The sequence below is a fragment of the Esox lucius genome, chromosome 3 (assembly GCF_011004845.1).
Source record: "Esox lucius isolate fEsoLuc1 chromosome 3, fEsoLuc1.pri, whole genome shotgun sequence".
Classification (NCBI taxonomy): Eukaryota; Metazoa; Chordata; class Actinopteri; order Esociformes; family Esocidae; genus Esox; species Esox lucius.
The window spans coordinates 35,037,584-35,099,129 of NC_047571.1; the positions used below are offsets into that span (position 1 = coordinate 35,037,584).

General features: G+C 41.5%; 1 protein-coding gene across 1 annotated transcript; it reads left to right on the forward strand.

Moving 5' to 3' along the window:
* The first annotated feature begins 23,883 nt into the window (after positions 1-23,883).
* LOC105007189 (kinesin-associated protein 3) lies at positions 23,884-58,376 on the forward strand. Its single transcript, XM_034291471.1, has 20 exons — positions 23,884-24,051; positions 24,495-24,626; positions 25,074-25,225; positions 26,232-26,290; positions 27,088-27,229; positions 27,367-27,466; positions 33,447-33,571; positions 35,198-35,296; positions 35,511-35,689; positions 39,085-39,247; positions 40,027-40,127; positions 40,896-41,004; positions 41,302-41,414; positions 41,904-42,069; positions 42,845-42,970; positions 47,320-47,418; positions 47,862-47,947; positions 50,988-51,150; positions 51,764-51,845; positions 56,667-58,376. Exons 1-20 carry the CDS (start codon positions 24,017-24,019, stop codon positions 56,776-56,778), a joined length of 2,343 nt encoding a protein of 780 aa, XP_034147362.1. The 5' UTR covers positions 23,884-24,016; the 3' UTR covers positions 56,779-58,376.
* The last annotated feature ends 3,170 nt before the right edge of the window (positions 58,377-61,546 follow it).

Sequence of the window (61,546 nt, forward strand, 5' to 3'; positions counted from 1 at the left end):
TCTAATGGTGATGATCTTTTCATCAAAGTGGTTCATGTATTCATTACAATGATAGTGAATACCCACTTCGCTTGATGAGCTTTGCTTTTTTGTTAACTTTGCAACTGTATCAAAGAGAAATTTTTGATTGGTTTTGTTCACCTCAATCAGGTTGGAGAAATAAGCTGATCGAGCAGACGTGAGTGATTTTCGGTATTGTATTGTACTGTCTATCCAGGCTAGTCTAAATACTTCCAACTTGGTGTGGCGCCACTTTCGCTCCAATTTTCTGGAGGCTTGCTTAAGTGCTCTAGTATTGTCTGTGTACCAGGGAGCAAGTTTCTTGTTGCGTATGTCTTTTGTTTTTAGTGGCCCAACTGTGTCTAATGTATTTCGCAGTGTTGAGTTTAGATCCTCGATTTGATCGATTTCAGATTTATTTACTCTGTTGTTAATGAGCGAACTTGTAAGAATTTCAAGGAATTTATTTGTATTCCGAGAATTTATAGTACGGCTTTTGAAACTCATTGTTTGCGGAGCAAGTGGATTTCTTGTTTTAACGGTAAATGCAATAAGACAGTGATCCGATTATCCATGATTTTGGGGGGAAATTATTAGATCTACAATATCTATTTCTCGTGACAGGACTAAATCTAAGGTGTGATTGTGGCAATGTGTTGGACCTGAGACATGTTGGATAAAACCCATTGAGTCAATTATGGCTTCAAAGGCTTTTTGAGGAGGATCATTGGACTTTTCCATATGAATATTGAAATCCCCAAAAATTTGAATACTATCTGCCATGACTACAAGGTTAGACAAGAATTCTGGAAACTCATTAGTCACATTAGTTCCATTAGTCACATTAGTTCCATTAGTCACATTAGTTCCATTAGTCACATTAGTCATGTTTGTTCCATTGGCTCCATTAATAATAATAATACATTATATTTATATAGCGTTTTTCAGGGACCCAGAGACACTGTACAATAATGACATGGAGCAGAAAACAAACAGAAATGAAATAAATACTATGAGAAAACAATGAAGATTGAGAGTGTGGGATTTGGCATGGCATGGTAGGCGATTTTGAACAGATGAATCTTCATGCGTTGCTGGAAGATGGGGAGTCACGGATGGTTTTGGGGAGAGAGTTCCAGAGCCTAGGAGCAACCTTTGAGAATGTCCTGTCACCATAGCCTTTGAACTCGGACTTGGGGATTATGAGGTGGCCTGCAGTACTGGAACGGAGTGTGTTTAGCCCACATGCATTTATTAATTACTTCAATTGGACTCTTAATATCTCACCCGGCACAGCCAGAAGAGGACTGGTCACCCCTCTGAGCCTGGGTCCTCTCTAGGTTTCTGCCTAAAATTTGGCCTTCTTAGGGTGTTTTTCCTAGCCACTGAAATTCAACACCTCTGTTGTTTGCTCTTTGGGGTTTAAGGCTGAGTGTCTCTGTAAAGCACTTTGTGACAACTGCTGTTGTAAAAAGGGCTTAATAAATTAATTTTGATTGATTGATTGTGTGTTAGTAGATATGGAAGAAGAAGGTTGGAGTGGTAGGCAGGGGTTGTGTTGTTTAGGGCTGATGGTAACTGTTCTGGTGATTAGCTGGTAAAGGGTTAACTGATAACTATTCTGGTGATTAGCTGGTAAAGGACTGAAGGTAACTGTTCTGGTGATTAGCTGGTAAAGGACTGATTGTAACTGTTCTGGTGATTAGCTGGTAAAGGACTGATTGTAACTGTTCTGGTGATTAGCTGGTAAAGGACTGATTGTAACTGTTCTGGTGATTAGCTGGTAAAGGACTGATTGTAACTGTTGTGGTGATTAGCTGGTAAAGGACTGATTGTAACTGTTCTGGTGATTAGCTGGTAAAGGACTGATTGTAACTGTTCTGGTGATTAGCTGGTAAAGGACTGATTGTAACTGTTGTGGTGATTAGCCGGTAAAGGACTGATTGTAACTGTTGTGGTGATTGGCTTTATATGTCAATAGGAGGATCTTGTAGTCAATGCGTTGGGACATAGGAAGCCAGTGTAACTCACAGAGGATAGGGGTGATATGCTGCCAGGACTTGGTGTGAGTGAGTAGTCTGGCCGCAGAGTTTTGAACCATTTGGAGTTTATGGAGGAATGTAGATTTGATGCTGCTGAGTAGGGAGTTACAGTAGTCAAGATGGGAGGTAATGAATGCATGTATTAGAGTTTCAGCAGCAGGATGGGAGAGGGAAGGTCTGAGTTTGGTGATGTTGTGAAGATGGAAGAATTAAGATTTTACAGTCTGTTTGACGTGCTAATCAAAGGAGAGTGTAGAGTCCAGAATGACGCCATTAGTAACATTAGTGGTGTTAGTCACATTAGTTCCATTAGTAACATTAGTCATGTTAGTCACATTAGTTCCATTAGTAACATTAGTTGTGTTAGTCACATTAGTTCCATTAGTCACATTAGTCATGTTAGTCACATTAGTTCCATTAGTTACATTAGTCATGTTAGTCACATTAGTCATGTTAGTCACATTGGTTCCATTAGTAACATTTGTTCCGTCAGCCACATTAGTCACATTAGTCCCCTTAATTACATTTCTCTCATTTGTCACATTAGTCACATTTGTTCTATTAGTCGCACCATAAGACAAGCACACACACATACACACACACCAAGTACCAAAACACACGCATACCATGCACCACTACACATGTACACTTGCATAAATACACATCCAAGCACAAAGAGAGGACCTGATTCAAACCAGATGGGGTTCCAGAGTGATAGGGGGTGAGCCTTGATGGGTGGGTGAGGTAGGGTAGGGGCTGAGACAGGGTGGGGGAGAGGTAGGTTGGGGGGTGAGATGAGATGTGGTGAGGTATGGTGGGGGGTGAGACAGGGTGGGGGGTGAGTTAGGGTCAGGGGTGAGACAGAGTGTGGGTTAGGTAGGGTGTGGTGTGAGAAGGGGTGTGGTGAGGTAGGGTGGTGGGTGAGGTAGGGTGGGGTGTGTGATGGGGTAGGGGTGAGGTAGGGTGGGGGTGAGGTGGGATGGAGGTGAGGTAGGGTCGGGGGTGAGACGGGGTGGGGGTGAGACGGGGTGGGGGTGAGGTAGGGTCGGGGGTGAGACGGGGTGGGGGTGAGACAGGGTGGGGGTGAGGTGGGATGGAGGTAATGTAGGGTGGGGTGTTCTGCAGGGGTTGGGTTCTGATGGGGCGTAGGAGGGTTATATACGATAATTACTTTTTTTCCAAACTGAATACATTGTTGGCAGGTGGCTATACAACTTCAGTTCAATTAATTCAGGTCTTTTCAATGTGATTCAGCTGTAGATATTTGTGCAGTGATGAAGACTATGTAATGACTATGTTATTGAACTTTCTCTGTTTCTGCTAATCAGAGACTTCATTAATCAATACTGCGGTTGAAAGGGCTCAATATATCCATCTCTTCATGTCTTCAACATTATTCAGCTCAATGGTGATGGAGTTTTGATTGAATCTAATCAGAGAAAAGCCTTTGTTTTAACTCCAAGATACCGCATGTCTGTCCTCTAGACTCAGTCGTAGTCGGTTTATTTATGCAACTGACATTCGAGAACAAACCTCAAACACTTCAGTTCCAGTCATTCTAAACAACTGCCTCCCCTGGTGCTGTGGCGGCCCTACACATTCTGGGGCCCAAACTGAGACTGGATTTAGGAGCCCCCCAGCTCTTTGCTAAACAATGTAATTGCCTAGAGAAACTTTAAGAATTTTAACTTTGACTAATTGACTAGCTGTCTTGTTGACCGGCTGAGTAGCTTCCTGGCTGATTGGCTGAAAGGCGGCTACATGGTAACTTGTGTGTCAGAAATTATGTGATTTTTTGGCACCAAAGGGGAGGATTGCCATGGCACCTGAACTCATATACACACAGACACAGGCCTACAAACAATTATTTAAAATGTCCAGTTTTATCCTGTTTTTGTTGTAGCACACCCTAAATAGAATAATAGTTTCTAGTCAGGTTACATATCACATGTTGTCCCTGATAGTCAGCAGAGATTTTGCCAATATGGGAACAGCTGATATTTAAGAGCTGCGGGTGCAGAACTTGGCTAAACTGAAAGGAACTGAGAGAGCAACAGCTTCATTAGCTTTACATTGTATTAAAGGCCTGAAACCTGGATTTCCCTTCTTGGTTTTCTTGACTTGAATAATAATGTTACTTCCCTGTTGCGCAACAACATTCAGTGAAATTAGATATTCTTGTACTTTCCCTGAAACCACTGGTTAGTTCAGCTTTTTATTTGAAAAGGCCTGAAGAAATTAAATGCAATTCCAGTAGCTAAGCAGATTCTTATATCAGGTAACTAAACCTTTGATAGCCAGCGATGCATGTGACAACCAATATTGTATTTCAGTTGATCAGCCAATAGAAATGTTGTATGTATGTATTTAGAGTATTCCTCTGAAATCACTTATGGAGTGCCCCCCAATATCCTTGACCTCTTAACCCCATACCTGTATCCCATGTCAACGCTGTCCTTGACCTCTTAACCCCATACCTGTACCCCATGTCCACAATATCCTTGACCTCTTAACCCCACACCTGTACCCCATGTCCACAATATCCTTGACCTTTCTAAATCCAGAGTCTATTTGATTTTAGACTAGGTCAGAAGTATGCCCAGGTGGACAAGGACAGGGACAGCAACGGGCCCCCCAAACCAGGTAATCTGCAGGTGTGGACCAGGACCTCATCTCCTCCTAAAATTTAAAACTGGAGGAGACTGAGAAAAGTTAGTAGTGCATTCCTCATATCCCCCAGCACAATAATATAGCAGCTTAACACCTTGGAACTGAGACGGGGGGGTCCGGTGACACTGTGGCCCTACCCGGGTGAGGCCCGGGTAAGGATACAATATCCTTGAACTCTTAAAAACCCCATACCTGTACCCCATGTCCACACTGTCCTTGACCTCTTAACCCCACACCTGTACCCCATGTCCACACTGTCCTTGACCTCTTAACCCCACACCTGTACCCCATGTCCACACTGTCCTTGACCTCTTAACCCCACACCTGTACCCCATGTCCACACTATCCTTGACCTCTTAACCCCATTCTACCCCCCCCCCCTTTATACTTCTCACTCTCTCTTCCTCTACATCTAAACTGGTATCTATAAGTAAATCTTGTGAATTTGTTTCTTAATTTCCCTAACCCCTTGACTCCTGACATCTGCAGTCAATCTGGAATGCTGACCTCTCTGACCTCTGTCCCTGAATACACTCTGAGCTCCGTTCTTTACACACTTACATGCAAGCACATACACACACACACACACGTCTGGAATCTTTCACCACTGAATAGGCCAGAAGCCACGGGGGGGTTTCAGATAGAACCTCATGCCCCCCTAGTTTTGTTTCCTCATATACACAGCTGATGGTATATGAATAAGACCAGGTCTGGTTATCACAGTCACACATTACAATTGGCTTGTGTATCCTGTATATCCTTTCTTCTGTAACAAATCAATGATTGACATGATCAATGTTAAAATTGGAACCTATGTGACTGACAAGGCTAATGTTACTAATGGAACTAATGTGACTGACAAGGCTAATGTTACTAATGGAACTAATGTGACTGACAAGGCTAATGTTACTAATGGAACTAATGTGACTGACATGGCTAATGTTACTAATGGAACTAATGTGACTAACATGGCTAATGTTACTAATGGAACTAATGTGACTGACATGGCTAATGTTACTAATGGAACTAATGTGACTAACATGGCTAATGTTACTAATGGAACTAATGTGACTAACATGGCTAATGTTACTAATAGAACTATTGTGACTTACATGGCTAATGTTACTAATGGAACTAATGTGACTGACATGGCTAATGTTACTAATGGAACTAATGTGACTGACATGGCTAATGTTACTAATGGAACTAATGTGACTGACATGGCTAATGTTACTAATGGAACTAATGTGACTGACATGGCTAATGTTACTAATGGAACTAATGTGACTGACATGGCTAATGTTACTATTGGAACTAATGTGACTGACATGGCTAATGTTACTAATGGAACTAATGTGACTTACATGGCTAATGTTACTAATGGAACTAATGTGACTGACATGGCTAATGTTACTAATGGAACTAATGTGACTGACATGGCTAATGTTACTAATGGAACTAATGTGACTGACATGGCTAATGTTACTAATGGAACTAATGTGACTGACATGGCTAATGTTACTAATGGAACTAATGTGACTGACATGGCTAATGTTACTAATGGAACTAATGTGACTGACATGGCTAATGTTACTAATGGAACTAATGTGACTGACATGGCTAATGTTACTAATGGAACTAATGTGACTAACATGGCTTATGTTACTAATGGAACTAATGTGACTGACATGGCTAATGTGCTTTTGGATCAGGAGAAACGGTATTGCCCTGTAGTCCAGATACACAGACAGAGGATTGGGACACTGGAGGATTGGGCCTGATGGTTAGAGAGAGCCTCCGGTGCTTGTTGGCCCCTCTGGGCCACTGTCTGGGGGAAATCACCTCCCTGACCCAGGTTAGTTCCCCCCGTCCCCACGGTGCATCATGGTGCTGCAGACAAAGCTTTGTGTGTAGAGGGCATCCCAGCAGGCTAGTACAACATGGTTCTTCACGTGTGTTACAGGCATTTCTGGGGGCTCGCAGTAGCACCATCCCCATTTCTAACACCCACATAGCGAATTCAGGTGTTAGCCAACCAGAACAGTTACCAGCTAATCCATTACCAGCTAATCACCAGAAAAGTTACCATCAGTCCTTTACCAGCCAATCACCAAAACATTTACCACCAGTCCTTTACCAACTGATCACCAGAACAGTTACCATCAGTCCTTTACCAACTGATCACCAGAACAGTTACCATCAGTCCTTTACCAACTGATCACCAGAACAGTTACCATCAGTCCTTTACCAACTGATCACCAGAACAGTTACCATCAGTCCTTTACCAACTGATCACCAGAACAGTTACCATCAGTCCTTTTCAGAAATAAGGGAAATAAGGGAGAATAATTTTTTTAAAACAGCAGCCGTTCATCCCAGCCTCTTCCTGTGTGAAAAGGTCAGGGTGAAGAGGTCAGGAGGGGGTTCTGGTAGAACCCCTCACCCCCCCACTGTGTGGAACCCATTCAGTCCATCCCTCGAGCTGTAACACCCTCATCCCAGCATGGGTTCGTAACAACAGAACAAGAACACTCCACTGTGTGACGGATCTAGTTCCGATGTTTTCCTACAGGTGGACCAAATGGTTTTATTTAGGGCTCTCAGTGGGATAGGAGTTGGTTTCTCTCTCTACGGTATATCAGTTTTTGATTTGTCGTCGCCTGGCTGATTGAGGTCAGGGGTTACAGAATGGAGTGCGTGTGTTTGAGGTGAAGACAGGGATGAAGGAGGGATGGTGATGTTAGAGAAGAGGAGGAAACCAGGAAATGAAGTGGAGAGGAGTAGAGGAGAAGAGGTGATGGTAAGGGAGAGCGGAGGAGGTGAGGAATGGACAGAGTGGGGGAGTGTGAACTCATGGACAGATGGACAGAATGTGTCATTATTATGCTAACCTCTGAATGAAAATAATGGAGTTGTTCCATTTCTAATAATTTGATTCTTTTACAAATCCAGACCATCACACTGCTGCTTTTAACTGGTTCTGACAGGCCCCTTTATAGAGATTAACAGAGTAACACTATCTGGCTCTGACAGGCCTCTTTATAGAGATACGTAGAGTAATATTATCCGGCCCTGGGCGGCCTCTCCACAGAGATACATAGAGTAACTCTATCTGATTCTGACAGGCCTCTCCATAGAGATTCATAGAGTAATACAGTCTGGCTCTGACAGGCCTCTCCATAGAGATACATAGACTAACACTGTTGACAGAGGTGTTGAATATGCTTTGATCCTGAATTCTATTTGACATGTTCCTCATCAGCATTCTCCTCCCAGAACAAGGCTCGGCACATGCCAAGAAATTACATCAGATGCTGATTATATATTTTTTTGGCATCACACTCAATGAGGATTCTGACCTATGTTCATTACAGGTCCGGCTGTGGGGGGTCATCTATACCTAATAGTATCCTCTGAATGATATTTAATATTTTTCTTCATTGTGAATTAGGTGTCCGCCCCATTCTCATGACATGAATAGCTAATGTCAGCTTATCAGGGCCTGTCGTTCAGCACATAATTACTTCAGGGATTTCTAATATTGTTGTCCACATTTATTAGTGAGATTATTTTGAATTAACCACAAGTCTTCGGTGAAATGATTCTGATGTTTCTTATATTACAACTCTTTGGCCGTAGTGTAAAACTAGACATGTCACCTACATTATGAATAATATGACAATTTGTCAGTGTTGTCCAGCTTTTTATTGGATCTGAAAACTAAGGTCAAAGGGGATGCGGTAACTGTAACAGAATGTGATTTTGATTTTCAAAACGGCTTATCAAAGACTTGTGTGTGTCTGTGTGTGTGTGAGTGTTTCTGTGTGACATTGATTAATAATGCTGAACAAAAAGTATACACTAAATCACTCAATCACCCCGTGGCTCTCAGGAATGCCTCAGGAACACAGAGTTTGGCTCCTGGAGTTGAATCAGAGTAGCTACTCACGGTCCATTACACCAGATTCCTGAAGTCCGTAGATTCCTCCCGAGTAGCACCCTACTCCGTGCACTACTTTGTACCAGAGTCATATGAGCACCAGGGCACTAATGAGAACCATTTGGGACACAGATGTTTCTTCTTTTCTACAAAAGGAGAACCAGCTGTTCTTTATGGATATTATTTCTCTCCCCAGAGTGTCAGCGCTGATTAATGACTTTCATTATGTTTTTAAAGATAAAGACTTCCATTGAAATACATTATTACCACAGTATCTTCCCGTGTGCACAGACCTTGGTGCTTCCACTTAATTGTTAAATAATCCATTTGGGAAGGCACACACACACACACACACACACACACTGCATTGTCAAACACACACACAAACACACACACACTGCGTTGTCACACACACACACACACTGTGTTGTTACACACACACAAACACACACACATACACACACACACACTGCATTGTTACACAAACACACACACACACACACTGCGTTGTTACACACACACACACTGTGTTGTTACACACACACAAACACACACACATACACACACACACACACATTGTGTTGTTACACACACACAAACACACACACATACACACACACACACACTGCGTTGTTACACAAACACACACACACACACTGCGTTGTTACACACACACAAACACGCATACACATTGCGTTGTCACACACACATATGGACACATGGCGAGTGAAACATTTTCCTTTACCATCTCTCTCTCTTTCATTTCTTCTTCTGAGTTTGGCTCGGTCTTCTGTCCGCATTTGTCAGGGTCAAATCATTGTCATCGCCATGAGGCTTGGCAGTGTAACACGCCGTCGGCTCTGCTCTGTGCAGTATGGCCACGACCACACTTCCTGACGTTAGGGGTTGTCCGTGTAAACAGATTGGTTGCTAGGCAGCCTTGTTGCCAGATGATGTCTATTATTGGCCTGATGGTGGTGCTCTTGGTCCCGGGGGCCCAGTGTGATGCAAGCCAAGCCCAGGATCACAGCTCAATTCTGGGCAAACTCTCCACATTTCTCCCTTCTTCTCCACCTCCATCCCTTGATGGCTCCCCCCCAATCCCCCACCCCCACACCTTTCCGTTCTTCCCTCTCTGCCCTCCACCGCTCCCTGAGATCTCTTAAAAACCCATTAATGAACATCTGGACTACATTAGTTTAATATCCCCATCAACCAGGCAGTGTTGGCTAACAAACTGTCCAGCTACGAGTGGCTCGGAGTGGGATCGCTGTGCCTTACCCCTCCCCCTCCCCCTGGCCTGTAACAGCCTTCGTGAGATCTTATTAATCCTCCTCATGCAGTTTTTCTGTACAAGTGGCTTTCAAATATCAGTTCTGATATTTATACAATAGTGGAAGTGGATCAGGTCTCTTATCATTAGAGGATCCATTAAATCCGTACTCACTCAATGGGATGTAAACATCCCCAGAGAAAATGGTCATGTGCTTTGTCTTTAATAGCAGTACTTCATCTCTGATTATCTGACCCACTGGTTTGTGACTCATTGGTGCGCCAGTCCGTCCCGAGCTGTAAGCACTGTGGCTCTGGAAGGGTATTTCCAGTTGAGACGTCGTGTGCTCTGTTTACCGCTAATGAGGTCTCAGCGAACATCCCCGAACCTATAAAACAGGGGTCCCCAACTTTTTCTTTCAGTAGTGTAATGCTGTTGTGGTTGAAAGGCTGCTCTCCACCAAAAACCAACCAAACACAGACACAACCAGTGCCTCAGCATTAGTAGAGGCACATCTCAGATCTCTGGTCCAGTTAAATGTTTACGACTGCTTAAAAAAAGGTAGAGTGGACGATGAACAAATGCAGAGTTTTGTTTTGCCGTGTCCTTTAGAGGAGAGGTGGGTTGGGGTTACAGCTGAGGGATATTATGGTCTGTTTCCCACAACACATACTGTTGTTGACTCCATTCATGTTCTGAGGGCCTTATTGTTCTTATTATTGTTCCTATTTTAGAACATGGTCAAGTCATCAGGACACAGTGTGAGTCGTAAAGAGTTGAGTGGAAACAGACAGAATAGATGAATGCAGGAGTCAGAGTCAGATGAATGCAGGAGTCAGAGTCAGATGAATGCAGGAGTCAGAGTCAGATACAGATGAATGCAGGAGTCAGAGTCAGATACAGATGAATGCAGGAGTCAGAATCAGAGTCAGATGAATGCAGGAGTCAGAGTCAGAAGAATGCAGGAGTCAGAGTCAGATGAATGCAGCAGTCAGAGTCAGAGACAGATTAATGCAGGAGTCAGAGTCAGATACAGATGAATGCATGAGTCAGAGTCAGATGAATGCAGGAATCAGAGTCAGAGTCAGATGAATGGAGGAGTCAGAGTCAGATACAGATGAATGTATGAGTCAGATACAAATGAGCAGTTGTCACAAAGTGCTTTACAGAGACACCCTGCCTTAAACCCCAAGGAGCAAACAACAGTAGTGTTGAATTTCAAGAGTCAGAGTCAGATACAGAGTCAGATACAGATGAATGCAGGAGTCAGAGTCTGAGTCAAAGAGCAACCAACAACAGTGTTGATGCATAGTGGCCTAGTAGGATCCAAACTTAGGAAGAGAAACCGCAGAAGAGGACAACAACCAACTACAACCACCTTGAACCACCCTTCAGTTGACTGCTGGGGCAATAATCTTAGCTAGACACAGCTGACTGATGGGGCAATAATCTGAGTCAGATACATAGTGTTATACCTCCATAGTGTGTTATTACCCCATCTATATATTCACCACCCAAACCTCATTATCTTATATACTCATCACCCATCTATGAGTCCATATATATTATATATTCACCACCCATACCTCATTATCTTATATACTCATTACCCATCTATAAGTCCATATATACTATATATTCACCACCCATACCTCATTATCTTATATACTCATTACCCATATATAAGTCCATATATATTATATATTCATCACCCATACCTCATTATCTTATATACTCATCACACATCTATATGTGATAATGGTGACTGTATGTTGATGTAGTCCGTTCTGTCCTAATTGTATATTGTCAATTGCAGTACCATTAGACCAGGTGAAATTCTGCGTCCTCTAAAGTATAGGAAATCACACGTGTGTGTGCTTAGTGATTAGAGGGGGTTCTGATGCAGTAGCCACTATCCCTCCCCCCCAGGGGAACCACTCCACAGATCTGTACTGTGGGAGGTCCGTTTCCTCAATCAGCTGCCGACTGATACTGCAAGCCAACATTGTATAAAACATACAGCTGTGCCATTCACCCGCCAGCAGCTGGAGTGAGTCTTCTGTACATAAAGTATAATGTTGGCAACCTACATGGACTTTCATATTGAGGGAGGCTATTTTGGCAACCCACAGTTGCTTTCACATGGGAGGCCATTTTGAAGTTATAAATGAAACACTGGAATGTTTACAGAATATAACCCAAGAACTGAAACAGGACCTAGCCTCTGTAATGAACAAAACAAGCTCTTAAAAGGAACCTTGGAGGAACACCTTTGGACATATGCCCCTCCTCCGTCACTACTGGACCAATCATAACCCTTCCTCTTTCTCCCCTCCTCACTCACTACAGGACCAATCATAAACCTCCTCTGTCCCACCTCATCGCTGACTAATGGACCAATCAGAAACCTCCTCTGTCCCCCCTGATCACTGACTACTGGACCAATCAGAAACCTCCTCTGTCCCCCCTGGTCGCTGACTAATGGACCAATCATGACTAAATGAGACATGCAATGGCATGATACAGTATGTGAAGCAAACCACAGGCGTGTGTTTATGTGTGTGTGTGTTTGTGTGTGTGTGTGTTGCAGCGTAAAGCCCATTGCCATGTGTGGAAGTCAATCAATCAAATGTATTTATAAAGCACTTTTTACATCAGCAGTTGACACAAAGTGCTTTTACAGACACCCAGCCTGAAAGCCCAAAGAGCCAGCAACAGCAGTTCATGAACAGTGGCCAGGAAAAACTCCCTTCTAGAGTCCAAAAGTGTGTAATAAATGTGTAATAAGTGTGTAATAAACCAAACACCAGCTGAAGTAGTTGACTCAAATACTTTCCATATGAACCAGTTAACACAGTGAGCTGCACTTAAACAACCCTGGCGTGTGACCGTCATACCTCTAACACAAATGTATCAAGGTCAACAACCTTGTGTCTCATTTAGTTTGTGTTCTCTGAACGTCTGCATGCTTGTAGATGATTTAGGTAGTTAGAATTCTCTGGAATTCTGAGTTAAGGGCAAGCTGATAAACAGCCCTGGCATTTGTTTTCATTTTTACTCATTCTTTCAAAAGGGGTGAATAATTCTGGATGGCTCTGGCTAGACATTCAGAGTGACCAGAGTGATACCTCTGCCAGATAGCAGGTTACTCCTGGAGTAGCTGACGTTAAGTAGTGAGTTATGGTAGAAGGGGCATTTTCCTAACAGGGTTTGGAAAGCAATGAGTTAATGTAGCGAGGTCATCTACCTAACAGGGAGTTAAATAAGTGTGTGTGTGTGTGGGGGGTGGGGTGGGGGGGCAAGTGACTTAGGTGTTTAGAGTAGACAGAAAAGAGGGCCTAGATTTGAGCCTTGGGGGACACCATTACTAAGAGCCTGTGGAGCCGACACAGATCCTCTATCTGTCATCTGATGGCCTGCCAGGTAGGATGCAGTCCAAGAGTGTGCAAAGCCTAAGATACCAAGCCTGGAGTGGGAGGAGATGTGGTTCACATTGTAAGCATGAAGACTGACCACATTAGAAAGGCAGGCTTCCTTCAGACTGATGAGGAGGTACTGCAGTAAAGGGAAAACATCATGTAAATCATGAACATGTTTTAAACAGGACCGGCATTAACATAAAACTCTCCCTCTCTCTGTCTTTAAAGAATGGTGTTTCTTTTCTGCCCACTATCAACGTTAATCTGTTCACAATGTGTGCAAGTTTACATGAAGATGAATAGACTTAGCTTCATGTGAATGAGGTAGACAGCGCAGAGGGCTGTCAGCCATTACAACCTTTCATGGCCTGCTAGAAGCTTGGATAGACACACACACAGACACATTTGTCTTCCCCACCCCTGAAGTGATAAGGGAAGCTGATTCGGGTTAAAGTGTTGTGACAGACAGGTTAATGTGGGTTGATACCTGGTTGAAACAAATTGAAAATAACCCCTGATAGACAGACTTGCTCTTCTCCACATGGTTATGTACTACTGAAGCTCTGACTTATACAGAGAAGATAGAGAAGGGGGATGAAGGAGAAAGGTGTGAGAGAAGGCAGAGGTCTCAATTGCATACTTCTTGCAGCATTTATCCTGGTCTTTTTAAACCTTTTGGAGGATGAAGCCACCAATCCTGTCCCTTTAGCCTTCTCTTTTGGAGGAGAAAGCCACTGGTCCTGACCTTCTACCCTTCTCTATTGGAGGAGGAATTCACTGGTCCTGTCCCTCTAGCCTTCTCTATTGGAGGAGGATGTCACTGGTCCTGTCCCTCTAGCCTTCTCTATTGGAGGAAGAAGCCACCGGTCCGGTCCCTCTAGCCTTCTCTATTGGAAGTCACCGGCCCTGTCACTCTAGCCTTCTCTATTGCTGGAGGAAGTAACCGGTCCTGTCCCTTCAGCCTTCTCTATTGGAGGAGGAAGTAACTGGTCCTGTCCTTCTAGCCTTCTCTATTGGAAGCCACCGTTCCTGTCCTTCTAGCCTTCTCTATTGGAAGCCACCGGTCGTGTCCTTCTAGCCTTCTCTATTGGAAGTCACCGGTCCTGTCCCTCTAGCCTTCTCTATTGGACACAATGAGTACATAACGAGATCTTCCTTTTGACTCCCATAGAAAAGGAGAGGAAAAGAGTTGGTCACATCAATATTCAAACTGTTATCTGCCAGTTTTGTTAACAGCCCTTTAAAACAAATAAATAAGAAATGTATATTTAATTGTAAAAAGTGTGCTAGCGAGATTTTAATAATTATAATAATAAAAGAAAATTCTTAATAGGGATAAGAAAGGCTATTCCAGCTGCTGTTTACTCATCAGTTTGGTTTAATAATAGACACTACTTTTTTCTTAATTTATTGTTTACTTACCTGACAGCAAACAGACAAATAAAACCATACAGACGTTTTCCGACAACCTTAAAGGCCAATTTAACTCTTTTCAACTTGATGTTAGATGGTTGCTGAAAGTTGTACTGAACACTGGTGATGAGAAACCGAAATACATAGTTAGATTTTCTTAAATCCACATTTGAACAGTCATCTCAGCTGACATTTACCATGTCTAGATACAGTACAAATCAGTGGAAGTAATGTTTTGTATGTGAAGTGTTAAAGAATATATTTTCTAATCAACTGAAATCAATGTCATACTTGATTATATTTCACCTATTAAAGGAGATTTGCGACATGCACATGAAAAAACATTTGGCTGAATCATGACTTGGGAGTTTATTTTGGCTGATGAACTATTTTCAGGATATTTTAAAGGAAAAATAATAACTCCCCTTTAAAATATGTACCTGGATTTTGAGCTGGGCCTGACATGCAGACGTCCGAGGATGATATCTGAAGAGTAGAATGTCATCAACCATCATGTCGCATCATCCTCTGCTTCAGCTGTGAACTGGCATGTCTTTATTGTACACGAAATACAATGAAGGACTTATTTCTGTCTGGCAGGAGCATGTATGTTGTCCCTCATTCATTCCTTAGTATCAGGGTTGACAGCTGTCCCAACCTCCACTTCTCCCCTGCCACAAATGACCTCCAGCTGTCTGGACCACTGCTAGAGACTGACGTGTGATTTGGTAAAAACGGAGTTCCCCGTGTTGGTTTGTGGTGCAGCTTTCTCTCCCACTCTCTCTCTCTTTCCATCCCTCCCTCGTTCTCCCTTACTCCCTCCACTGCCTTCCTTGCTTTTCTTATTTTTTTTCTCTCTCTCTCTCTCCCTCTTACCCCCCCCCCCCCAATTATCTCACTCCTTCTCCACCTCCCTCTCTCTACCCCTTTTTCTCTCTCCCTCCTCCCTGATCAAGGTCAGATGTACCACAGAATGTCCGACTCAGGCATCAGAACCCCCGTAACATTCCAGAACTCAGTGACTCATGATTGGTCTTTGGGAGAGGAAGTTCCTCCTTCCTCAAGATTCTGGTAAAATTTGTATAAAATGTTGGACTGCCAGGGAACAGACAATTACTCAGCATCCATCTTGTGTTATCTTGACCTTTCCAGACACCAGCCAGGGCAGTCGTCAAGATCCTAAAGAAAATAGATGTGTATAAAGGTAGACCATGTCTGAGCAACTATGGGTTTGTGTGGATGCTGTGGTGGAAGTGAAATGGGTCTAATCCCCATCAAGTGCTGACGGATTCCAGATCTACGCCCTCGATATGTAAAAAACTAAATGGGATGCAATCTTTGCTTTAGCAGGACTGTTGCCTTGAGATGTCAATCACACTGTAATGCCGAAGTTAGCCCAGATTCACTCTTCTGCCAACAAATAATGATGCTGTTTACACAACTATCATCTGGTCTCCATAGCCTCCATCGCTTTGAGACTGTGAGATCGCTCAAATAGCTCTTTTGTTGCAATTTTCCCTAAATCATGTAGGATTTGCAATAAAGAGCTGCTCTGTTTTCTCTTTCTTCCTGGGGCTCAGGCAACGCTCAGCCTCAGTCAGCCTTACCAGCTTCATACTTTCCAGGGTGCGTAGAGTGGTGTGTGTGTGTGTGTGTACAGAGTGGTGTGTGTGTGTGCTTATGGGTGTGCGCATGTGTACAAAGTGGTGTGTGTGTGTGTGTGCGTGCGTAGTGTGTGCAGGAACTTTACAGTTGGCGTCAGGATGTGGGCGGGTCTGAGAGGAGCCACTTTGAAGTGTTTGTGGTAGCGTCACATCTGTGGACAAGATGTGGCTTGGGGGGTATGTGTTTATGTGTGTGTGTGTGTGTGTGTGTGTGTGTGTGTGTGTGTGTGTGTGTGGGCGTGTGTGTGCATATGTGTGTGTGGGAGTGTGTGAATGCGTGGAAAGAGTCAGGGGGTCGTTTTGTTCATGTCTTTCAACTCATCATGTGACAATGAACAACATCTCTTAACTCGTTCCTGGGCCAAGATAGATGACAACAAAGAACGTAGATTCACCCACCCAAGTCACATATCTGGTCTATCCCTTTGCCGGGTTGAAGAACATTAAACAGGATTGGTGCTCAATCAAATATTGGCACAATGGATTCAAACATCATGGCAGTTATTTGCCAATGTCAGTGGGGTCCAACAATGGAAAAACAGCCATTAACTCTGATGACTCAACAATGGATAAAACAGCTACAGACCCAGAAAATATTCGATATAAATATTCAATATAAAACTTTAAAGGAAACTTGCCACAGTTGATAAGATTTGTTCCTGTCTATGGAACAAAGTAACATCAAACCTCTCTGAAAAAACGTCTTGTTTGGCTGTCCCCAAATGTAGAATCTACTGTGGAAAGAGTTATGAACCAGAAAGGGTTCTAATTGGAACCAAAAAAGGTTATTCAAACACAGCTGAAGACATTTTTTGGGAAATCCACAAAGCAACACTAAGCACAGCTCTAAAATAAAATATTGTCAAAAGGATTAAACAACAACCAGAGCAAGTCCATAATATGGCAACTAGAAAAATTATGCTGAAAGAGCAATGCAGGAGGGTATCTCAAAGAGAGAACGAGCAATGCAGGAGGGTATCTCAAAGAGAGAACAAGTAATGCAGGAGGGTATATCAAAGAGAGAACGAGCAATGCTGGAGGGTATATCAAAGAGAGAACGTGCAATGCTGGAGGGTATATCAAAGAGAGAACGAGCAATGCTGGAGGGTAACTCAAAGAGAGAACGAGCAATGCTGGAGGGTAACTCAAAGAGAGAACGAGCAATGCTGGAGGGTATCTCAAAGAGAGAAAGGGGAATGAATGTACTCCAGGAAAATATCAACAGACATCTGATGACATAGGGAAAACTTGTAGGAAGACAGAATAAGCAATATTACATTTCAGTAAAGATCTCATCAAACCTGTCAAAGATATTTTTCCTGAGGAAAAAAGGCAAAGCATCTAAACAAACAACAGCTGGATGATCACTCTGAAGAACTCAGCATGAGCATACATTTATTCCATCAGATATTCAACTCCTTGATAAGCCAGAACACTAGATTGGTGTCGGTTCTCCAAAATGGAAAGAGGCTGCAACCGAGGCAAGTAGGAGCATCAATGGCCACAGGGTCTAATGTATTCCTGCTACACTGCTTGACCACACAGAGTTAGAGTCATTTCAAATTTGTTTGGCCTCGGCAGTTTCCAGACTCCATCACCAACCTTGTCAAGGCCTCCTTCCAAAACCAGCAACGGTCCTCCACAAAACCAGAGTGGAAATAGGCTTTAAGGCTTGTTTCCCCGTTTGCTATCACCATGCCGATAAGAATGATTATTACAGTGGGAAAGTGAGATATGGAGGTCCATTTTGACTCCCACCCATCAGGTCCTACAAGGACATCATGACAGCCATGTTCCCAACCGTGGCATCTACAAGACACCTGCTTGGAAACCTTCAAGATAACATTGAAACTATCATGCCAAGGGGCCAACTGTCTGACCAAAGCAGCAAAACAAAACTTTTGGGAGCTGGTATGATGCAAGAGTAAAGGAAGCCGAGCCTAGGTGCGGAGGTGATAGACCATGAGAGCATTGACAGGTCCATGCATCCCCCAAGTGGCAGTTTTGGCTGTTACCTTGCCTTGTGTCTGACGTCGTCCTTATGAAGGACAGCTCCCACCAGAGGAAATGCCTTGGATCACCATGATGCCTCATGATGTTCTTCTATCACCCGAAATCTCAACCAGTGAATTGGTCAGTACTTCACCTATTAAGATCTATGCCAATTTATAAAGGTAACGTAAGATGGTGCTGAATGGGGGGGCCAGAGGCTCTGGCTGGTTGAAACCAAACTGAACGAGGAGGAGACTGGGAGGTTGTTCTGGGACATTCACTGTTGAGCTTTCTGTAGAGGTTGTGGCCTCATCGATAAAATATTTAATTTTGAGAACTCCAAGTAAATACCAGCACGTTCTCACACCACTGAGTCCAATGGGATGTCTGTGTGCCAGAATTATGTCATTTCATTCTGTTACCCATAGTTCCTTGTGTGTTTGTGTTTTTTTACTGTGTGCAGCAGAATCTTGTGAAACAGCGTGTTTAGTCCATTAACCTATTTGCATTAACAGAATGTGGTCTTTTTGTCAAGTAAGGTGCTGGAAGAGAAAGAAGTCACAAATACATCTGTTAATATCTAAAGGTTTGTTCTACATACTTATGATACACATTGATTGAAAGAGAAGGGACAGGGAAACATGCGTGTGAGTGGCGGTTTTCTTGACACCTAAACAATCCTCATGACCAACCAGTTGGATCTATAAACTTCCAAATGAACCTATTTGAATCAGGAGAATCTCTGGAACACGTGAATGTGATTTTGCTGTAGGAGGCCCACAAGCCAGAAAACAGAGTAGCCTAAAGAGTAGCCTTGAAAAGGGAAAACCACCTTTATGTGATGCAAATAAATTCCTTGAACATTAACAGTTGGAGCAAATTATATAACTATGGTACCAGGAGCTGGTATTGGTTTTGCTCTAGAATGCCCACAAACTGATTTACAAAGGTTAAGGTAAGAACAGTATTTTTTCCTAAATTTCGGCCTTCTTAGGGAGTTTTTCCTAGCAACTGAAATTCAACACTACTGTTGTTTGCTCCTTGGGGTTTAAGGCTGGGTGTATATGTAAAATCGCTTTGTGACAACTGCTGTTGTAAAAGGGGCTTTATAAATACATTTGATTGATTGATTGATTGATTGAACAGTATGCTGTTCAATCAAACATTTTGGATATAAAGTAAGCAATTCATTAAATACTTAATATTTTTTACATGTAAAAAATCCCCTTTTAAAATCCCCTTTTATGAAAAATTTTACTAGCCACTTTCATAGTAATTTAGATAATTTTCTTGAAATAATTGTTTTGGGGGGAGAGGCTACATAGGTCCTACAACTCAAATTTCAGTGATCTATGAAGAATTCGTATTCGTAAACATTGCACTGAATGTAATATAAAACAAGGGGCTTGGAACACTAGGTGTTTTAACAAGGTTAGGGTTAGTGTTCGCCCAGTGAATTTCCATATTGTGTCTCCTGTATACAGAACAGTCATTAACTAGTATCAGCAACATTCAAATCTTCTCTGCCTTTTTCAGTGCTCACATGGAACGCTGTGAAGTTGAATATTACTACCAAACCACGGGACAGCCAGTTAATCAACCACACAGACTGTTGTGACCATAAATCCAGGTCATTTTCACATTCCTTAAAAACCCAACAGTCTCAGACAAGTTGTGTGTGTGTGTATCTGTATGTGTGTGTCTGTATGTGTATATATAAACAACGTACAAGCAGCAGATGTTGGGGCAGAAGAGCCATTGTTCAGTAACATTATTATCTTTTTCACAGCGGACTGCATTCATCTCAACAAATGTTTCATCAAATGTCTTTCCTACATCTCTTTATATCTCTCTATCTCTGTACATCTCTGTATCTACATTTCTTTCTACTTTCTCTCTCTACATGGAAGTGACATGGGGTATAGGGTTATTAGGGTTGTGTTAAGTTTACGGTTAAGTTATGTTATGTTAAGGTTAGGGTTATGCTACGGTTAGGTTTATGTTATGGTTAGGGTTGTGTTAAGGTTAGGGTTAAGTTATGTTAAGGTTAGGGTTATGTTAAAGTTAGGGTTATGTTATGTTAAGGTTAGGGTTATGCTACGGTTAGGTTTATGTTATGGTTAGGGTTAGGGTTGTGTTAAGGTTAGGGTTAAGTTACGTTAAGGTTAGGGTTATGTTAAAGTTAGGGTTAAGTTATGTTATGTTACGGTTAGGGATGGGTTAAAGTTATGTCATGATTAGGATTAGTACTAATACACATTTTAAATAGAGTATTATATTATAGAGGGGGAAATGGACTTGCCAGTTTTACTCCAAATGTAACTCTTTGGGGTAATTAACACTCACAGACAAAATAGAAAACATACATGTCCCATTTACATAAGTATTGAGAGCAATTGCCATGACATCAACTGTGACAGCTCAGAAACTAAGCCAATAAGTCCAAGGAACTCTAGTAAACCTGGACTGTGGCAAGATGAAGATCTTGAGAATGTTGCTAAATTGCTAAAAATTGCTAAAGCGCTGAAAGGTCCCAGGAGTAAAGTAGACTCCATCATTATGAAATGGAAGAAGTTTGGACCACCAAGACTCTTTTTAGAGCCGTCCAGCCAAAGTAGCCGGACAAGAAGGGCTTTAATCAGGGAGGTGACCAAGAACCCAATGGCCCCTCTAACAGAGAAGGACAACCAACTCTGCAGCACTATAGAAATCAGAGTGGCTAAACGGAAGCCCCTCTTGAGTGAAAGGCATTTGACTGAAGGACTTTGAAAGAATGATGTGAAATATTTTCTGGTCTAATTAAACCGAAATCTACCTTTTACTATGGGGACACTTCTCAGCAGCAGGGACTTGGAGACTGTTTAGAATGAAGGGAAAGATGAACTGAGCGAAACCAAATAACCAAGACAAAGCTGGAGTAGCTTCGGGACAAGTTTATGAATATCCTTGTGTGGCCCAAACAAAGCCTTCAACCCCACTGAAACTCTGTGGGGAGACTTGAAGATAGTTCACCAATGCTCCCCATCTAATCTGACAGAGCTTGAGATGATCTGCAAGAAAGAATAGGAGTAAACTGCCCAAAACCATGTCTTCAATGCTACAAAGTACTGAATGAAGGGTATGAATATTTACTGTACATGAGATGAGATTTTATTTCAATTCAATAAATTGGTAGATGTTCCTAAAAACCTGACCAATTAGCCAGGTGGTGGAAGCAGCCTGTCATGAAGAGGAGTCCCGACAACCAGGCTGGAACAAAGGACAACATGGCGTCAAACAGGAAGAGGGCATGCACAATTGCGCCAAAATTCCCTGCATCTCCTGCTTCTGTGTCCTGGTCTACATTTATACACACTCAGGCTGGGAAACCATGCGGCTCCTCTTTTGTATCTGACTGCTCATCTGAAAACAATTTATCCCAACAATGTGGTTTTTGATTGGTTGTAGGAAAATACTTAGGATCCTGCCTGTGAGTGATGTGTTTTTGTCCGGCAGGCTAACAGACGGAGCTCACCGCCGGGTCAGCGGCTGGATCCAGGATGGTTTTGATGAAGGATGAACCGCAACCATTTGGCTTGAACTAGCCTTTTACTGTAGCCAGGGTTCATTTCTGCGTGTGCGGTTTCACCATGGACAAAAGGAGTTCATTTCTCCCAGATATTGAATGTTCCTCTTTGTTGTATGGAACCACATGTCTTTTGCAACTACTACCTCCTGAGATATGAACCTGACCCATTGTAACTGTCTGTGATCCGTGTCTGGCATCCCTCCTTGTTTCTCCTGTTCCGGTCTTTGAAGAGCAATCAAAGGTTCATGAAGGCCAAATTTATTAGATCACAGGTACTGTGAGCATTCATAATGGCCAGATCACAGCTGAGCCTTCATGAGGACCACATTACCAGCAACAGGGTGTACCAGAGCGATGAGACAGATTCCTCTTTAGGGATGTAGCTAATATTTGTCCATTCCTCAACCTTCCTTCCATGGTCTTTCCTGTCTTACTTTTTCCTCCATCTCATTCTGTCAAGTCTAGACCAGGAGCTCTCTCTCTGTAAACACAACAGGTTATTACAGGGAATGCATCATGTCTGAAAGTCTGCACATCAAGCAGGGATATTAAAAATCCTGAGAGCATTGACTATCCAAGGAATTGCCCCTTGAGCAGGAACTTTCATGTCTTGAGAGAGATTAGCCAGTCCTTAACTGATTTCTCCAAGATGTTAAATCTCTACGATGTTACGAATGAGCTGGCCTCCTTCTATGTCTGGGAGACACGGCTTTAATGGAGTGTTGCCAACTACGCCAAGCGCCATCTCAACAGGTTTATACGTGTTATTTCAGATTCCATCTGTGTTTGATGAGTGTACAAAGCCCTGATGGGCACTCTCATGATGATGTCATCACCCCATATGACATGGACAGGAACTGACCAGATGAGTTTCCCTCGAACCTCAGTTCTAAGATAGAGGGAGGATGAGAACATTGAAGTAAAGAAATAAAGGGACATAAATGGGTAATTAATTGAAAAAGAGAGAATGGAGATGGTAAGAGAATGGTATGTGATTCCCATCCCAGACTGTTTCATCTTTAAATCAATACCCTCCCCATTACTAGTAATCAATTTAAACTGACACATCTGTTAGCCCTTGTCTGTTGACTAATGACTTGGTAATCAAAACAGGAAACAACAGAAAGCATCTGTTTTTAATGTTGCTTACTCATGTAACTGTCTGTACATTTATGGATTTTCTTAGTCATGCTTATTTATGTTATAATATACAATCCAAAACACATCCACTATATTTTGTATATATTTTTGTATTTTTATGATTAGGTATGAGAGAAAAAGGCCAAGATGCCTAATTATATTTAATGAATCAATAATATCTCAGAACAATCCATCACTATTTTTACTAAAGCGAAACATTATATGTGAACTATGAAACAAATTCAGTGAAAGATATATTCTGGCCTAAAACCAGATAGATCAAGCTCACTCCCCCACATCATTTCAACCTGTAATGGCTGACACAATGCAGACCAGCCCGGTCAAAGTTCAGTTGGTGCTGCTTGGCCAAGGCATTCATATTAATGTAGGAGTTAGCTATAACACACAAACGAATCTGGAACCACGCTTATTTTAGGTATCTGATTCATTACAATATTACTGATCCATATCTGGTTGTGTACAATTTCAGTTCAGAGGTCCAGGATTTTATCAGAAAACAGCTGGTTATTTTTTTTTTCATTGTAATGTAAAAGGAAAAGACCATAGAACTGCTCTCCAGAACAATGCATTTGAACAGTATTCAATATTCAACAAGTTAGCCGAATCTGTAATCGCTGTGCGGCGCGCTATCAACATCCAGGCATCCATGGATTCCGGAATTGCCGCCACGCCGTATCCTGCCTTAAGAGGGCGCACAACAACATCCAGGTCAGTTTCACGACTCTCAACCACTTGTCTTACTCGCTCTGTGCACCACAATGCCTTCTGGGGAAGATAGTCCATCCTAGCCAGAAAACACCGCAACGGGCGTCAACATTTTCCTTAGCAAGTGATTCTTGTTAAAAAGGCATCATTGGCTTCACTTAAAGAGCATATGATGCAGTCGGAGGATGCACGTTATCTAAAACGGTAAATAACGCGGTCAAATTGTCAATGTGTTCCATAATACCCCGATTGTAACGTTAACGTAAGCAGTGATGTAAAGCCAGATTCTGCTGGCCGCATACCACCCAGATTGCTAATTCGCTTTCTAATCTTTCATAGATATTATAATAGCTTATCATCAAAGCTACATACATAGCTTAACATCACGAGTACCTGTACAATGCTACATAATAACATTCTTCACTTGCTAACTAGGTTGTCTTTTTTTCCTGCCGCGTCAGTCAGGACGACATCGGCTGTGACAGCGATTGAATCTCAGACCCTCCATGAATTTGCGTGGAGAATAATTTGCTGCATTAAAACGATGCTGTTCATTAGGGTCCACTTAAAGTTAGTTGATCCTCCTAGACTGAAGTGCATACTAAAATGAAACTTAGATATTGTATTCTTCTCTATGACCACCGTAGGAAAGTGAAGGGCGGTAGTCTGGACGTCCACCCTACAGAAAAAGCCCTTGTTGTCCAATATGAGGTGGAGGCCACCATTCTGGGAGAGATGGGGGACGAGATGCTGGGAGACCGGAAGGAGTGCCAGAAGATGTAAGCCTTGTTATATTACAGTCAATAAACGGTTTGAATGTTATATGGGATTTATGATGAACGGCACAATATGTGATATTTCTTTTTACAGCTAAAATTAAGAAGTTTGTTGTCTTTTGTAGTAGGATGCCAGGCTAATGGTCAAATGTCAATTTAGAGCTGCATCTAAAATAATACATGCCATTTATTAGACACTTTCATCGAAAATGAATTACATTCATGTCTGCATGCATTTCACATGACACCAGCCCTAAAGCTAAACCATGAAACTATCCTCTGTTTCAATAAATCATGACAGATTTGACATGTATCAACTTGTTAGATCATAGTTTTTGACTGTGTGCCAATTATAGCTGCCTTGTTCTACCCCCAGTCTGCATTCCATTAACCTCTCCATAACTTTCCATTAACCATCTGTTCCAACTTGTTTTGACTCCATCCTGTCAGTATTCGTGTGAAGAGCCTGAATGCCAACACAGACATCTCCTCGCTTGCCCGTAAGGTGGTGGAGGAGTGTAAACTCATCCATCCCTCCAAGCTGTCCGAGGTTGAGCAACTGCTCTTCTACCTGCAGAACCGTAGGAAGACCAGTGGGAAAGGTGAGCATCATCCGTCTAACCAGCCTAACTACAGTCATCCGTCTAACCAGCCTAACTACAGTCATCCGTCTAACCAGCCTAACTACAGTCATCCGTCTAACCAGTCTAACTACAGTCAACGTCTAACTAGCCTAACTACAGGTAATCGGCTAACTAGTCTAACTACCGTCATCCGTCTAACTAGCCTAACTACGGTCAGTGTCTAACTTGCCTAATTAGGGTAAGCGTCTAACTAGCCTAACTACCGTCATCCGTCTAACTAGCCTAACTACCATCATCCGTCTAACTAGCCTAACTACGATCAGCATCCAACTATCCTAACTACGGTAAGCGTCTAACTAGCCTAACTACCGTCATCCGTCTAACTAGCCTAACTACGATCAGCATCCAACTATCCTAACTACGGTAAGCGTCTAACTATCCTAACTACGGTAAGCGTCTAACTATCCTAACTACGGTAAGCGTCTAACTATCCTAACTACGGTAAGCGTCTAACTAGCCTAAATATTGTCAGCTGTTGTTCCACTGTAGTTCTTATCTTGAATCTTGTCTTCTTAGATTTTGGCTCACAAGATCAGGATTGTCAATGAGTCTAAAGATGATTATGATACAGTTGGAGCTATTACTAAATTGTAAGATGTTATTACTGGTTTATAACATTGTGGGAATGTTATTACTGGTTTATTACATTGTGGGAATGTTATTACAGGGTTATAACATTGTGGGAATGTAGCTCATTAACATCGAATTAGAACTGGAATTGATGCAATAATGATACATTAAATACGTTTATTTAATTTATTATTAACTTGCGCAAATACTGTTTTAGTTATTCTTCTGTTACTAGTTTGGTGTAGTCATCAATTGTTTCAATCCTCTGTATTAGAAGATGTGCTTCACACTTGACCCATTACTGTATCTGTCTGATTGGTCATTGAATCAGTCTGGTGTAACACTGTAACACTGTAACACTGTAACACTGGATATGTTGATCTGTTTGCCGCAGAACGGAGGGAGAAGAGAGTGGTGAAACCCAGAGACCTCACTCCATTTGAAGGAATGGAGGTAAGAGGGGGTTTGGGCTATGGCTAGTACTGTAGACGTTACAGCCTTTGAATGGAGGGTTTGGGCTAGGGTAAGTACTATAAGGGAGGGTTTGGGCTAGGGTTAGTACTATAAGGGAGGGTTTGGGCTAGGGTTAGCACTGTAAGGGAGGGTTTGGGCTTGGGTTAGTACTAATAAGGGGAGGGTTTGGGCTAGGGTTAGTACTATAAGGGAGGGTTTGGGCTAGGGTTAGTACTATAAAGGGGAATGCTTGGGTTAGGGTTAGTACAGTAAGACAGGGTTTGGGCTAGGGTTTGTACTATAAGGGAGGGTTTGGGCTAGGGTTAGTACTATAAAGGAATGCTTGGGCTAGGGTTAGTACAGTAAGACAGGGTTTGGGCTAGGGTTAGTACTATAAGGGAGGGTTTGGGCTAGGGTTAGTAGTATAAGGGAGGGTTTTGGCTAGGGTTAGTACTATAATGGAGTGCTTGGGCTAGGGTTAATACTATAATGGAGTGCTTGGGCTAGGGTTAATACTATAATGGAGTGCTTGGGCTAGGGTTAGTACTATAAGGGAGGGTTTGGCTAGGGTTAATACTATAAGGGAGGGTTTGGCTAGGGTTTGTACTATAATGGAGTGCTTGGGCTAGGGTTTGTACTATAATGGAGTGCTTGGGCTAGGGTTAGTACTATAATGGAGTGCTTGGGCTAGGGTTAGTACTATAATGGAGTGCTTGGGCTAGGGTTAGTACTATAATGGAGTGCTTGGGCTAGGTTTAGTACTGCCGAGGTACAGATGTTGTGACCTCTCTTTTTAGATCGATGAGGAAGCTAACATCAACAAGGTGGATGAGTATGTAGAACTTCTGTATGAAGGCATGGAAGAGAAGATCCATGGGGCAACCCTCATCCTTCACCTCTCCCGTAACCCTGACAACCTGGAAGAACTACTAAAGAACGGTGAAATAACATTATCAGACACGCATTATAAAAACATCAATTATGGAGCCTAGACACTTGACCATGTCTAATGCTGGTCTGTCTGTCTATAGACGCATGCCCATGTCTAATGCTGGTCTGTCCTTCTGCCTCTGTAGAGACTGCCCTGGGAGCCCTGGCCAGAGTTTTGAGAGAAGACTGGAAACAGAGTGTGGAGCTGGCCACCACCATCATCTATGTCTTCTTCTGCTTCTCCAGGTAGGTACTGGTGGAAGGGAGGTGGGGGAGGTAGATACTGGAGGGGGAAGGAGGGAAGAGGGGAGAAATCAGGGGAGGGAGGGCTAGGAAAATGTTCAGCTGGTTACATGTTGAGGGACAAAGCAGGGACAATGTACTACCACAACATACACCAACATATACTACCACAGAAACATCAGCATACAACTACCACAACATACACCAACATATACTACCCTAGAAACATCAGCATACAACTACCGTGACATACACCAACATATACTACCACAGAAACATCAGCATACAACTACCACAACGTACACCAACATATACTACCACAGAAACATCAGCATACAACTACCACAACATACACCAACATATACTACCACAGAAAGATCAGCATACAACTACCACAACGTACACCAACATATACTACCACAGAAACATCAACATGCAACTACCACAACATACAACTACCACAGAATCATTAACATGCAACTACCACAACATACACCAACATATACTACCACAGAAACATCAGCATACAACTACCACGACATACACCAAAATATACTACCCTAGAAACATCAGCATACAACTACCACGACATACACCAACATATACTACCACAGAAACATCAACATACAACTACCACAACATACACCTACATATACAATCACAGAAACATCAGCATACAACTACCACAACATACACCAACATATACTACCACAGAAACATCAACATACAACTACCACAACATACACCAACATATACTACCACAGAATCATTAACATACAACTACCACAACATACACCAACATATACTACCACAGAAACATAAACATACAACTACCACAACATACACCAACATATACTATCACAGAAACATCAGCATACAACTACCACAACATACACCAACATACAACTACCACAGAATCATTAACATACAACTACCACAGAAACATTAACATACAACTACCACAACATACACCAACATACAACGCTGTGTCCAAAATGTCGGGACGCTGTATAAAATGCCTATAAAAACAGAAAGCAATGATTTGCTAATCATTTATCCCTGTATATTATTGAAAAAAGTACAGAGGCAACATCAAATGTTGAAACTGAGGAATGTTATTGTTTTTGGAAAAACCTACTCCCATTTTGATTTTAACATGTTTCAAAGTTGTGACAGAAACGCATGTTTACTACTGTGTTGCTTCACCTCTTCTTTTAACAATACTCTGTAAGCATTTGGGAACTGGGGAGACTTGCTGTAGTTTGAAAGTGAAATGTTTTCCCATTCTCGTTTGATATAGGATTGCAGCTGCTCAACAGTTTGGGGTCTCCTTTGTTATATTTTCCTGGTTGTAATGCACCAAATGTTTTCAATGGGTGACAGGTCTGGACTACAGGCAGGCCAGTTTAGCACCCTGACTTTTTTACTATGGAGCCATGCTGTTGCAATACATGCCAATGTGATTTGGCATTGTCTTGCTGAAATAAGCAAGGCCTACCCTGAAAAAGAAATATGGATGGCAACATACAGTGGATATAAAAAGTCTACACACCCCTGTTAAAATGCCAGGTTTTTGTGATGTATGAGAACAAGACAAAGATAAATCATATCAGAACTTTTCCACCTTTAATGTGACCTATAACGTGAACAATTCAATTGAAAAACAAACTGAAATCTTAGAAAGAAAACTCACAATAACCCGGTTGCATAAGTGTGCACACCCTCTTTTACCTGTGGGTGTGGCTTTGTTCAGAATTAACCATTCACATTCAAACTCAGGTTAAATAGAAGTCATTACACACCTGCCATCATTTAATGTGACTCTGATTAATCACAAATAAAGTTCAGCTGTTCTAGTAGGATTTTCCTGACATTTTCTTAGTTGCACCATAGAGCAAAAGCCATGGTCCGCAGAGAGCTTCCAAAGCATCAGAGGGATCTCAATGTTGAAAGACATCAGTCAGGAGAAGGGTACAAAATAATTTCCAAAGCATTAGATATACCATGGAACACAATGAAGACAGTCATCATCAAGTGAAGAAAATATGGCACAACAGAGACATTACCAATAACTGGACGTCCCTCCAAAATTGATGAAATGACAAGAAGAAAACTGGTCAGGGAGGCTTCCAAGAGGCCTACAGCAACATTAAAGGAACTGCAGGAGTTTCTGGCAAGTACTGGCTGTGTGCTACATATGACAACAATCTCCCGTATTTTTGGTGTAGCTATGGGGTAGGGTGGCCAGACGGAAGCCTTTTATTACAAAGAATATAATCAAGCTTGGCTCAAGTCCCCCAAAAGCACGTGGGAAAATGTGTTATGGTCTGATGAAACCAAGGTTGAACTTTTTGGCCATCATTTCAAAAGGTATGTTTGGCACGAAAAACCCCTGCACATTAACCAAAGAACACCATACCCACAGTGAAGCATGGTGGTGGCAGCATCATGCTTTGGGGCTGTTTTTCTTCAGGTGGAACTGGATTATGAACAGTTCCAAATACCAGGCAATTTTGGCACAAAACCTTCAGGCATCTGTTAGAAAGCTGAAGATGAAGAGGAAGTTCACTTTTCAGCATGACAATGACCCAAAGCACATATCCAAATCCACAAAAGCATGGCTCCACCAGAAGAAGATTAACATTTTGGAATTGCCCAGCCAGAGCCCAGACCTGAATCCAATTGAACATCTGTGTGATGATTTGAAGAGGGCTGTGCACAGGAGATGTCCTTGCAATCTGACAGATTTGGAGTGCTTTTGCAAAGAAGAGTGGGCAAATATTGCCACGTCAAGATGTGCCATGCTAATAAACTCCTACCCAAAAAGTCTGGGCTGTAATAAAATCAAAAGGTGCTTCAAAAAAGTCTGGGCTGTAATAAAATCAAAAGGTGCTTCAAAAAAGTATCAGTTTAAGGGTGTGCACACTTATGCAGAGTTTTTATTTTTTACTTTTCCCCCTCAAAGATTTCAGTTTGGTTTTCAATGGAATTGTTCATGTTATAGGTCACATGGAAATTATTTATCTTTGTCTCATTCTTATACATTACAAGAACCTGGAATTTTAACAGGGGTGTGTAGACTTTTTATATCCACAGTATGTTGCAAAACCTATGTATATATTGTTCAGCATTAATGGTGCCTTCACAGATGTGCAAGTCACCCTTGACATGTGCTCTAATGCACCCCCATACCATCACAGATGCTGGCTTTTGAACTGTGCACTGATAACAAGCCAGATGGTCCCTCTCTTTTGCCTGGAGGACACGGCTCCATGATTCCCCAGAATTATTTAAAATTTTGATTTGTCAGACGACAGGACAGTTTTCCACTTCTTCTCAGTCCATCTTAAATGAGCTTGGGCCCAGAGAAGGCGGCGTTGTTTCAGGTTCTTGTTTATATATGGTTTCTTCTTTGCATGGTAGAGTTTTAACTTGCGTTTTGGATGCAGCGCCGTACTATGTTTTTTTCAGACAGTGGTTTTCAGAAGTGTTCCTGAGCCCGTGCAGTGATGTCCACTACAGAATCGTGTCTGTTTTTTAGGCAGTGCCGCCTGAGGACCCGAAGATCACGGCCATCCAATATTGGTTTTCAGCCTTGTCCCTTGCATACAGAAATTTATTCTCTGAATCTTTTAAATTATGTTATGTACCGTAGATTAAGGCCAGGTGTTTTGTAAAAGCACTTTGTGACATCTGCTGATGTAAAAAGGGCTTTATAAATACATTTGATTGATTGAGATTATGAGATCCCCCAAAACAGAAATTTTACTTTGACAATATGTTATTCTTTATTTGTTGCACTGTTGTTGCAAAGTTGGCTTCATAAAGGGCTGCCACCTACTGTTTATCATGTCCAGGTTATTTAAAGACCCATAAAATATTTATAATATGTGTTATTCTTATAACTTAATACAGACCCAATCATTGATTCAGCCTTCTTACAGTTGACATGAAACAGTACTAATGAACTATTTCAGAGAAAACACGTTCTGACTTCAAATGAATACACCTATGCCATGTATTTCTAAAAAAATATCTGTCTTCAACAGGGAATGAGGACTGTCTATGCAGTCATTATACTGTTTTTAAATTGAGTCTTGTTCCGACCAGAACAGGGTGATTGTCTGTAAACTACCAAAGCTCTCCAAACATTTTCTCTGAAAGCAGTGATTAAGTTACCAGGGCCTGCTGTCACAGACCATTTAAAGAACGAAAAGGGCAGATTCTGATAAAAAAAAAAAATTCTACAGTTATTCTTGGCGTGGCTTCTCGTTCTCCCTGAGTCGTAAATTATTTGCTGCGTTTCCAAGTTGAACGTAAGCGAGCTTTAGTTTTGACAGTGGAGGTGGGTTTCTGACGCATGTGACGAATTACCCAACCCAATGTTTCAATTATGGAATTATGTTAATCAGAGGGTCTGATCTGAGCTCTGACATTGTTCCAGAATATTCTAGAATGTGCTCTGACATTGAGGGATATTATGGGATACCTCAGGTGGCCCAGGACAGGGTTCTGTTTTCACTGGAGTTTCATGGTAATGTGGCTGTCATAACTGTGAAGTCCATTACATAGTCTGTGTATCAGGCCTTGTGTTGGGGAATGTGAGGTCATTAGCGTGTTTGGAACATGGCAGGGGTAGAATAGGGGAGGGTTAAGAAGCATTCGGAATGCTTACTCATACAGTGCTATGTTAATGCACAAAGAAAACAGTAATTCACAGGTTATTGTTAAGTGTACTTACCGAAAAGAAAACCACATTTTTTTGAAATCCATACTTCTAATGACTCATCCATCCTGCCATCTGTAAGGCCAGAACAGATTACAAATAGTCCTCTTCCCACAACCTGTTTTGACACTACTAATAGTCCTCTTCCCACAACCTGTTTTGACACAACTAATAGTCCTCTTCCCACAACCTGTTTTGACACTACTAATAGTCCTCTTCCCACAACCTGTTTTGACACTACTAATAGTCCTCTTCCCACAACCTGTTTTGACACTACTAATAGTCCTCTTTCCACAACCTGTTTTGACACAACTAATAGTCCTCTTCCCACAACCTGTTTTGACACTACTCATAGTCCTCTTTCCACAACCTGTTTTGACACAACTAATAGTCCTCTTTCCACAACCTGTTTTGACACTACTAATAGTCCTTTCCCCACAACCTGTTTTGACACTACTAATAGTCCTTTCCACACAACCTGTTTTGACACTACTAATAGTCCTTTCCCCACAACCTGTTTTGACACTACTAATAGTCCTCTTCCCACAACCTGTTTTGACACTACTCATAGTCCTCTTCCCACAACCTGTTTTGACACTACTAATAGTCCTTTCCCCACAACCTGTTTTGACACTACTCATAGTCCTCTTCCCACAACCTGTTTTGACACTACTAGTAGTCCTCTTCCCACAACCTGTTTTGACACTACTAGTAGTCCTCTTCCCACAACCTGTTTTGACACTACTAGTAGTCCTCTCCACGCAACCATATTTGCATAGATTGGTTGTATGTCCAGGGGTTGTATTGTCCCAATGTCCACGGCTATATGTCCACAGTTATAGCTAGAAACACCTTTAAAATGTACAGATTGTTCTGGAATAGATTTCTTGAATAAATGTACTTTAAAGTTCCATATACCTGTTTAATTGCTTTGTAAATTTTTCAATATAATCCTTTACATGTTTTTATTAACATTTTAAATGTACATACAATCTATAGGCTTGAATGTGACTTATTTGGATTGGATACTGCTGTCTATCAGTTCAAGATAGTAATACTCGACCAACTCTGTTATGTTACAGACTGACTCTACTTAGATTGCCTGCCGCTATTTGAGTTTTTTCTACTATAACTGTTTTACATTTGTATAAATGCTCCTCAGTCTTCATAGGCTCTTCATGTGGACCCCCCAGTGGTCTTGATCTGATTGAGGTGCAGAGTGACGCGCCATACTGACTCTGGGTTCTCTCCCTCTAGTTTCTCCCAGTTCCACGGTCTGGTGACACATTACAAGATTGGAGCTCTCTGCATGAACGTCATCGAACACGAGCTGAAGAGGTACGACCTCTGGCAAGACGAACTGCAGAAGAAAACCAAGACCTATATCCTACTGATTTGACTCTGGCTGTCATTTTGCAGATAGTCTTGGAGGAGCAGTTCAGGTGAAGTAAATGGCCCATGTATTTAATCTGGCCCTTGTGTTTCATGTGGCCCTTGTGTTTCATGTGGCCCTTGTGTTTCATGTGGCCCTTGTGTTTCATGTGGCCCTTGTGTTTCATGTGGCCCTTGTGTTTCATGTGGCCCTTGTGTTTCATGTGGCCCTTGTGTTTCATGTGGCCCGTGTGTTTCATCAGGCCCTAGAGTTTCATCTGGCCCGTGTGTTTCATCTGGCCCGTGTGTTTCATCAGGCCCTAGAGTTTCATCTGGCCCGTGTGTTTCATCTGGCCGTGTGTTTCATCTGGCCCGTGTGTTTCATCTGGCCCGTGTGTTTCATCTGGCCCGTGTGTTTCATCTGGCCCGTGTGTTTCATCTGGCCCGTGTGTTTCATCAGGCCCTAGAGTTTCATCTGGCCCGTGTGTTTCATCTGGCCCGTGTGTTTCATCAGGCCCTAGAGTTTCATCTGGCCCGTGTGTTTCATCTGGCCGTGTGTTTCATCTGGCCCGTGTGTTTCATCTGGCCCGTGTGTTTCATCTGGCCCGTGTGTTTCATCTGGCCCGTGTGTTTCATCTGGCCCGTGTGTTTCATCAGGCCCTAGAGTTTCATCAGGCCCTAGAGTTTCATCAGGCCCTAGAGTTTCATCAGGCCCGTGTGATTCATCAGGCCCTTGTGTTTCATCTGGCCCGTGTGTTTCATCTGGCCCTTGTGTTTCATCTGGCCCGTGTGTTTCATCTGGCCCGTGTGTTTCATCTGGCCCTAGAGTTTCATCTGGCCCGTGTGTTTCATCTGGCCCGTGTGTTTCATCTGGCCCTAGAGTTTCATCTGGCCCGTGTGTTTCATCTGGCCCGTGTGTTTCATCTGGCCCGTGTGTTTCATCTGGCCCGTGTGTTTCATCAGGCCCTAGAGTTTCATCAGGCCCTAGAGTTTCATCAGGCCCTAGAGTTTCATCAGGCCCGTGTGTTTCATCTGGCCCGTGTGATTCATCTGGCCCGTGTGATTCATCAGGCCCGTGTGTTTCATCTGGCCCGTGTGTTTCATCTGGCCCGTGTGTTTCATCAGGCCCGTTTGTTTCACCTGGCCCATATGTTTCACCTTGCCCGTTTGTTTCACCTGGCCCATATGTTTCACCTTGCCCGTTTGTTTCACCTGGCCCATATGTTTCACCTTGCCCATATGTTTCACCTGGCCCATATGCTTCACCTTGCCCATATGTTTCACCTGGCCCATATGTTTCACCTTGCCCATATGTTTCACCTTGCCCATATGTTTCACCTGGCCCATATGTTTCACCTGGCCCATAAGTTTCATCTGGCCCTGCACTCTAACTCTGGTTTATCTGCCACTGATGCAGCTTGAGTTTTACTATGGGAGATTAATGGAAGCTGTTCACATGGTCTCACGGTTTCCATTGTGCCCCATTTACTTTTTCTTGTTTTGTTAATGTTCAATAATCAACCAATAATCAGTCGATCAGAACAATTCAACACTCACCAACCTAATCAATAACCAGTCAGTTAATCAATTATCTGTCAATAGTCAATATATCAGAACCCTTCCTTTACTGTGACTACGTGAAGACGACCCTGACAACCAGGCTCTGAGGAAGGACCATGAGAAGGCTTTTAAGAAGTACCAAGGTCTTCTGGTGAAACAGGAACAGCTCCTCAGAGGTAACTTCAACCCCTGGTGACCTTGAATCAAACCTAGGGTTCTTTAGAACTACTTGTTGAAATATTCCAGGAGTCAGGAGGGATTAAACATGATTTGGAAAAGTTTGGAAAGTTACAGGAATTTATGCCTTTTGTAAAGGGTTCCATAACTCCATAATACAATTTTGTTTTACATAATTGAATTCTCTAATTAAATCACCTGTCTCTTCTCCAGTGGCTCTCTATCTGTTATTGAACCTGGCTGAAGACACTCGTACGGAGCTGAAGATGAGGAACAAGAACATTGTTCACATGCTGGTCAAAACTCTGGACCGGGAGAACGAGGAGCTACTGGTTCTGGTTGTCTCTTTTCTCAAGAAACTCAGCATCTTCCTGGAGAACAAGAATGATATGGTGAGTTAGGAATGGAGGGAGAGAGGGAGGGACGGAGGGAGAGAAGGATAAAGGAAGAGAGGGAGGGATGGAGGGAGAGAGGGAGGGATGGAGGGACAGAGGGAGGGATGGAGGGAGAGAGGGATGAAGGAAGAGAGGGAGGGATGGAGGGAGAGAGGGATGGATGGAGGGAGAGAGGGATGGAGGGAGAGAGGGAGGGATGGATGGAGGGAGAGAGGGAGGGACGGAGGGAGAGAAGGATAAAGGAAGAGAGGGAGGGATGGAGGGAGAGAGGGAGGGAGGGATGGATGGAGGGAGAGAGGGAGGGACGGAGGGAGAGAAGGATAAAGGAAGAGAGGGAGGGATGGAGGGAGAGAGGGAGGGATGGAGGGAGAGAGGGAGGGATGGAGGGAGAGAGGGATTGAGGGAGAGAGGGATGAGTGAAGAGAGGGATTGAGGGAGAGAGGGATGGATGGAGGGAGAGAGGGATGAGTGAAGAGAGGGAGGGAGGGATGGAGGGAGAGAGGGATGGATGAAGGAAGAGAGGGATGGAGGGAGAGGGATGAAGGAAGAGAGGGATGGAGGGAGAGGGATGAAGGAAGAGAGGGATGGAGGGAGAGAGGGATGAAGGAAGAGAGGGATGGAGGGAGAGGGATGAAGGAAGAGAGGGATGGAGGGAGAGAGGGATGAAGGAAGAGAGGGATGGAGGGAGAGAGGGATAAAGGAAGTAGGTAGGGCTGGAGAGTAGGTGACTCCCTCTGGAAACATCTTTTTGAACAACCTAAATAATATGAGGATAAAGCTTGGAGGGAATTCTCTTTCTCCATCCCCCCCCTTCCCCTCTCCCTCTCCCCCTCTCTCTCTACCTCCCCCCCTCTCTCTACCTCTCCCCCCTCTTCCTACCTCTCACCCTCTCTCTATAACCCCCTGCCCCTCTCTCTTCTCTCCCCCCCTCTCTCTTCTCTCCCCCCCTCTCTCTTCTCTCCCCCCTCTTCCTACCTCTCACCCTCCCTCTATAACCCCCTGCCCCTCTCTCTCTTCCCCTCCTCTTCCACCTCTCCCCCTCTGACCATATCCCAGCATGCACTGCTTTCCCTCTGGTGTCCTGTTCTGTTGCCCCACCTGGAACCTATCACATACAGATATGTGGTGCATTTATCAGTCCTCCCTTTCTTCCTGTGTTTCCCCCCTTTTCCCTCTCTCTCTCTCTTCCCTCTCTCTCTCTCTCTTCCCTCTCTCCCTTCTCTGTTTCCCTCTCTCTCTCTCTTTTCCCTCTCTCCCTTCTCGGTTTCCCCTCTGAAACTAGGTCCAGTTGTTTTTATAAGCCCGTATCCTCTTACCAAATCCTTGTTTTAGATTAGAAGAAATGTGCTCTGGGCTTCGAAAAGCTTTCATCATGTTTCTATAGTACACATGTTAGACAGTTTCTGAGCCAAACTGAATGAATTCCATTAGAGTCCGTCTTGTGTAAATGATTACATTGAAGGAATATCCTCTAAAGGGTTTGTTTGACCTAAAATTATATTTGGGTAAAATTCCCCTTACCTGGTGTAGGCCCATTGTTTCATATTTCCTGATAAGCCATTCTTAACTTTTTTCTCAGCCTGGAGTTAGCATTGATACCATCATACCGGATTATCAAAAATCTCATTGCATATGAAAGATTTCTTGATAGCACTTCCTACTTTGACTAGTGGCACCATTTACCTGAAAGTGCTGGTCAATGTGGTTTTCCCCAAGCAAATGTTGTCATATTTAAAATGCAGCTGTTATTTTCAACTGACCGGATTCTTCCTGTGTTTAACAGTCAGTTTTTCAAAGTGGAGAAAATAACACTGCACTTCTAACAATGCAAAAGCATTACATTATACACAAATTGCAGTTCGTTAGCTAGCTGATGATGCAATTATATACAGTATGTAATTTGTGTATTATAGCATAACATGACAACACACACTGTACTTACACACTCTCTGGCTTTTCTGGGGAATCATGGTCCTCTGTAAAATGTTCATAAAATACTGTTATGTCTATAATATATACATTATAATGGTAGAGGATAGAGGCATTGTGATGTTTACATTATAGTGGTAGAGGATAGAGGCATCGTAATGTATACATTATAGTGGTAGAGGATAGAGGCATCATCATGTATACATTATAGTGGTAGAGGATAGAGGCATCATCATGTATACATTATAGTGGTAGAGGATAGAGGCATCGTCATGTATACATTATAGTGGTAGAGGATAGAGGCATCATCATGTATACATTATAGTGGTAGAGGATAGAGGCATCATCATGTATACATTATAGTGGTAGAGGATAGAAACATTGTAATGTATACATTATAGTGGTAGAGGATAGAGGCATCATCATGTATACATTATAGTGGTAGAGGATAGAGGCATCATCATGTATACATTATAGTGGTAGAGGATAGAGGCATCATCATGTATACATTATAGTGGTAGAGGATAGAAACATTGTGATGTATACATTATAGTGGTAGAGGATAGAAACATTGTGATGTATACATTATAGTGGTAGAGGATAGAGGCATCATCATGTATACATTATAGTGGTAGAGGATAGAGGCATCATCATGTATACATTATAGTGGTAGAGGATAGAGGCATCATCATGTATACATTATAGTGGTAGAGGATAGAGGCATCATCATGTATACATTATAGTGGTAGAGGATAGAGGCATCATCATGTATACATTATAGTGGTACAGGATAGAGGCATCATCATGTATACATTATAGTGGTAGAGGATAGAGGCATCATCATGTATACATTATAGTGGTAGAGGATAGAGGCATCATCATGTATACATTATAGTGGTAGAGGATAGAAACATCATCATGTATACATTATAGTGGTAGAGGATAGAGGCATCATCATGTATACATTATAGTGGTAGAGGATAGAGGCATCATCATGTATACATTATAGTGGTAGAGGATAGAGGCATCATCATGTATACATTATAGTGGTAGAGGATAGAGGCATCATCATGTATACATTATAGTGGTAGAGGATAGAGGCATCATCATGTATACATTATAGTGGTACAGGATAGAGGCATCATCATGTATACATTATAGTGGTAGAGGATAGAGGCATCATCATGTATACATTATAGTGGTACAGGATAGAGGCATCATCATGTATACATTATAGTGGTAGAGGATAGAGGCATCATCATGTATACATTATAGTGGTACAGGATAGAGGCATCATCATGTATACATTATAGTGGTAGAGGATAGAGGCATCATCATGTATACATTATAGTGGTAGAGGATAGAGGCATCATCATGTATACATTATAGTGGTAGAGGATATTTCCCTGTGTTTTGATTGCCCACTCTAACCCTGTATTGTGATTGGTTGGTGTTGTTGCCAGGCGGAGGTGGACACCGTAGAGCGTTTGTCACGTCTGGTCCCGTGTGAACATGAAGACCTCCTGAACATCACACTGCGTCTCCTTCTTAACCTCTCCTTCGACACAGGCCTCCGCAACAAGATGGTGCAGGTCGGCCTGCTGCCCAAACTCACATCTCTACTGGGTAACTACTGCTACTACTAATACTTTTACTCCTACTACTATCACTGCTACTACTGCTATTACTACTACTCCCACTAGTAATAGTACTACTACTTTTACTACTATGACTATCACTGCTACTAGTGCTATTACTACTGCTGCCACTAGTAATAGTACTACTACTTTTACTACTACTGCTACAACTTCTAGGACTACTAATATTACTACTTGCTGCTAGTTATACTACTATTTCTACTACCTGCTTCACATACTATTACTTTTACTACTACTGTAATACTACAGCTACTAGTACTACTGCTATGTCTACTACTTCTACTAGTACTTCTACTAGTACTACTGCTAATTGTACTACTACTATTAATACTACTGCTACTAGATCTACTACTAATACACAATTATTACTTGTACTACTACTGTTACTGCTGCTGTTACTTGTATTATTTCAACTACTGCTAATAGTACTACTACTTTTACTTTTACTACTACTGCTACTATTTCTACTAATAATATACAAATATTACTCGTACTAATATGGCTACTAGTACTACTACTATTACTACATCTACAAGTTATATTACTATTACTACTACTTTTACTAGTACTATTACTACTACTGCTACTAGTACTACTACTGCTACTGATAGTTCTACCACTACTACTATTACCACTACTACTATTACCACTACTACTATTACCACTACTACTATTACCTTTACAACTCCAATGATCAAAATACTGATATAATACCTATTGGTTTTATATGTATTTCTATCCTCTCAGGTGATGAAAACCACAAACAAATAGCCATGTGCATCCTTTACCACATCAGTGTGGATGACCGCTTCAAGTCCATGTTCGCCTACACAGACTGCATCCCACAGGTAACATTACACCTGATCCAGTAGGACAGTTATCATTACACCTAATCCAGTAGGACAGTTATCATTACACCTGATCCAGTAGGACAGTTATCATTACACCTGATCCAGTAGGACAGTTATCATTACACCTGATCCAGTAGGACAGTTATCATTACACCTAATCCAGTAGGACAGTTATCATTACACCTAATCCAGTAGGACAGTTATCATTACACCTGATCCAGTAGGACAGTTATCATTACACTTGATCCAGTAGGACAGTTATCATTACACCTGATCCAGTAGGACAGTTATCATTACACCTGATCCAGTAAGACAGTTATCATTACACCTGATCCAGTAGGACAGTTATCATTACACCTGATCCAGTAGGACAGTTATCATTACACCTGATCCTATAGGACAGTTATCATTACACCTGATCCTATAGTCCCTATCCTTGTCCTTATCTTTGAAAATGTGTCCCTGTCTTTGTACAATTACCTATTTGCGCAGACAAAAATAAACTGGTTAGGGAAGTAGTTTGCATCATTGCAGCCTGGTGTTCAGATCCTAATTGCAGTGTACTGACACCTCTGCGTGGTGGTTTGGTGGATGTCCGACAAGGCTCCCTTGTTTAGCCGTCTGGGAGCTGAATCGCGGTTGTTGGCCAGGGAATGCTCTGTCCTCCAGCTCTCTTGTTTCTTGCTGTTTGGGGTTTCAGGCTAGGAATCTGTAAAAGCACTTAAAGCTAACATGCTAATTTGGTGGTTGATGTAATTAAAACAGTTGATGAAGATGTTGTTTGAGCATGGAGAGGAGCGGATCGATGCAGAGCTCATCTCCTTCTGCATCAACTTGGCAGCTAACAAGAGGAACGCCCAAATTATCTGTGAAGGTATAAACCACTACCAGTTACCCAGCCTCTCTGTGAAGCTATTATCCACTATCAATTACCCAGGTCATCTGTGAAGCTATTATCCACTATCAATTACCCAGGTCATCTGTGAAGGTATAATCCACTATTAGTTACCCAGGTCATCTGTGAAGGTATTATCCACTATCAATTACCCAGGTCATCTGTGAAGGTATAATCCACTATTAGTTACCCAGGTCATCTGTGAAGGTATAATCCACTATCAGTTACCTAGTTTATCTGAAAAATCTACAGAAATCTGTGGGCTCTGTTTCTCAGGCAACGGGCTAAAGATGCTGATGAAGAGAGCTCTTAAACTGAAGGATCCCCTGCTGATGAAAATGATCAGGAACATCTCGCAGCACGACGGACCTCCAAAACACCTCTTCATTGTATGCACCAGCTGTGATTGATCACAGTGGCTTCATGGAAGCAGATGTTTTAACAGGATTGGTTCATTTTCAATTCTAGTCATGGATGACAAATTCTGCCCACGATAAATTTGTCTCTTATTCAAAAATCCCGTTTGCTGGGATTCCCAGTATCAGGAAATGTTACACAATCCGGAATCCCCCAAATAGGATTTCTGAAAACACAAAGTTCTGGAGATTTGCAACCTTGTCTATTATACTTGTTTTCCACCTATCTCAGCACATCAGACCCTTTTCAGAGCTGAACTAATAGTTTCCAATTTGTAGAGATCAGAATTGTTAAGTTAAAACAAATATTCATACAGGACTATTTATACAGCACAGTACAAAATGAAAACATACAATTACTTTCATTTGTTTTTAGTTTATTGTCAGTTGCTCTGGATTCATTAAATTCTGATTCATTAAAATATAAATGTTTAGGCGCTGTGTTTGTTTCTGTTTCACCAGGGCTATGTTGGCGACCTGGCAGCTCAGATAAGCCCTGACGAAGATGAAGAGTTTGTGATCGAGTGTCTGGGAACTCTGGCTAACCTCACCATACCTGATCTGGACTGGGAACTGGTACTGAAAGAGTACAACCTGGTACCTTACCTTAAAGACCGGCTTAAACCAGGTACAGAGTGAGGGAGACAGGAGGTGCCTTTAAACCTCTTGAATATTAGTTCTAAGTGAATGGCTTTGTAGGCTTTACAGCAACATTAGGAGACATTCAAGTTGCGGGCTTGGGATTCAATCTAGCAACTTTTCAGTTACTGGTCAGATGCTCTAACCTAAAAGTTTAATATTCTATGAACAATCTATTCAGGACAACTGTGAGGAATAAGGCATTTCAATTATTGAAGTGATTCGTAAATGAATTACCTTTAACAAAACTGAGCTATATGTAAAGTCACTTTAGGAGGGGATGTTACATCTTAGATGCTTAAACCAGGAATGGAGGGAGACAGGAGGGATTCATGCAGTGTTCCTGTAGTTACGAGTTAAGATCAGATAAAACCAAGGAATGGAGGGAGACAGGAGGGATTCACGCAGTGTTCCTGTAGTTACGAGTTAAGATCAGATAAAACCAAGGAATGGAGGGAGACAGGAGGGATTCACGCAGTGTTCCTGTAGTTACGAGTTAAGATCAGATTAAACCAAGGAATGGAGGGAGACAGGAGGGATTCACGCAGTGTTCCTGTAGTTACGAGTTAAGATCAGATAAAACCAAGGAATGGAGGGAGACAGGAGGGATTCATGCAGTGTTCCTGTAGTTACGAGTTAAGATCAGATAAAACCAAGGAATGGAGGAGAAAGGGATGTTAAAATGTAATCAAGTTAATAAAATAATGTAAAGAGAATGGAGACCTTAATGTGTGACTGCTCCCCCCTGTGTGTGATGTCATCAGGGTCAGCGGAGGATGACCTCATCCTAGAAGTGGTGATCATGATCGGGACTGTCTCCATGGATGACAGCTGTGCCGCCATGTTGGCTAAGTCTGGTATCATCCCTGCCATTATAGAACTGCTCAATGGTAAGAAATCGATCTTATTTGGGCTCTTCTAATATTTCTGTAGTTATTTTATTTGACAAGAATACAGCAAACATACATATTGTCCAGTGTTACTCTGACAGTCAGGCTAGTTGTAGATACTGTATTATGTAGGCCTAATGTAATTTTATATAATAAAGATATGTAGGCCTAATGTAATTTTATATAATGAAGATATGTAGACCTAATGTAATTTTATATAATAAAGATATGTAGGCCTAATGTAATTTTATATAATGAAGATATGTAGACCTAATGTCATTTTATATAATGAAGATATGTAAGCCTGATGTCATTTTATATAATGAAGATATGTAAGCCTGATGTCATTTTATATAATGAAGATATGTAAGCCTGATGTCATTTTATATAATGAAGATATGTAGGCCTGATGTCATTTTATATAATGAAGATATGTAAGCCTGATGTCATTTTATATAATGAAGATATGTAGGCCTGATGTCATTTTATATAATGAAGATATGTAGGCCTAATGTCATTTTATATAATGAAGATATGTAGGCCTAATGTCATTTTATATAATGAAGATATGTAGGCCTAATGTCATTTTATTTAATGAAGATATGTAGGCCTAATGTCATTTTATATAATGAAGATATGTAGGCCTAATGTCATTTTATTTAATGAAGATATGTAGGCCTAATGTCATTTTATATAATGAAGATATGTAGGCCTGATGTCATTTTATATAATGAAGATATGTAGGCCTGATGTCATTTTATATAATGAAGATATGTAGGCCTGATGTCATTTTATATAATGAAGATATGTAGGCCTGATGTCATTTTATATAATGAAGATATGTAGGCCTAATGTCATTTTATATAATGAAGATATGTAGGCCTAATGTCATTTTATATAATGAAGATATGTAGGCCTAATGTCATTTTATTTAATGAAGATATGTAGGCCTAATGTAATTTTATATAATGAAGATATGTAGGCCTGATGTCATTTTAATATAATGGAGATATGTAAGCCTAATGTGTATTTTATATAATGAAGATATGTAGGCCTAATGTCATTTTAATATAATGGAGATATGTAGCCCTAATGTCATTTTATATAATGAAGATATGTAGTCCTAATGTGTATTTTATATAATGAAGATGTGTAGGCCTAATGTCATTTTATATAATGAAGATATGTAGGCCTAATGTCATTTTATATAATGAAGATATGTAAGCCTGATGTCATTTTATATAATGAAGATATGTAGGCCTGATGTCATTTTATATAATGAAGATATGTAGGCCTAATGTCATTTTATATAATGAAGATATGTAGGCCTAATGTCATTTTAATATAATGGAGATATGTAGCCCTAATGTCATTTTATATAATGAAGATATGTAGTCCTAATGTGTATTTTATATAATGAAGATATGTAGGCCTAATGTCATTTTAATATAATGGAGATATGTAGACCTAATGTCATTTTATATAATGAAGATATGTAAGCCTGATGTCATTTTATATAATGAAGATATGTAGGCCTGATGTCATTTTATATAATGAAGATATGTAGGCCTAATGTCATTTTATATAATGAAGATATGTAGGCCTAATGTCATTTTATATAATGAAGATATGTAGGCCTAATGTCATTTTATTTAATGAAGATATGTAGGCCTAATGTCATTTTATATAATGAAGATATGTAGGCCTAATGTCATTTTATTTAATGAAGATATGTAGGCCTAATGTCATTTTATATAATGAAGATATGTAGGCCTGATGTCATTTTATATAATGAAGATATGTAGGCCTGATGTCATTTTATATAATGAAGATATGTAGGCCTGATGTCATTTTATATAATGAAGATATGTAGGCCTGATGTCATTTTATATAATGAAGATATGTAGGCCTAATGTCATTTTATATAATGAAGATATGTAGGCCTAATGTCATTTTATATAATGAAGATATGTAGGCCTAATGTCATTTTATTTAATGAAGATATGTAGGCCTAATGTAATTTTATATAATGAAGATATGTAGGCCTGATGTCATTTTAATATAATGGAGATATGTAAGCCTAATGTGTATTTTATATAATGAAGATATGTAGGCCTAATGTCATTTTAATATAATGGAGATATGTAGCCCTAATGTCATTTTATATAATGAAGATATGTAGTCCTAATGTGTATTTTATATAATGAAGATGTGTAGGCCTAATGTCATTTTATATAATGAAGATATGTAGGCCTAATGTCATTTTATATAATGAAGATATGTAAGCCTGATGTCATTTTATATAATGAAGATATGTAGGCCTGATGTCATTTTATATAATGAAGATATGTAGGCCTAATGTCATTTTATATAATGAAGATATGTAGGCCTAATGTCATTTTAATATAATGGAGATATGTAGCCCTAATGTCATTTTATATAATGAAGATATGTAGTCCTAATGTGTATTTTATATAATGAAGATATGTAGGCCTAATGTCATTTTAATATAATGGAGATATGTAGACCTAATGTCATTTTATATAATGAAGATATGTAAGCCTGATGTCATTTTATATAATGAAGATATGTAGGCCTGATGTCATTTTATATAATGAAGATATGTAGGCCTAATGTCATTTTATATAATGAAGATATGTAGGCCTAATGTCATTTTATATAATGAAGATATGTAGGCCTAATGTCATTTTATTTAATGAAGATATGTAGGCCTAATGTCATTTTATATAATGAAGATATGTAGGCCTAATGTCATTTTATATAATGAAGATATGTAGGCCTGATGTCATTTTATATAATGAAGATATGTAGGCCTGATGTCATTTTATATAATGAAGATATGTAGGCCTGATGTCATTTTATATAATGAAGATATGTAGGCCTGATGTCATTTTATATAATGAAGATATGTAGGCCTAATGTCATTTTATATAATGAAGATATGTAGGCCTAATGTCATTTTATATAATGAAGATATGTAGGCCTAATGTCATTTTATTTAATGAAGATATGTAGGCCTAATGTAATTTTATATAATGAAGATATGTAGGCCTGATGTCATTTTAATATAATGGAGATATGTAAGCCTAATGTGTATTTTATATAATGAAGATATGTAGGCCTAATGTCATTTTAATATAATGGAGATATGTAGCCCTAATGTCATTTTATATAATGAAGATATGTAGTCCTAATGTGTATTTTATATAATGAAGATGTGTAGGCCTAATGTCATTTTATATAATGAAGATATGTAGGCCTAATGTCATTTTATATAATGAAGATACGTAGTCCTAATGTGTATTTTATAGAATTAAGATATGTAGGCCTAATGTCATTTTAATATAATGGAGATATGTAGGCCTAATGTCATTTTAATATAATGGAGATATGTAAGCCTAATGTGTATTTTATATAATGGAGATATGTTGGCCTAATGTCATTTTATATAATGAAGATATGTAAGCCTAATGTGTATTTTATATAATGAAGATATGTAGGCCTAATGTCATTTTAATATAATGGAGATATGTAGACCTAATGTCTTTTTATATAATGAAGATATGTAGGCCTAATGTAATTTTAATATAATGAAGATATGTAGGCCTGATGTCATTTTATATAATGAAGATATGTAGGCCTGATGTCATTTTAATATAATGAAGATATGTAGGCCAAATGTCATTTTATTTAATGAAGATATGTAGGCCTAATGTAATTTTAATATAATGGAGATATGTAGCCCTAATGTCATTTTATATAATGAAGATATGTAGGCCTAATGTCATTTTAATATAATGAAGATATGTAGGCCTGATGTCATTTTATATAATGAAGATATGTAGGCCTGATGTCATTTTAATATAATGAAGATATGTAGGCCAAATGTCATTTTATTTAATGAAGATATGTAGGCCTAATGTAATTTTAATATAATGGAGATATGTAGCCCTAATGTCATTTTATATAATGAGGGACATTTCATGACCGTAATGTCACAGGGGTATTTCGTTTCCTAGTCTCACAGCCCTTCGCATGCAGGCTCATGGCTTCACACCGTGCATCCCTCAGTCTCCTTCAATTTGTCTCTCTCCCCCTCTCTCTCTACCTCTTCCCCATCCCTCTCTCCCCTCCCTTTCCCCCTCCCAATCTCCCCCCCATCTCTTCTCCCCTCCCTCTCCCCCTCCCAATCTCCCCCCGATCTCTTCTCCCCTCCCTCTCCCCCTCCCAATCTCCCCCCCATCTCTTCTCCCCTCCCTCTCCCCCTCCCAATCTCCCCCCCATCTCTTTCCTCCTTCCCTCCTCCGTCTCTCCCCCTCTTCCTCCAGCCCAACAGGAGGATGATGAGTTTGTGTGTCAGATCGTCTATGTGTTCTACCAGATGGTGTTCCACCAAGCTACCAGAGAGGTCATCATTAAAGACACACGTATCCTTGCTACCCACAATGCCTCTGTCTCACCCATAATGCATTACTTTGCAATTGTATGAAAACATATGTATTTAATCTCTGTACTATGTATTTAATAATATACAGTCTCCTACCAGCCTCCTACTAGTGTCCTAACAGCCTCCTACTAGTGTCCTACCAGCCTCCTACTAGTGTCCTACCAGTCACCTATCAGCCTCCTACCAGCCTCCTACCAGCCTCCTACCAGTTTCCTACTGGTGCCCTACCAGTCTCCTACCAATCTCCTACTAGTGTCCTACCAGCCTCCTACCAGTGTCCTACCAGTCTTCTACCACTGTCCTACCAGTCTCCTACCACTGTCCTACCAGTCCCACTTGCTATCTCATCCATGTCTTTGTAAATGCTATTCTTCATCCTTTTCATTAGACTTCCTTGTTTTGACCTTTAACCTGTGTTCTCAGAGGCTCCGGCCTATCTTATTGACCTGATGCATGACAAGAATGCTGAGATACGGAAGGTCTGTGACAACACCCTGGACATCATCGCTGTAAGTTGCCCAATATTACTGCCTTAGTCTGTGCTACAAACACACTTCTATATACACCTGTATAGATATCTACCAGTCAGACCTGTATAGATATCTACCTGTCAGACCTGTATAGATATCTACCTGTCAGACCTGTATAGATATCTACCTGTCAGACCTGTATATATATCTACCTGTCAGACCTGTATAGATATCTACCTGTCAGACCTGTATAGATATCTACCTGTCAGACCTGTATAGATATCTACCTGTCAGACCTGTATAGATATCTACCTGTCAGACCTGTATAGATATCTACCTGTCAGACCTGCATAGATATCTACCTGTCAGACCTGCATAGATATCTACCTGTCAGACCTGTATAGATATCTACCTGTCAGACCTGTATAGATATCTACCTGTCAGACCTGTATAGATATCTACCTGTCAGACCTGTATAGATATCTACCTGTCAGACCTGTATAGATATCTACCTGTCAGACCTGTATATATATCTACCTGTCAGACCTGTATAGATATCTACCTGTCAGACCTGTATAGATATCTACCTGTCAGACCTGTATAGATATCTACCTGTCAGACCTGTATAGATATCTACCTGTCAGACCTGTATAGATATCTACCTGTCAGACCTGTATAGAAATCTGACCAGATACTCCATTCTTTGTCAGGTTTTGTCGTCTATATAGACATGTTGCTTGGGGGGGGGGGGGTATTAGTGGTTGTGTTTTGTACTGTTGTGGGGGAGTGTTTTTTTTGGGGGGGGTGTAATTGTATTAGTGGTTGTGTTTTGTAATGTTGTGGGGGAGTGTTTTTTTGGGGGGGGGGGGTGTAATTGTATTAGTGGTTGTGTTTTGTACTGTTGTGGGGGAGTGTTTTTTTTTTGGGGGGGGGGTGTAATTGTATTAGTGGTTGTGTTTTGTACTGTTGTGGGGGAGTGTTTTTTTTGGGGGGGGGGGTGTAATTGTATTAGTGGTTGTGTTTTGTACTGTTGTGGGGGAGTGTTTTTTTTGGGGGGGGGGGTGTAATTGTATTAGTGGTTGTGTTTTGTACTGTTGTGGGGGAGTGTTTTTTTTTGGGGGGGGGGTGTAATTGTCTTAGTGGTTGTGTTTTGTACTGTTGTGGGGGAGTGTTTTTTTTGGGGGGGGGTGTAATTGTATTAGTGGTTGTGTTTTGTACTGTTGTGGGGGAGTGTTTTTTTGGGGGGGGGGGTGTAATTGTATTAGTGGTTGTGTTTTGTACTGTTGTGGGGGAGTGTTTTTTGTGGGGGGGGGGGGGGGGTGTAATTGTCTTAGTGGTTGTGTTTTGTGATGTTGGGGGGGAGTATTTCTATTGGGGGGGTCTGTGTAATTGTCTTAGTGGTTGTGTTTTGCACTTCCTGGCCAGTGTACATAGGCCCCTCTTTCTGTCCCTCACCCCCCCTTCTCTCTTTCTGTCCCTCACCCCCCCTTCTCTCTTTCTGTCCCTCACCCCCCCTTCTCTCCCCCCCCCCCCTTCCCATTCGGTAACAGATACGGTTCATTATTGCTGCGTTCTAATCAGTTGAGGAAGTGTTCCATTGCTTCTCTATTAAGGACTTCATTAAGCTGGGCGCTCTGCTCACTGGCATACAGACAGAACACAGACCTGAGCTCAGCTAGCTACCTGATTACACACACAGCTTCACCGCCACAGAGGAACGTTGGGCATAATGGTCTCCCTCCTCCCCAATCAAGCCTCCTTTTCAACTTCCTCCAGAAATGTGAAGTCCGGGGCCCCTTACTTCGACAGTGAGACAACAGGGACCCCCTTTCCCTTCCCCAAACTCTCTGCTCCCCCTCAGGCCCCTGCCGGCCCTCAGTCCGTCCAGATGATGAATGTCTTAGACGGGCTCCGTGGAGGGACCCTCTTCCAGCCCTACACACACACACACGCACACACACACACACAGAGTTTATGTTGTTCCCCTTTAAGGGGCCACATCCTGATCAAGAGAGAAAGCGTGTTGGTTGTGATGCTATGGGGGGACTGGGTCCCCTGGTTGGAGACCAGTGGACTGATCAGGGGGACTGGGGCCCCTGGTTGGAGACCAGTGGACTGATCGGGGGGACTAGCTTAGACAGTGACTCTCAACTCTGACCTCCTTCCAGTCACACATCGTACAGGTCATAGGTCAGAGCCGTCACAAGGGTCCTGTAATCTAAGAAGACAGAGGGGCCTCAGAGGGAAATAACCCTGAGTGACCGGGGGGGGCATCTGACTGTGTTGTTATTAGCTGGGATTAGAGACAGGGTGCGTTGTGGGAAAACAAGGGGGGTGGACAGGAAAGAATGAAGCCAGACAAAGACTGTGTGGAGAAAAGGTAGGGGTGGTCAGGAGGACATAGATGACCGTGAGGAGAGAGAAGAGAGGAGAAGAGGGAGGGGAGGAGAGAGGGGAGAGCAGGAGAGAGGAAGAGAGAGAGGAGAGGGGAGAGCAGGAGAGAGGAGGGGAGGGAGGAGAGAGGAGTACTGCCTGAGCAGACCCGTAATGGTGGACTGGGATCTCCCATGTTACCTTTCTGACAGCCAATCAACACTGACCCCTCAACCAGATAACCCTAACTTCATCCTTCCATCATCCTAACCTTTTCATAACCTCATCCTTACATCATCCTATCTTCATTCTTACTTTATACTAACCTAATTCTTACGTCATCTTATCTTCACCCTATCCTCCTAACAGATCTCTGCAGTAATACCTAAATCAGATCCTAATTTCACCCTATCCTCCTAACAGATCTCTGCAGTAATACCTAAATCAGATCCTAATTTCACCCTAAACTCCTAACAGATCTCTGCAGTAATACCTAAATCAGATCCTAATTTCACCCTAAACTCCTAACAGAGAACTTGACCGATCTCCTCAGATAACAGATATGCCACTGTCTCTGGTGTGAGCATAGAACTTCTATTGAATACGATCAGGCTTCTAGTTTCTCACACTCTAGATGTGGCCAAGCCACAGCAGTTAGAAATGGTTTAATCCTGAAGCCTGACATGATCCATGTCTCTGTCATCAGGAGTATGACGAGGAGTGGGGAAAGAAGATCCAGAGTGAGAAGTTCCGCTGGCACAACTCCCAGTGGCTGGAGATGGTGGAGAGCCGGCAGATGGAGGAAGGAGAACCTTTCATTTATGGAGATGATGGAGAGATGGAGAGACCAGACCTCTTCTACAGCACAGGTCAGTAACAGAGGGTTAGGCAGGTAGGTCATTGGTCAGGAACAGAGGGTTAGGGCAGGTAGGTCATTGGTCAGGAACAGAGGGTTAGGGCAGGTAGGTCATTGGTCAGGAACAGAGGGTTTGGCAGGTAGGTCATTGGTCAGGAACAGAGGGTTAGGGCAGGAAGGTCATTGGTCAGGAACAGAGGGTTATGGCAGGTAGGTCATTGGTCAGGAACAGAGGGTTAGGGCAGGTAGGTCATTGGTCAGGAACAGAGGGTTAGGGCAGGTAGGTCATTGGTCAGGAACAGAGGGTTAGGCAGGTAGGTCATTGGTCAGGAACAGAGGGTTTGGCAGGTAGGTCATTGGTCAGGAACAGAGGGTTAGGGCAGGTAGGTCATTGGTCAGGAACAGAGGGTTTGGCAGGTAGGTCATTGGTCAGGAACAGAGGGTTAGGCAGGTAGGTCATTGGTCAGGAAAAATGTTAAAAAGATATGAAGGTCTCAGTGTTTTTACTGTTTTTACTTTCTCCCTCTCTTTCTCTCTGTCTCTCTTTCTCCCTCTCTTTCTCTCTGTCTCTCTTTCTCCCTCTCTGTCTATCTGTCTGTCTTTATCTCTGTCTCCACCCCCCCCAGATGGTATCACCCCTGCATCAGGAGCAGTGAGTCCGGACTTCTTCAGTGATCCCTACGCCCAAAATGGAGATGGAAAACACAGGTACCTGTGGTCTATATTATAACATAGACCCTGTTCTGTCCTGCTTTATAGAGATTATTATAACACAGACCCTGTTCTCTCTTCCTTTATAGACATTATCATAAAACAGACCCTGTTCTCTCTTCCTTTATAGACATTATTATAACACAGACCCTTTTCTCCCCTTCTTTATAGACATTATCATAACACAGACCCAGTTCTCTCCTGCTTTATAGACATTATTATAAAACAGACCCTGTTCTCTCTTCCTTTATATACATTATCATAAAACAGACCCTGTTCTCTCTTCCTTTATAGACATTATCATAACACAGACCCTGTTCTCTCTTCCTTTATAGACATTATTATAACACCGACCCTTTTCTCCCCTTCTTTATAGACATTATCATAACACAGACCCTGTTCTCCATTCCTTTATAGACATTATTTTAACACAGACCCTGTTCTCCATTCCTTTATACACATTATCATAACACAGACCCTGTTCTCCATTCCTTTGTAGACATTATCATAACACAGACCTTGTTCTCCATTCCTTTATAGACATTATCATAACACAGACCCTGTTCACCATTCCTTTATAGACATTATCATAACACAGACCCTGTTCTCCATTCCTATATAGACATTATCATAACACAGACCCTGTTCTCCATTCCTTTATAGACATTATCATAACACAGACCCAGTTCTCTCCTCCTTTATAGACATTATTATAACACAGACCCTTTTCTCCCCTCCTTTATAGACATTATTATAACCCAGACCCTGTTCTCTCCTCCTTTATAATCTTTATTTAAACTCTGTTCTGGTTTATTCTTCTTCTAGTGAACCTACCCATACGCTCAAACATGTACACGCTTAACTAAATTATACCCTTTTCCCTGATCACCCACAAACCAAACCCCTGCCCCTTGTCACAGCTAAACACCAAAATGAAGAGTTCCCTCCTCCTCCTGTCAACATCCACCAGCTCTCAGCACAGAGTCTAAACACAACTCCACCCTTTCAGAATCACAGAGAAAGCCTTAACATTCCTCCGCCAAGGAAAACATACAGAAACGGACCTCCTTAAATGTCTCTCTAAAGTTTACCACTCCATCTCCATCCTCGCTATCTCCCTCTCAGAGCTGACAGGCAGCGAGCTGCGCCGGATATTAACAAACTGCTTTACTTCTGATCTGTGGCTTTGATACGGTCACATCTGGCCTGGCTATCTGCTATTTTGTCTTGTTTATTATGTAGCGGTTGGCAATGCAACAAGTTTGGTAATGTTGGCGGAACAAGTCCCTCTATGGCACCTTATCTCTTATGTAGTTTACCAGGTCTGGTCTAAAGTAGTGTACCGTGTCTGGTCTAAAGTAGTGTGCTAGGTCTGGTCTGAAGTAGGTCTAAAGTAGTGCACTAGGTCTGGTCTAACATATTTTACTAGGTCTGGTCTGAAGTAGTATACTAGATATGGTTTAAAATAGTGTACTATGTCTGGTCTAATGTAGTGTACTGTGCCTGGTCTAAAGTAGTGTACTAGGTCTGGTCTAAAGTAGTGTACTAGGTCTGGTCTAAAGTAGTGTACTAGGTCTGGTCTAAAGTTGTGTACTTGTTCTGGTTTGAAGTAGGTCTAAAGTGGTGTGCTAGGTCTGGTCTAAAGTGGTGTGCTAGGTCTGGTCTAAAGTGGTGTGCTAGGTCTGGTCTAATGTGGTGTGCTAGGTCTGGTCTAACGTAGTGTGCTAGGTCTGGTCTAAAGTGGTGTGCTAGGTCTGGTCTAACGTAGTGTGCTAGGTCTGGTCTAAAGTGGTGTGCTAGGTCTGGTAGTGTACTTGGTCTGGGCCTACAGGCCTTTATAGAAGTGTGCTAGGGTATAATGTGGTGCCACTGCCGACAGTGTTTGTTTGGGCGGGGGATGGGGGGGTTGGGCCCTTGCTGAGCTGGTCCTGGTGGAGACAGATAGATATGTAGTGAACTCCACCCCACGGCCTTGTGGAATAGGAGTGAAGGGGGGAGAGGGGGTGGGCAGCGTAGCAGAGGCCCCCAAAGCCTTTGTAATGGAGCCATGTCAAATATACAGGCAATGGGCTGGCTAGGCGGAGGGGGCGGGGGGGCCAGTGTTATTCGCTGGGGAGGGCTGCTCTAATTGGTCCAACTAGCTCTGTGACTGACAGACGTTATTATGTATTAGTGGGCAGGCCTGACTGACAGAGGTTAGCATAATAAGCTAATAGAGACACGGTCTAGGAATCAAGACTCGTGTGAAATGGTTTGTGGGAGGCGGGGCCAGGGTCGTTGGGGGAGGGTCCTGAGAGGGGTTTTGTGGGGTAGTTTGTATTAAAATAAGAAAACAAAGCCCTCTTTCAGCCGGGTCAGAGAAAGAAAAGGCTTGGGAAGTTTAAAGCCAGATTTAACCAGATACCTTTGCAGTGGATGTGTTAAATAGTAACCAGCCTGGAACAGTTATTGGTGTGACTCGGTGAAGGCTGAAGGTCAGCCTGTGAAACCTGATCAAAGCAACAGGCTGGAGGTGCAGCAGAACACTAGTCTACTTGGCCTGTCCTAACCTCACTTCCTGTCCTAACCTCACTTCCTGTCCCTGGCCCTCACTTCAGTAAAACTCAGTGGTGTTAAAGAAGGCCTGTGTCTGTCTGTGTATCTGTGTCTGTATCTCTGTGTCTGTGTCTGTATCTCTGTGTGTGTGTATCTCTGTGTCTGTGAGTGTATCTCTGTGTCTGTACCTCTGTGCTGTGTCTGTATCTCGGTGCTGTGTCTGTATCTCTGTGTCTGTGTGTCTGTATCTCCGTGTCTGTATCTCTGTGCTGTTTCTGTATCTCTGTCTGTGTCTGTATCTCTGTCTGTGTCTGTATCTCTGTGTCTGTATCTCTGTGTCTGTATCTCCGTGTCTGTATCTCCGTGTCTGTGTCTGTATCTCGGTGCTGTGTCTGTATCTCTGTGTCTGTGTGTGTGTGTGTCTGTATCTCCGTGTCTGTATCTCTGTGTTGTGTCTGTATCTCCGTGTCTGTGTCTGTATCTCTGTGTGTGTATCTCTGTGTCTGTATCTCTGTGTCTGTGTGTGTGTGTCTGTATCTCTGTGTCTGTGTGTGTATCTCTGTGTCTGTGTGTGTATCTCTGTGTCTGTGTCTGTATCTCTGTGTCTGTGTGTGTGTGTCTGTATCTCCGTGTCTGTATCTCTGTGTCTGTATCTCTGTGTCTGTGTGTGTATCTCTGTGTCTGTGTGTGTGTGTGTCTGTATCTCCGTGTCTGTATCTCTCTGTCTGTGTCTGTATCTCTGTGTCTGTGTCTGTATCTCTGTGTCTGCCTGTTTGCGTGCAGACATTATTGGAATCTGTCACACCTGGGAAAGCAACCCACTGTCAGACTCAGTAGGCCAGGACGCAAAAATAAACGTATCGTATAACAGCACGACATAATGGGACATAAGGAGGGAAAGGAGCGGAGAGTTGGACAAGAGGGAGAAGCAACAGGAAACGCGAATAAAGAGAGTGAAGGGGAGGAGTTAAAGGAGAGTTAGGGGTGGGGTTTATGAGTGGTGGTTAAAGGAAGTGATTTGAGTGTAGAAACAACAGAGGTGAGCCTTGCTGCTCACAGGGACAATGATAACAAGCCATATTTTAAAAGGCTGTTGCTGGTCTGGACCGGGCTGTGAGCGTCTCAAAGGTATTGAGGAGAGCTGTGAGGTGAAACACGTTTTGTCTGTTTTGGTTTTATATTTGAGTTATTGTTTAACATGCAATGGTTCCCTTTTTTATTATTTGTGTGCTTTTCTGCTACTCCACTCCTGATTTAGATGAGTGGGACAGCAAGGATTGGTTGTCATAGTGATCGTGTAATTGTAAGCCACTCCTCAATTGATTGAATAATCTCCAGGTCATGCCTTTTACACACACACACACACACACACACACAGTCCAGTTAAGGATGACTTACCTTGTGGGGATTCAACCCTAACTTTAACCTCTATACCTAAAGTTAACCTAACCCTAATGCCTGACCCATAGATCCTAAACTTGTCCAAGCCCTTATTTCTAATCCTAATAAGAAGTTTGAACGTCAACCTAACTCACACATTCGCATTAAAAGGGAATAGAGGATTTGCTAGAGTGCCGTTGGCCATGCTAGTTTTAACCCTGCATAAAAAATGTATTTTCCTATACTGAAACTTTATCCCCTAATCCCAGAAAACACACACACTCACACACACACACACACACACACACACAGACAGGGAGTCCTGAAGAAGGAGCACCACCTGGTGTTGGACCTCTAAATCTGTTCATTCTCTGTTATAAATGTCTCTTAACTTTCATAACACTTAATTACATATATTAAGTGTCATGAAACAGTTAATAATATTGATAACATTTATAAAGTAGTGAAATTCATAGCATTCTTAACACTTCCTAACATCATAACACTCTTAGTAATTATTCATATCAGTTGTAATACCATACATAACACCTAATATTGTTCATTACCCTTAATACCATGCATAACACCTAATGCTATTCATTACCCTTAATACCACGCATAACACCTAATGCTATGCATTACCCTTAATACCATGCATAACACCTAATGCTATGCATTACCCTTAAAACCATGCATAATACCCCTATTATTATTCATTAATCTTAATATCATGCATAACATTCTTCATTAAATGAAAAGTTCCTTAATTGTACCAATTCTTGTTATTTAAAAGCCAATCATCTTTTACTAGATTTTTGTTATATTTGTGAAGCTCCTTGTGACAGTCTCATGTAAAAAGACCTGTCTAAAATACATTACATTGATTGATTTGTCCCTCAACAGTGGTGGAGCTGATGGGTTTGACCTGACTTCTGGGACATCAAGTCGCCCGGCCACTGGCTTCGGATTCAGACCTGATGAGCAGTTTTATTACGATTACACTTCCTCAAGATAGACCCATACTGACAGTAATGTTACTATGACTACACTTCCTCAAGATAGACCCATTTTGAACAGTAATGTTACTATGACTACACTTCCTCAAGATAGACCCATACTGAAAGTAATGTTACTATGACTACACTTCCTCAAGATAGACCCATACTGACAGTAATGTTACTATGACTACACTTCCTCAAGATAGACCCATACTGACAGTAATGTTACTATGACTACACTTCCTTTGAGGTAGACCCATGCTGACAGTACTGTTACTATGACTACACTTCTCACCAACCAGATTGACAGTACTGTTACTATGACTACACTTCTCACCAACCAGATTGACAGTACTGTTAGTGTCTTTTCTTTTATTAACAACTACTGTATAAGCACTTTCATAGCAGACTTTGAAAACATTTTTCAGAAATTGCTTTATTTTTGTGTTCATGCAAGGTGTCAGTAGTGACAATTGTTTTCTATACTTGTTTGAATTTATTATAATTACTTTTCAGACATTTTGTATTATCAAGGCATTCATATCATGCTGTACATTGTTTTATTGAACATTTGCAATGGGCTTAAATTATGTTTATATTATAACTTGTTTTAAAATGTTGATATAATGTAAAACACTACACACTGCACGAATGTTACTTTGACCGAAGGACCACTGAAGAATATTTATTAATTGTTTGTCAGGCATAAAAACACTTGAATTTAGCGGTCAGTTCTTGCTTTTTATATTTGCCTGCATCTTTTGCTATTTTCTCTTAAACTAGTCTTTTTTTTGTTCTTGGATCATGTTACTGAATGGATGCAGAGCTACAGCAGATCAACAGTTTTGTTGCTGTTGTCTTCTTGGGTCAGTGTTCTGCAAAGACAATGTTCTGAACACCCTCTCTCACTATACACCTTTAAAAACTAATGAAAGCATGAATCAATGTAACGAGGCATCAGCCTGTTTCGGCCCTAGAGCTCCGCCCCATCCAACACAGCATCCACCAATTAGAACAGATGCATCATTATCATTGGTAGAGCATGTGGGCGGGGTTTCCGTATGAAGCGGCAGGCTCTTGCAGTGATTGTGAAAATCAATAGGTTCCATTTTTTATCGTCCAGGTAGAAAGTCTTCATTGTGCTGTCAGTGTATAATGCTCAAAGTAAACACCATAGCGGAGTGCCGCTTGTGGGCGGGGAGCTGGAGGCAATGCACTACGCTGACAACTACAGTCGTAGTGTTCTGTTGCTGGGTTACAATAGAGAGCTTCGGTTGTATATGTTTATTTGTACAGTAGACATCAGAGTTTTCTTACATTTTTTGCTGTAGTTATGTTTTCATATTAGAGCTTATCTTTTTATTAGAGATCATGTTTATTATTTTCTAAATGTTATTGAAAGTATGTCTTACAATTCATCTTATTGTTTGACTGTGCTCTAAGGAGGTTAGAATAGCGTATTTAATGAGGTATTGTTAGTGTCTGAAGCTCATAGCAACTACTGTAGTTCACTCTGCTGTAAAATGATGTTCTACAATATACAGAACCTAAACCTTAACATGGATGGGATTTATTCATGTGGACATTTGTGCAAATAAAATGACTGTTTAAACCATCTGACTAACTGTTATTCAGCGATTAATAAAAATGTTTGTAACATGCCTATTCAGTTATACTACTTACTATACCATTAGACTATTAGACGACTTATTATACTAATTAAATATGTTGTTGCTAGGTATTTATAGCAATTGTTTTTCATATTTTTTGAATACTGTATGTATTTAGTTGAATGTGATTTGAGCATGTGTTATTGGTCATTATTCAAATGGTCACTTTAAAATATCTCTCAAATTATAGAAATGAATCCATAACATAGAATAGAAGAATAGAATATAACTTGTTTGGCATCACCACACATTTACATCACTTGGACATACCATACATTCTCACACATTAAAACTCAGTTCCTTATAAATCAACACAATCATTTTCTTTACAGCTGTAATATCCAATTGCAGTATGCTAACTTATAATTAGAATCTTTTTATATCATTTCTGCACCTCCAATAATATTTACTAACTGTCTCTATTTATTTTAAACTAAAGGCCTAATGTTTATTTTACTAAAGGCATCTATTTATTTTAAACTAAAGGCCTAATAATTATTTTACTATAAGCCTCTATTTTAAACTAAAGGCCTAATATTTATTTTACTAAAGGCCTCTATTTTTTTTAGACTAAAGGCCTAATTTTTTTTTTACTATAAGCCTCTATTTATTTTAAACTAAAGGCCTAATATTTATTTTACTAAAGGCCTCTCCAGTCCTTTCCAGCGTGCTTCTAAAAATGAGAGGCATGGATCCCAGAGGGTGTGGTCTGTGGTGGTCAGTGTCTCTTTAGGTCTGTGGTGGTCAGTGTCTCTTCAGGTCTGTGGTGGTCAGTGTCTCTTTAGGTCTGTGGTGGTCAGTGTCTCTTCAGGTCTGTGGTAGTTAGTGTCTCTTCAGGTCTGTGGTAGTCAGTGTCTCTTCAGGTCTGTGGTAGTTAGTGTCTCTTCAGGTCTGTGGTGGTCAGTGTCTCTTCAGGTCTGTGGTGGTCAGTGTCTCTTTAGGTCTGTGGTGGTCAGTGTCTCTTCAGGTCTGTGGTAGTTAGTGTCTCTTCAGGTCTGTGGTAGTCAGTGTCTCTTCAGGTCTGTGGTGGTCAGTGTCTCTTCAGGTCTGTGGTAGTTAGTGTCTCTTCAGGTCTGTGGTGGTCAGTGTCTCTTCAGGTCTGTGGTGGTTAGTGTCTCTTCAGGTCTGTGGTGGTCAGTGTCTCTTTAGGTCTGTGGTGGTCAGGCTTCCCCCCCATTGGTTTTTCCTCTAGTCAGGGTGGGATTATGTTGTCCTTGTGCATGCTGGGAACTCCCTCTATCTGTTCAGTACTGGGCCGGTCTCTCCCTCCATCTGTTCAGTAATGGGCCGGTCTCTCCCTCCATCTGTTCAATACTGGGCCGGTCTCTCCCTCCATCTGTTCAGTACTGGTTCTGTCTCTGTCTCAGAGTAAAGTAATGGTGCCATCTGGTGGTGTGTCTTGGTTACTGGAATCCGGCTGGACACCAGTAAGTTAAGACAGGTATTTACCTGCCTAAAACTAAATGTTTCATTTTCATCAAGAGAAACAAACTGAAACATGGACTTCATTTTCATCCAGTGGTTATTCTGTATGATGATACTGTTTGCTCCTTTTTGCTTCTGTTGAAGAAACTTTGTACCACTAAAACATGAATTATACCCGTCTTTTAACAACTAAGACATATCATACACCTCTGTTTACCGGGTTATTTTCCCTTCCCCAATATCTTCATATCTGTTTGTATCTACAACTCTGTCTGTCTCTGTACGTCTCATCAACTCCCAACATAATTCCTCAAAGGTGCTACGCTGTTAAAAGTTGCCCATCCCTCTTATTCAGGAATCACCTTTTTCCACACTCACTCACACACACACACACACACACAGTTAATTCTGGGACTCAAACCTGAGTCATCTAAGAGTAGAACGTTCAGAAGTCTGAAGTCCAGGACTGAAGTCAACAGCTCCCTTAAGAGGCGGTCACAGGGAAGTAAAAGTTATTATTTTACCCAATGTCTTCTGGGTCGTCGTTCCAAGAGGAGGATCTCTCGTGTCCAGTGTGTTGTGACATCTACAAGGATCCTGTCCTACTGTCAGATGGACACAGCTTCTGTAAAACATGTGTGCATGAATACTGGACACAAAGGCAATCTCAGGAGTGTCGAGTATGCAGGAGAAAATCTTCCAAAGATATTCCTCCTTCAAACTTTGCTCAAAAGAGTCTGTGTGAGGCCTTCTCCAAGTCAAAGCTAGATAGTCAGACAGCTTTATATCAGAAGATCATTAGGGACTCTGACCTTTTGTTCATCTGCCTAAACCAATAAGGGTATCTGTCCTTAGTTCTTCCGGAATGTGGTTGACGGTCATTTACGATGTTCCCCTGCCATTACTTGGGTAAACTTTTATGGCAGGAAGGATAAGGAACAAATGTTGTCTTTAGAGAATGAATAAGCAGTCTCCTTAGTTCCTTGGGAGAAAGTGGGGGGACAGCCCACCCTTTGGGTAAAACCTATGTGACATAAGACAGCTGGGCAGCATCTTACCACAGCCCTTTTAACTGTAATAAATATTGACTGTTCATGTATTTACCTCAGAGATTCCTCACAGGCCTGTTATGATAGGCTTAGGATGCGTCTCTCTATTTGCAAATATATAATAAACTGTTAATTGTGCCAAGATAATTTTGTCTCTGTACTTACTCCTAAAAGAGTTCTTATCGATGGAATTACCATCCCAATACATTAGTGTGTCTAGTTTAAGAAACAGATACCTCACAGGTCCTCAACTGGCAGCTTCATTAAATATGTACCCTCAAAACACCAGTCTCAATGTCAACAGAGAATAGGTAACACTTTCTCTCTCTTATTCTCTCAATAACTGAACAGTTTAAAAATATTATAATACATTTAATAACATTCATGTAGAAAGGAATAAAAAGTATTTATTTGAAGGAATTAACAGAATTTCATTTTTAAACATGAACATAACTATAGGGAAACAAAAAACAAGCAAGCAAGTTAATTTACATAGCACAATTCATACCTAGAAGCAATTCAATGTGCTGTACAACGAAAAGAAAAATATAAAAATGCAATAGAATTAAAACAGTCAGATAACCGTCATCCGCAGATTGTTACATTTACACAGAGGTTATTCCTCTGATGGCACCAGAACT

Bases quoted from the DNA above. Each gene is read 5' to 3' on its own strand.
- LOC105007189 (XM_034291471.1), top strand. From the start codon at position 24,017: ATGATGCAGTCGGAGGATGCACGTTATCTAAAACG. The intron at 24,052-24,494 runs GTAAATAACGCG...TGACCACCGTAG, and splicing joins GATGCACGTTATCTAAAACG to GAAAGTGAAGGGCGGTAGTC. The intron at 26,291-27,087 runs GTAAGAGGGGGT...CTCTCTTTTTAG, and splicing joins CTCCATTTGAAGGAATGGAG to ATCGATGAGGAAGCTAACAT.